Consider the following 72,089-nt stretch of genomic DNA (forward strand, 5'->3'; position numbering starts at 1 on the left):
TTTAAACATGAAAGGTCTGAATGCTGGGGAATTGGAGACCTACACTTTGAATGAACCAAATGGCCCTAATCAGCAAACACTTCAGTGAAGACCAAAGCCCTTCCCCAAATTTCTTACACCAAATTAATCTCTTTGGGATTTCTGTACCACCTAGGAGGGGGAAGGAGCCAACCCTAGCAAGTGAAAGTTTAAATTGGGTTTAGATTTTTTGAAAGTATATTTAATGTGAAGTTTCTTGTTACAGAGAATATTCCATTTCACTATCTTAGAGAAGCACATGTCAATCCAGAAGTAATATGTAAGAGGAGTAGAGAAACAGAACTAAATGCTAGTTATATAGGGTTAGAGGTCCTATCTTTCTTGCCTGCCTTGATATATTTCTTGAATGAATGTAATGATATTTGGCACATTGAGTTCCAAAAGAGAGGATGCCTCATATAACCAAATAAGCAACAGGTATGTTGAAAGGGTTAAAAAGATACTAAAATGTCATCAGAGTAAAATGGCCAGAATTTGATGAATCAGTGAGTGTAGGGGTGTCTGGAGGTAGGCTCAGGATTGAGGTTACTCTGTGCCCCTCTTAGACATTTCTACCTCCTTCCCTTGTCTTACATACAGAATAACTCCTCTCTTGCATGACAAAAGATGGAAGTTGGACTTATTTCTGAAAGTTCCTTCACTCCAATCTTGTCCAGCCTCATTCCAAGCATCTGGTATCTGGTAGATAGATCATCAGTGACACACAATATAAGATCTAGCACTTAGTGGTAGATGATGGGCTGCAATGTGTCTGTTTCAAATTCAGTATGAAAGTTTATGTAAAATCCTAGCTAACCTGACAAAGAGTAGTAAAAGTTTGTGCAACTTTCTAGTGCATTGTCACTCCTCCTGGTCAACAGGGTTACAAACGTCAATTAGTTTGTTTTTTGTGGGTGATATAGATGACATAGTTATTAAGAGCAGAGCCCTGGAATAAACTATATTCAGATCTGAGATGTACCACGAATGATCTGTTTAGCCTTGGGCATATCACCAAAGCTTTCTGAGTCTCACTTTCTACATCTGTGAAATGGAGAATAAATGGCAACTAAAACACTTAGCATACTAAACTCAATAGCGATATTTATACTATTAGTATTCTTCTTTATATGAACTTTTGTCTTTTGTCTCTCACCTGTCAGTAGATGGGTATTGGCTCAGTCCTTCTTTTCACCTTGTCTTTGAAACCCAATTTTTAGGAAAGGAAACATTTGGACAAAAAATAGGGTGAAATAAAAAAGAAGAAAAAAACAAGTTGTAAAGCCCTAAGTTATTTTCTAAGTGAAAAAATAGAATGTTTCCAAAACTTTTCTACATCTAAATGTGGTTCCGTCACTGCAACATTAGACATGCAGTTCCTTATGGCTTTTGCCCACAACTCTTGGCTGTAATGGGCTATTGACTCAAGCTTAATTTGGCTTCCAGGATATGGTTTCTGTATGTGATGTACAATCTGCAAGAAACATAGGGCCAGTTTTGTTTTAGGAAATGAAGATTAATAACCAGCAGCTGGCTCATTAATAACCTTGGGTGTGTGGGACAAAAACAAATTTTTAGATAAATTTGTAATCCCATAAATATTCGTGAAACAGTAAACTTCTGATTCTAAATTAGTTAAGTTTCTAAGGCTATAAAACACTTTTACTGCTGACTTCCTTTTCTAAAATATCCATCTGGACCCTTCAAAGAATAATGTCTACCATCTTCTTTTAGAGCAATCTTACTTTTGCAGTATTTATAAAGTATGGGTTTGTATTAATACTCTACTTCTTCTTCCTTGAAGGATCAACATGAACTGGTAACCACTGAAGTGGCACCATCTAATATTAGCACCTTTGTGCCTTGTGGTTAACCTTTTTCAAGTCTAGGGAATCTCCTGGGGTGGAATATTTTCACTTTGCATTTTCAGTGTGATTTTATCTTCTGTGTAAGATCTGGTTATAGTCTTAGAATGTTACCCTCTTCTGTACTTGAGAATCAGAAATAATTGCTTTTGCCTAATGCTTTATAGTTTCCAAATTATTTTCCTGTCTTTTGCTCCTTGATCCAAAACCATTACAATAGGTATTATTAGCCCTTGATGAGGAAAATAAGATTTAAAAGTGTTAGGCTACTTGCCAAAAATTAACACTAATAGGAAGTGGTAGAGCTATAAGATCTTGAGGTTCTAAATTTCATATTCTGTTCATTCTGATAGAGAAAGGAAGGCTTTGGGTGACAAAGATTACCTTTGCACACTAATAGTTGTGGTATGGGCTGTTGCTCACAGATAGTGGCTGCTCTCATATCCCTTCTCTCAGTACCTTGTATTTTCATGGGAGCACTTTCTAGTCCTCTTGCCCTTCTCTTGCTGCCCTCTACAAACAAATTTTTATCAACTTCATCCATCCTTTCGTTGAGTTCCTCCCCAGAACAGAACCTGACAAAAGATTTGGGTGCAAGTTGTTTATTTGAGAGATGATTCCCAGGTAGCACAGTGAGGGAATAAGGAGGCAGGCAGGATAGAAGGAAAATCAGTAAAAGCTGTTTCAGTGAATGAGTTACTACTGTGGGAAACCAGGACTCCATTCTACTAGATATAGTTTTTAAAGATTTTATTTATTTATTTGAGAGAGAGAAAGAGCATGAGCAGGGGGAGAGGCAGAGGGAATGGGAGAAGCAGAATTCCCACTAATCAGGGAGCCTGAATCAGGGCTCAATTTCAGGGCCTTGGGATAGTGATCTGAGCTGAGGTAGATGCTGAGCCAACTGAGCTACCCAGGCGCTCCTACTAGATACACTTTTTAAAACAAATCAGAATGATCCCAGTGAGGGGTGGCAACTGCTATCATTCACTGGTTAAAGTTCACTTCTGGGGACATTAACTTCCCATTTTGCCGTGTATGGAATGATCATGCTTCTGTGGCCAGAGAAAGCCCTCAGGCAGAAATACAGGCAATTGAGATAGGAAGCCTTTAGCATGTATGATTTTTGTCCACTGAAGTTACATTTTTCACCTCTGCCTGAGTGGATATATGGATATGGGGGACACCAACTGTGTCTTCTATAGCCATTTTTTTAAACTGTGAATTTTAGTCATATGGTAATCCTTCCTTTAAGGCATTTCTATCCTCTCTCAAGTCCTTTGGTTTTAAGTGACAGAAAACTGAAACCAAACTGGCTTTACCAACAAAAGGAATTTGTTGGATCATGTAAAAGGAAAATTGCAGACAAAGGCCTATTTCAGGTGCTAAATGATGTAAGCGTTCATGCATCCAGTTGTCTTCATTTTGGCTATACTGTGCCTCTCTTTTCAAAAAGGCTCTTTCCTCATAGTCGAAAATGGCTGCCAACAGCACCTGGTTCTCTATTCTTCTAGGTTTAAACCCAACGAAAAAGTGAACATTTTATTTAAAAGGCCTGGTAAAAGTTTTAAACTTCATTCTTACTGAATTGCTGTCCGTCACATGCCCCCTCCTGAACCAATCCACTATGGCCCAGTGTATGTGATACACCAGCTGTCTTAGGTCTACATCATGGGTTATACCACAAGTCTAGATTCTATGGGCTCAAGCTGGAAAGAAGTGAATTCTCAAATGAAAGTTAAGGCTGTCTGTCTCCTGAGGAAGAGATCATGGATATGGAGAAGCCAGAGAGTAAATATCCAATGCAATCACCCAGAAGAATTAGATGTTCATATTTATTTCTAAATGCCTTTTCTAGAAAGAGTTTTAGATGTCAGAGAGCACAAGTGGGACAGAGGTGTAGTGGGAAATACTAAGACAGCTCCCTGCTTGTTTTTTTTTTTTTTTTTTTTTTGGTTTGCTCAGCCAGCCTGTGGCTCCTAATATACATGTTCAGGAAATCCAAGTCTGCACCTATGCAATTCAGACACAATTCAGAGGGAACTCCTTGAGTACATACTATGTACAAGGCTTATGTTCTCTGCCAATCATTTTTCCACCAGCAAGTGCTTTATCTCTAAGTTTCTCTTCATTCTCTTCTCTGGGTGAGTCACACTGTACCCTGCAGTTTTTATCAGCCCCAAGACAACATTGGCAAAGAATGCAACATTTTTCATTTCTGTATTCATCCATCCTTTCGTCACTCCAGCCAGCGAGTCAATCATCATTGATTGAATGCCTTCTGTATGCCACAAAGGAGGCTAAGACTAACTAGAACAAATATTTTTACTTCAGGGAGCTGAAAATCTAGAAGGGGATATGTTAAGGAAGATAAGACACAATAAATGTATAAAAATATTTGTAATGTGAGCCAGAAATTGACCATTGCCATTAGTCATGAATAAATCCCCACTTGGTTCGGAGAAAGAAATGACCTCATTTTCTGAATCAAGATGGAGTCTAATGAAAGAGGGAGATGTTACTGTTTGCATTTTTGAATACTATAAATACTTGACATGATCAAAGTTCTTATTCCAGTAAATTCAAAATATACCCTTAAAATGGCAACTCATAATTCAGATTATTCCAGATTATGGCTGATATTTAACCCCATCTCTAGGAATGTAATTTTTTGGGTTTACTAAAGTGAAAATATCTAATTTAGTTCTTATTATTGCCTGATGTGGTCCCTGTAGGATGGATGTCAGTATGTATTCTCTAGCAAAGACTTGATGCATTGAATGTGAATGAGTCAGTGGAACTATGTAGCCCATGGGACTCCTACTAAGATGTCCATTCTGGAATAAATTAAACACAACATTGAGGTAAAGGTAAGATTAGATTAGATTTTAAGATAGGGCTTAAGAGCCAGGAAGTTGAAAATTAAGAACACATCAGATCAATAGACCATATACCCTTTTGCAGCAGGGACTGTAGCTTATTCCTAAATGTACCTTATCCCATTCTGGGTTCAAGGCCTTGCACATTATTAAGTGTTCAGTAAAGGCACTTTGAATTAATTCCTTGTCTATCTTTGGGGATACCACCATTAACGAGGAATCATTTGTGCCACCAACAACCTCAAACTCCGAGAAGGCAGGGCTTGCTCTGTGCATCATTGCTTTACATGAAACTTGGAATACATAGAGGGTACACATTGTTGGAATTGGAATGCCAAGGATAACTTTCAACATTCTCTAACATTTCCTAGGAACTAGAAGTAATCTTGGCCATTTGGGCTATTAACATTTTGAATTCTGTCTCTCATATGAATACTCTTCAAGTGAGCTTCAGTTTTCCTGAACCATAAAATTACAAGGTGGGCAGAAGGAAGATAATATCTATCAACTTTATAAGACAGTTGTACAGGTAGCATGAGTTACCATATGGAAGTAACTAGCAGAGGGCTTGGCACATAGTGGGATTTCAATAAACAACAGCTGAATCTATAAACATGAGCAAATCTTATTTTCATGTCTAGCTTCTGCCTGTGAATCACATGATTCAACAATACAAAGCCGATGACGTTTCAGTCTTTTTAAGTTTCTCTATCTTAAGCTGCTTCTGGTTTTGTAGCAGCAGAAATATTTGACTAGCGGGGAATTTGTTGACTAGCAGAGAATATGATCTACACAGGGGGTCAATGTGAGAAACATCTGGATAAGGCTGGATGCTTTGGGGTCAAAATGGTGATTATAGAAGATGCTTGTAGTGCCCTAGTCCAGATTTCCTTTGCCCGGGGTGGGGGGGCATCCTTCCCTCACTGTAGGAAGGTTTGGCTGCTGACAGTCCACAATCAAACTCTTTGCTGGAAAATTGCCCTTGACAGATAGAATTGCTTCACATGGAAATATCTGGAACATCACATCACATCCATCTCCCCCACAGCCAGTGATAGATGTAAGGATACAAAAGACCCCTTTGCCTCAAGTGAAGATGACCCTGTGTTATCATTCACACTTTCACAGTTGCCCAGGGGATCAGGCTGGGGCTGTATTGTAGCTGAAACCTCATCTCTCCTGCCTTCTCCTCCTACCCTATTTAGTTTTCCACCTCAAGAAGTATCCTGGTTTCAGACTCTCCTTCTAGAGATGCCAACCTAAGTCAGAGATAACCTCAAGACGGAACAAAGAGATGCAATTTTTTATGTGTGGTTTTAAATAAAATGCAGTTTCTGATAATGATGGCAGCTGACGTACATATTTCATAGCATGCACAGTGTTTTTCACATGCCAACTTTCCCTCAAAATAGTTCTGCTAGGGAGCTATTATTAGTTTCCCATTTTACAATGAGAAAAATAAGGCCCAGGTTGGTTAACTTGAATGAGCTCATGAACCTGGGTCCTTGGGGGCCCCTTGCTTTGTATTTCTTCATACTTGTCAATCTCTCAATCCGACTTTCTCTCCTGATATACTTTTTCAATTGAATTTCTCATTTTGTGGCTGCAGAGTCATTGACATTGCTTTGCAATTCACTTTTAACCACTGAAGCTTCTGGATCACCTCGGATTCCTTTAGACCAAAAAAAATAAATAAAATAAAATAAAAATAAACATGAAACAACCCGTTTGAGATGTTTGACTCCATCTAAATGTCAGAATTGTATTGCTTTGGGCACAGGCCATTACAAAACTTCCAGACCAAAGATAAAAAGTTGCAATGTGTTCTGCAATAAAGGTTATGGTATTTCATACAAAACTGAATAAAATGTAGTCTGCATATACAAATAAACAACTTCTCAGAGTTTATTTTTCAGATAAGATAGTGCCAAGAGAAACATGCTAAGTTACCTCCATTCTGTGTCAGAGAAAGAGTAGCTAACATATAAAAATAATTAGTCAGTGCTACTAAATATTATCACCAAGAAATTTTTAGTTTGGCTCTAAATATACACTACATTATAGTTTGCAGGCTTTGAAAATAATAGTTTTCTGAGAGAGAGCGGAGAAATGTAATACATATCTGTAGAGTAGATGCCTATAAAATAATTTTATTTATACTATTAATGATTTCTAGATGATATTGCCTCTGACCAAATCATTATAAATTGTATCATGTCTTTTATGTAACAGCTCTGACATGTGGTCAAATTACTGCAAAATGGAGATAAAGTATTTAGGAATATGTTTTAAATCATGACAACCTTAGAGAGCAAGCAAGCAAGAGCAACAGGGAGAGAGATTGATTGGTTTAGGAAAGATGGTTAAAAGATTCTTTGCCAAAATGCTGTCCTTGCACTTCCGTGGTACTTATTTATTTTTAGTTGTTTTTTTGTCTGTAATGATTCGCTGCACCATAATAAAAGATAATTAGCTCCTGCTGTAGTGCATAGGTTCTGAAACATTATCTGTTACACTATGTGGCAGATTAATAATTTGATATGTTAGCTGGTATGTTTTTATTCTTAGTAAATAATTTTAAAAAGCCATTGCCCTGGCATAAAAATTGAAACATCCATTGATTCAGGACATGGTGGTTTAGGCATATCTCAGGTAACATGAAAGTGAAATCTTGGCTTTTGAGTTTGAAAACAGACTTTTAATCCATTGCAGACAGGGAAGTTCAGAGAAGAAAAGCTTTTCAGTTGTAAGAATCTGACCTTTGAAACTAAGTCCAGAGAATTCAGGGTATATATTTGCAAACATAAACAATTAAGCATAGAAGAAGATATGACTGGGCAGAGCCAGTTTTCCTGCCCTCTCAGACTAGATAATGAGCCCATAAGAGACATTTGGTTTGAACATAGCAGCAGAAAGTTACTCAGAGAGACAAATAAAAATTTCACCTTAAATGGAAGGAGATGGCTGAAACCCCACACCATGAAGTTGGTGGGAAGGTAGATTCATGAAAGAGAGATGTAGCAAGGGTGCAGTTATGAAACTGAAGATCTCAGGAAAAGCCTGGAAAGGATGATTCTGGAAGTGGAGCAAACTTTAACTTTAATTTTTAATAAAAAAATTCCTTGGGAGTAGGTTTGGCAAACAAGGCCTTGGGCTGATAGATGGGGTTGCCCTGAATTCAGTCTCAGTCTGAGAAATTGAGGAGTGGGTCTAAGCAAAGAATCACACAGAGCAGCCATGTGTATGGACAGCGGTATGCCATTGAGGTAGTGGAAGAAAAGAGAGAATTTACAATATGAACAGTCTTGTAGCCATTTTTTTTTTGTTTTTTTTTACCTGAAGAGATGTAAAGGCCAAGCAAACTCATGTGTAAACACTTGGGTGAAAGAAAAATACCTGCTCACTTGAAACATACCCTGATCTCCTCTCTATAGGTGGTTCAAGAAAACTTATCTTACCCAAGAGAGAGTAATTAATAAGGTCTAGCCCACAACTATAAAAACATCCTGTGAGGAAGAAAACGGGAGCAAATGGCAATCAAAGATTGTAGAGAGAGGTAGCCAGAAAAATTTGCTAGCATGGATCCTGATAATGAACCTGCCTCTCTTCTTCCTTCCACATCTTCTGCAAGTCCCGTCCCCATCTAGTTCTGACAAGGGGTTGGGAATGGGAATATGAATTTGGGAGAATTCAAGCCAGAGCATCCTGGGCTAAGGCTGGTAAGATTCCCCTGCACTAGGAATGGGGAGAAAGTTGTATTATAGAAAGGCTGCCAAGGTATGCTCAAGCAGAGAAGGTCACACACACCTCACACACCTCATAGAGATTCTTCTGGTTCCAGAGATACACAAGAGAATTTCCAGGTGTTCTATCCCTCCTACACAACACAGACTCTTTCATGTTACTGTCTATTTTGGGTAAGTATGATGGGAGGCCAGAGGGAATAGTAACGTTTCCAAGAACTCCAAAGCAAATAGATGATGGTCAATGTTAGTCAGGGTTTTTCAGGGAAATAAAACCACTAGGATGGAGAGACAGAGGGGGAGAGGAAGAGAAAGAGATGTATTGATTGGTTTTAAGGAATTGGCTCATGCGACTGTAGAAACCGGCTAGTCCAAATCCTGCAGCATAGGCTGGCAGCCTGTAGATCCAGGGAAGAATTGATGTTGCAGCTTGAGTCTGAAGGCAGTCTGGAGGCATAATTTCCTCTTCCTTTCAGGAAGTCTGTTTTTTTTTTTTTCTCTTATGGCCTCCACATTATGGAGGGTGATCTGTTCTATTCAAAGTCTATTGATTTAAATGTTAATTTCATCTAAAAATTACCTTCACTGTGACATCTAGATTGATATTTGATCAAATACCGGGTACCACCTCCTACCAAGTTGGGATGTAAAAGTAACTATCAGGATCCCAAGCCAAAGAACCAGATACTTTAACTACTGTGTTTGGAACTTCTACAAATCCCTGGACTGGGAGGGAGGAGAGACCTAGATTGCTTTTCTCTCACCCAGTGGATGGGGTTCAAGGGAAAAATTAAACTACTGGAGAAATAGTCACATGTCTAGAGCACCCAGGGATATAAATTGACATCTGCCTCAATGATCCTCTGTGTTTTGCCCATACTGGCTCCAGGGCTTGAAATGCCATTCTCCATTATCTCTGCTTGGGAAGGTTCTTCTTGACCACCACTTCCTCAGAAGCTCTCCTGAAGCTCTGACAGCCTTGGTTTCACCCTCCTCTGTGCTTGTGGCTCATGCCCGCCTCTGCTACTTAGGCCATCATACATTCTCCTTTCCCAGAGGCTCTCTTTCCTAGAGTTCCCAGCAGGACTGAGTCCATTTGTTTTCAGTAGTTTGCTTGTTATGGCTCCTTCTTTCCCCAGTTCCTTCCCCTTCCTGTTTTATCTCTCATTCTTCTACTATTGATTCCTGGCATCACCTCCCAAAGGAATTACATGCCCTCCAAACCTTTGTTTCAGAATCTGCTCTGAAAAAACTCAACAACAGTTTCCCTCTTAAGAGCTTTCTCCTTCTTTTTTAAAATCATAGTAGGTGCTTGATGAACAGTCAATATGAGAGATTGAAGTCAGATATTTAGATTATGCAATCTCAGATTATGAAAAAGACAGGTTTTAGGAGTTGCATATACATTTAGACATGTTTTCTTTTTCTCTTTTTTTACATGACTTATTGATAGTGGTAAGTCACAGCTGACATCTGAGCTTGAAACTTCAATGACCGTCAGTTCTCTTTGCTAGTGTCAGAGACTTGCTCTCACTTTCCTGCCACAGAAGAGATCATCAGTATGTAAGAAAGATTTTTTACAGTAGAGTTAGGCATAATCTATCCATAGCATATGTTTAGATTCTATCTTGGAATTATTTTAAATGAGGTATATGACAACAACCCCAAACCTACATATATGTCCTTTTTTACTCTGTTAGTTTAACAAATATTTATTGAGTGATATAGAAGCTGAGGCTATGACAGTAAATCAAACAAGCAAATCCTTTCGTGCATGGAGGGGCACACTAAAAAGATGATGTTTAAACAAAGAATAAAGGAGGCACAGGATAGGCTTGCACAAATCTGGGAGAAATTTCCATCACAGGAAACAGCAAGTGCAAAGGCCCTAAACAACACACACACACACACACACACACACACACACACACACACACACACACACAGTTGTGGTGTTCAGAAAGGAGGCCAGTGAAGGTGGGTCAGGATAAATGAGGAGAGGGATAGCAGATGCGTTCTAAGAGGTGAGCAGGAGTCAGGGAGCAGGTTATGTAGAGCCTAGTAATGATTTTGATTTTTTTACCCTCCTTACAAGGGGAAACAGTTTCGAGCAAAGCAGTGACCTGCTCTGTCATATGGTTTCAAAGGGTCACTTTGGCAGCTGTGTAAGGTGGGAAAAAGCGCAAAGAAAGAAGCTGAGATGCCTTTGGCATGATTACATGTGGGATAGTTGGTTATTGTCTGCAACATCATTTAGATGGAGAACAAACTTTAGAAAAATATGTCAATAGATTCTTTGGGCAGTGGGGGCAGAGATAAGCTCCTTAAGTATACTAGCATATAATTTCTTTCTCAACTGGAAAGGGGCTTAATTGCACAGAGGCAGCTGAAGATCATTGTTCACCAAACAACAAAACAATTCCAATGGAGAGAGAGAGAAAGAGAAGAATCCCCAGTCAATGAAAGGGTCACATTCTCATGGGAGAACTTCCTTTGAAGCCAGACTTGCTGCTCTGCTTTTTTTCCCCCAGAACAATCCTTTACTGTTGTGTGTGAAATAAGAGTTTGTTTCCTACCAGCATCTGGAAATTGAAGGACTCCACACTGGGAAGTTAGAGAGCTGGTTTCTTAGTGTGGCCCTGTTGCAACCTTGTTGGGTGGCCTTGGGACACATCACAGTTGCTCTGGTCTCTGGTCTGCAAGTCTTTAGAATGTGGGGGTGATGCTGCTCCTCTGCTGTGTTTCTTCAGTGTGTCTGAGAGCCTCCTGAAGTGATACATCTGAAAGTGTCCTGTGGCTGAGAAGCAGCACTCAATACAAGGGCATTACCATTAGCTTTGCCCAAATGCTAAAGGAATAATGTTTGTCTTTGGAAGGGGGATGTGACAAGTTGACAAATGGGAAAAAAAAAAACAAAGTGATTGCTGTCATATACTTGCTTTGTACAGCAGTGGCAAGCACTATCCTCATTAAGATTCAGAAACCTCATATAATAAAATAAATCTTCATAAAAGGCACCATGGGATGCCTGGGTGGCTCAGCGGTTGAGCATCTACCTTCCACTCAGGGCGTGATCCTGGAGACCTGGGATCGAGTCCCAAGTCAGACTCCCTGCATGGAGCCTGATTCTCCCTCTGCCTGTGTCTCTGCCTCTCTCTCTGTGTCTCTCATGAATGAATAAAATCTTTAAAAAAAATAAAGGCACCATGTGCAAAGGCTCAGGTTTGTTTGGTGCCATGTGCACAATTGCATGGGTGGAGGGAGTGACAGGGATTCTAAATTGGACAGGTGTGTCCAGCACACCTGGGGTGGGCAGCATGAGCTGGTGTGGTCAGAGGAAGTTTCTCTGGAAGAGATGTCAACTGAGTGAGACTTGAGTAGACACATTGGAGCCGGGGGATAGGTGCTCAAGGCAGAGGGACAGTGCAAAAGAGCACACATCACCTTAGGAGCATTTATGTTGATATAAATGTGTGGAGCTGTTCACCGTGAGATAGCAGCAAAGCATATTAGTAGAGATTAATACCTATAGGAGAGATTTAGTGTAGCAGGTGCAGCTGACACTTGGTCCACTTCTGGGTTACCTGCTGGGAAGGTGGGCAGTTCTCCCTAACACTATGAAAGCTTCTCATCTCAACTGCCTGCATCTGTCTGCTTCTCTGCCTTCAGGCTTTGGTCTCCATCAGCAGGAAAGCCTGTTCCATCTTTCACAGGGTAATCAGTGGTGCACCTGGAAACAGCCCTCAGCCAAGGGGGACCCATGCCAGGGCAAATGCCCCAGCCTCTCCATTTTCTGGTGCCACAGTTCTGAGATGTATTCCCCATTGGTTTCTCAGAGAGTCCTCAGCAGGACTGACCCCCAGTTGCCCACAGCGGTGACCCCTTCATTCATTCACACATACAGTGTTATTTTTCTGGGGCTGCCATAAAAAAGGACCACAGACCAGGTAGCTTAAATAGCAAAAATGTATCTCACAGTCTGGAGGCTGGAAGTCCAAGGTCAAAGTGTCAGCAGGGTTGGTTTCTTCTGAGGCTTCTCTGTTGGCTTCTGATGGGCAACTTTTCCCTGTGTCCTCACATGGTCTTTTTTCTGTATGTGTGTCTGTGTCCTGATCTCCTTTGCTTGTAAGGATACCAGTTGTTATAGGATCAGGGCCCTGCCCATAGGACTTTGTTTTGCCCTAATTACATCTCTAAAGACCCTCTAGCCAAATGCAGTCACTTTCTGAGGTACTGGGGGTCATCACTCCAACTTAGGGATTTTGGGTGTCATCCCATAGCACACACATTATTGATGTTGCACTCCCTACTGCCTCAATTTCCCCGCTGCCTCACGGCATCCCAGATCCTTTTCCAGATGCAACACCTGTATCCAAGTCATTGTCTTGGATCTGTTTTGGGGGAATCAAGCTAAAACAATAGGAAGTGATAAAAACAAACAATAACAACAAAAATTTGTGGATAACTGGAGAGTACAAATTCACTGAAAGGCATTTAAATGTTTAGATTCATTTTAGAAAAATAACAAGTGAATAAGCAAAAAGAACTGTGCGGGCCATGCAAAAACACTTTCACAGTCCAATCCCACCTGTTTCTGCAGTTTCTGAGCCAAATGCTTTTTAAATTCAGCTATTACTTCCTATGGTTCATGTCTGTGTATTGCGAAAGGAGGCAGTCCCCTGAAATGAAGGGAATACACGTAATTTAAAATAAAAAGGGGAAAATACTCTGTGATATAATTCTACATTCTAAGGATTTAAAGATATTCTTACACCTTAATCTGGGGATGTGACCCAATGTTTCAATAATGCAGAGTTATGACCAGTTTCAATAAATCAGAGTTTATGCTGATAACTGTCACACTGTTAGAAAGTTCAGTGAGCGACACTCTCATTCAGGGCATTGTGCCAACTTTTCCCACTAGAGGGCAATGCAGCTACAGAAACAAGAGAAGAGGTGTTTTTTTTGGCCTAAAACTATTGAATTAGGGAGCTTGCTGCACGGAGAATGTATTTCCAGTTGAGATCACAGACAACCCTCCTGTACTTTGGTGAATTATATCCATCATGGCCTTGTGCAGGATTCTAGAACAGATGATTGAATTCATAACTGATCACCACAATATTGGGAGTATGATTTTCAGAGACAATAGGCGGGTTTTATTAGTAACATGTCTTCTTTCCTCAGTCTTTGCCCCCTTTAAGAGTTGGCCACAATGAGATGGGAAGGCAGCTAGAGAGCAAAGCTGAAACTCAGGGTTTGGATTCTGGCTCTGTCCCTTTTTAGCATCCTGAATTTAAACAAGTTCTTTAAATGTGTTGTCTCCCTGTTGCCTACTCTGTAAAACAGGAATAGTGAACTCAGCCCATAGACAAGTGTTGGTAAATAAAAAGTGCAAGGACTTTGTAAATTTTAAAAGACTAGCGACCATATGGGGGGATGTTATTATCAAGGCTGACTACATTAAGCCATGTGTTGGAAACATCCTTGATGAGTGTCATACATCCTAAAATTCTACTCTTAGATATTCATCTCTTTGGATTCTCTGTGAAAGCAATAGTGGGTTCTTCTTGTTCACATCTATACATTTGTCATTGACACATACTAAGTGTTTAATACATGAATGAATGAATGAATTAATGAATGAATTATGAAACCTTCCTAATTTAGGGTAAGGATTTTCAAGTTATGTTCCTTGACACATTCCCATCAGAACCACTTGATCCTTTTTTATACTAATAAACACTTACTATGCACAAAACACTGTTCTAATTACTTTTTGTAAGTTGACTAGCTTCATCTTCACTCAGTCCTCTGAGATAGGTGCTGTTATTATTATTCTCATTTTTCAGATAAGGAAACAAATGTTCAGAGTGCCTAAGCCACTTGCCCAAGGTCACACAGCTAGTTAGTGGCAAAGATAACATTGCAATGCTAGCCCTCGAGTCAGTGCTCAAAACCACTTCATTATGTTGCTTCTCTCTACCTAGAAAGAATGAGACACATTAGCATGTGCTGATAAAAAAGAGCCAACAACTTATATTTTTTAGTGAAAAAAGAAAAGCAAGATACTGGTCAATGTCTTTAACAAGCTCTCATCCATGTCCAGAGAAAAAAGATTTAGATATTTGTGTATGGCCAGACTCTCAAGCTAGAAAGAGAAGACATTAGAGCTAATGGGTTAACTTGGAGAGGGGAGTTTGAGAAATAGGAGCCAAAAGTGGGAAGGAGACATATATTTTGCTGCATGACCCTTTGTAGTGGTTCCAAACTTTTAAATTTACTTTCTAAAATTTTTTTTATTTTTTTTAAGATTTATTTGAGAGAGAGAGAAAGAGAGAAAAAGTGTGTGAAGGGACAAAGGGAGAGGGAGAGAGAGAATCCAAGCAGACTCCTGGCTGACATGGAGCCTGACATGGGTCTCAATCCCATGACCCTGAGATTCTGACTTGAGCCGAAATCAGGAGTCAGATGCCCAACTGACTGAGCCACCAGGTGCCCCTAAAATTTTTTTCTTTCAATCATGTAGCTTTAACTTATATATTTATTTTTAATTATATACAAATATTCCTGCCAAGTCATGTATTAAACTTTAATAAAGTGGAAATTCCCCAGTGAGAGGGCTGACATTTTCTTCCTGTAGTCCTATTGACAGTGCTCCCACCCCACCTTAGAGACTCCTTCAGCAGTCATATTGGTGATTTTCCAACATCTGTCCTGCTCTACCCTTAAGACAATCCCTGAGACCTATCTCAGATCCTCTAGATAATAATCGCCCAGAGTTGTTTCTGGGTAACTTGCATGGTTTTCAAAGATGAGGTAATTCTTTTGTGCCTCTGTGTTTGAAAATCATTATTCTAGTTCTGGGTCAGAGAATTTAACTCCATTAGAAGATTTAGGCACTTTCCAGCCCACTTGCCCCTTTACTTTTCAACTACATGAATTCTCTTTGGCAGAAAAGAGAAAGATGAGCACATACTGGAACACGACTCTCTCTAGGGTGGTTAACCATATTGTGGACTCCATGCAGCAGGCCTCATACCATCTCTTCCTCTTTTCCTTCTTCTGCATTATCAAAAGACAAAAAATATTCTTTTTCTGTCATTGTTTAATGCACCAAGAAAATTGGTATACAATATTTGACCCTATTTATTTATTTTGTTGTTATTCTTTGATATCATAGCTTCTCTTTTCATCATTGCACGTGTCCTTCTTAATCTGTAAACTCAACAAAATACTACTGTTGGGCCCATGGTTTTCTTTTTCTCATCCAGAATTTTTAGGACCACAATATTAGACTGTCATTTCTGAGGCCATCCTATTGAACTTACATTTTAGGAAGAATCTCTAGAACTGCTTGGTGCAACATGATGGCCACTGGCCACACTTCTACACCTTTCTAGTCAGACCTACTATATTTAAGTGCTCAATAGCCACACTGAGCTAGTGGTTACAATATCGGCTAGCATACATTACAGAATATTTCCTTCATCATAGAAAGTTACATTAGAAAGTGCTTCTCTAAAACCTTCTTATCCACCACTCTCTGCTTTAAGAAAGTTTTAATCTTGTTTTCTATAGCCAAATGAAAGAAATTTTAACCCATTTGCCCTCTTTTCAAATTATTTAGGACAATAAATGGCATGAGTCTTCCAAAGTGTCTTCTACTTTCTCTCTCTGGTCAACTCCTCCTTGTAGATTATAACATAATGCAGGACAGCGCATGCCCTCTTTACTTTTACTTCCCTTTGAGAGTGAAATTTTTCAGAAAATTTTAAGACCTGAAATTTCAAACATTTATCTGTTGCATTTCTTAGGAAGCTACTTGAAGATGTACTTCGACAAAGTGAAAGAGTATAAAAATCATTAAGGCTGTTCACAAATATCCCCCTTTTCCTCTTTTCTTGCATGTGGAAGGACCGTACTAACTTTCCCCCTTGTAAAGATAGAATTAAATATGTGACCTGCTTTGACCAGTGAAATGTACGTGGAAATGACATGTGTCAGTTCCAAGTGGAAGTTTTTGAGAACCAGTGTATGATTAGCCAAGCTCTTTTTCCCTTCTCTAGCCTGGGTCTTGGAATGAAGGTGATGTGGGACAGAGCCACTACCAGTATGTGGTGGATATGTACTCTTAGCAAGCAATGAAATTGCAGTTTTGAGCCATGGAGGTTGGAGTTGTTGTGACTTCAGCATAAAGAAGTCTATTCTGAGGGATACAGAGAAAGTACCAAGAAAAGGGAAGACGTCAGATTCATGACATAGCGAGTCTAGCATTGTTTAATCTTTTTTTTTTTTAATTTTTTTTATTTACTTATGATAGTCACAGAGAGAGAGAGAGAGGCAGAGACACAGGCAGAAGGAGAAGCAGGCTCCATGCACTGGGAGCCCGACGTGGGATTCGATCCCGGGTCTCCAGGATCGCGCCCTGGGCCAAAGGCAGGCGCCAAACCGCTGCGCCACCCAGGGATCCCAGTCTAGCATTGTTTAAAACATATAAAGCCAATTCTTAAGATTATAGCTGTGCAGTAAGCATTTCAACTAAGGACAGCAATTGGAGGGCCCAGGAAGTCAATAGAACTTATTGATATAAAGAGGATTTAGGGAGAAAACAGATATATGACAAATGAAGAAAAAAAATGAGTAAAGATAATGAGAAACGCTAGGGAAAAATTATTTTATAAATAGTAGTACACAAATGATTTTCATGGTGAATAATTTTCCAAAGTATAAAAAAATCAACATTCATTATTGATATGCAATTTTAAGATAAACCTCTAGATTTGGCAAGAAAGACAAAATATAAAAGTGATCTAACTTAATTGCATGAAAATGAAAGCACAGAGGGCAAAAGTTGGTGGAAAACAGAAGAGGAGACCTGAAGGAAAGAGGAAGGATGTGTATATCTTCGTGTAGACATCATGAAGCATCCCTGAGAGACCAGTGATGGATAATAATGCTAGGATATGCTTTCAAACTAAAAAGTGACTGATGGAAAATCTAAAAAATGATGAAATATCTAAATAGGGAGAGGTAAGAGTGGTATAAGTTAGCTAAATCCTGCCCTATTTTATAGCAGGCAATATATAATGCTAAATTTGATCTTGATTATGAGGTTCAAGTCATATGAAGATAAACTACCAAAAAAAAAAAAAAACAAAAAACAAAAAACCAACAACTAAGAGCTGAAATGGGTGTCTTTGTTAAACAGGACTGAGGTTGTGAAGGGTGGGCCAGGAACTTTACTTCCAAGGAACGTATTACTTTGGTTTTAAAACTTTTTGATCTGCCAGTATGATTTTAGTGAAATGAGATTACCAAAGGTGTTTTACTTTCCCAATCTCTACTCACAGACAGTATCCAGAAGGCTTCATTCTTTTCCTCTCCCCCATGGGACAAAAAGTAAAGTAATTGGATTGTTAGAGGCCTTTCACCATTCACTCAATAGATATTTAAGAGCTCAGGCTCTTGAATCAAATTATCATACTACCTGGACTTCAATCTTACTCTTTCATTTCAGAGCTATGTAACTCTGGAAGAATCATTCTAACTCAATGAACCCTTATAATGTGGGGGAAAGTAGTAGTAGTAATACCCTCACACAGATTAGGATGGTTAAAAGAATGTATTTAAAGTGATTGGAATAGTTCCTGGAAAATAAGAAGTACTCAGTAAATGCTGGCTGTCTTCATCATCGTCACCCTCATCCTCATCATCATGTGCCAAGCGTTTTGCTGGGCCTTGTGGTTTTCAAAGTATGTAAGAAACATTTGGTCTCTGTCCTTGCAGAACTTAGAATCTAGTATAAGAAAGAGAAGTGATCAAGCAGATATAAAACAGGAAGATAGGTGTTCATAAAGGGCAATGCCCAAGGCTGTTGATGGGTGTCACTCTTTTTGTCATGCACTGAATATTCCTATCATCCTTCTACTTCAGGTTCATAGTCACATGACTTTCCCTGACATCCAGTGAAACAAAAAAGCTATTTTTTAGCAACTGTCCAACAAGTGCTTGTGACACCTGTAAGACTTTCCTATCCCTTTGTGTATATAATCTCCTTTCCTGAATCTCCCAGGCATTATGAATTATATATATGCTGTTCCTCTAGACATAAGCGCTGTTAAAAGTATTTTGAATTTCAGAATAAAGGGCAAGCCAAGGTGTGGCCCCTGTTAGAAGAAATGATATAGGTCTTTTGAGGTCCTCATTATATCCCATTTCAGGATGAGTGTACTCCAATTATTTTCCAAGCCAGAAGACTCTTGCCTTGCATTTGTTTCAATTTTATGCACTTTAAAAAATACCATGACATTTTGCTTTCAAGACAAAAGTCAAAAGCCAAAAAAAACCTCCACCTCTACAAATGTGAGTATTAAAAACTTAATTTATAAATGCAAACAAGATCAGCTGCCAAGATGCCAACACAGTTACTAAGTTTGCAGACTTGGAGATTGTAGCAATATTCCTCATACCTGTTCAACACCTGTGTGTTTGCTACTTTATCAGGGACTGTGAGAGCTGTTCCAGAAAAAAAGCCTCCATTGGCATCCTTTCCTGTCTGAATGCTTACATGCAGCTGGTGGGCTTGAAGAGACAGTTCTGGAATTTATGAAGAAGGAAAATAGAAAGTGAGATGGTGTATGGTACATTGATTGTTCTGTATGCTTGAAACACCTGTATCTTTTGGAAAACTGTCCCTCCCTCATTCCATGATGTCAGTCACAGTGTGAACTGCTCACCATGGCCCCATAGTGGTAAGTATCTGGTCCAGATCATTCCAAGCATAGTATTCCTTCTCCCTGGGAACAGCACAGGCACATAAATAGTTGCTTCATAAGAAGTAGGGCTTCATAAAAAAAAAAAAGAAAAAAAAAAAGAAGTAGGGCTTCATATTGTTAGTTGTAGAAAAGTGCTTTGAAGATCGTAAGAGTTCAGTAAGTACTTACAGAATGAAGAGTCTCAAATATTAACCAAAAGACCATTGTGAGTTTGTTTAGTAAGGATATTGGGAGAGAGAAGGGTCCTCATTCCCAAAAGAGCTGCTAAGTGGGAGATAAAGTTGGGAGTGTTGAAAGCCATTTCCCCTTCTTGGGAAAGGCAGTCAGTGGAAAACATGGAAGGAGATAGAGGCAAGGCAGGAGGGAGAGACCAAGCCCTACTCTGTTATAGCACCTGCTATATTCTTGCCCAAAGTGGCACCACACCTGTACTTCCCAGTTACCTGACTCAGTACACTTCCTTTTCATTTAAACTATTTTGAATTATCTTGTGTTTTTTTAAAAAAATGTCTTGGCTGTCCTTTTAATTCCCACCACATCTACCATCCAGAGCCACCCAGCAATGTATCAGGAAGGAACCGAGTTAAAACGTGCATGCACAAGTGGAGAAGGCAACTAGATAAACACGTTTTTTTTCCCCCAGTGAGCTAGTGTGAGCTCAGATGTCCAGATGTGGTCCCTCACTCACAGTCCTCTGGAGTGGACCCTCTGGCCCAATTTAAACATGTCTGTCTCTCTATCCTCCTTTCCCTTCTGATAGTAGTGTGTAGCTTTTACCTTGGAAGTTGGGTTGTGGGCAGCCCCGGTGGCTCAGCGGTTTAGCGCTGCCTTCGGCCCAGGGTGTGATCCTGGAGACCCGGGATCGAGTCTCATGTTGGACTCCCTGCATGGAGCCTGCTTCTCCCTCTGCCTGTGTCTCTGCCTCTCTCTCTGTGTGTGTCTCTCATGGATAAATAAATAAAATCTTTAAAAAATACTAGTAATTAAAAAAAATAAATTTGGGTTTTTAGGACACAGATCTTGCTGATTTACTGAGATGATATTAACTATCCATAACAGAAGGCTAAATATGGGCTTGGTATTTGATGACAGTCAGGTGACTGGGCAGTAATTCCATAGTTTCACTGTCCTCACCACTCCCTGTGGCTTCAGGAGAGAGCTTCCCTCTGCCCTCAGTAGGCATTCCACCGTGGCTGTCAAGTTTCCATCTTCCTGGTCAGCCCTCTGGGAATGTGGGATTGTGGCTCTCCTCTTAGCTCACCACCCCAGAAGAGCTTTAAATCTCAAACAGTACTACCACCTTTTCAGATTCTGCTGCCAGCAGCCCAGAAATGACCAAATCCTGCCCAAATCCCTAGTGCAGCCTGAATGGGATGTCCATGAAGCCTGTGTGCACAGTCCAGCAGTCAGCTCAAGCCTTGGACCGCATGTTTTTCCCAAGTTCTCCACAGCTTTGGTAGACCATGCAAACTCATGCTTCCTGCTGGTGGTGAGTTTCTACTCCTACCCAGCACTTGACCTTCTCTGAATCTCTCCTCCCGTTGTCTGTTTCCTTGCCACCGACTCATAGAACTCCATCTCTTTACCTTAATTTTATCCCAAAGTCATACACAAGGCTTGTGTATGTTGCAGATTTGGCTGAGGGTTAGAGATTCTGGAGGGTTCTTACATTAGAGCAACCACAAATATGTTAAACATGTTAAGTAAATTAAATACCTAAAATGTCTGCTTTTAAAACTCTTGACTTCCAAAAAATAAATAAATAAATAAATAAATAAATAAATAAATAAATAAAACTCTTGACTGTCATGTTGCTCACTAATGACTCTTCAGTCTTCATTCTCTTCTGTCCCACCCCCACATCCTATTTATTTCCTCTTCAGAGCAGTTTGTTTTTCCCCATCCCATTTCATAAAAGCCTCGCCTTTTCAAAAGGCTCCTCAGCCAATACCTAGACAATCTCTCTTCCAAACAAAATTTTTGTGCTTGCTATTTTGATGGTCATTTCTACCACTTCACTGACATGTACCTTAATCAATGTACAGATGCACATTCATCCATTCTCGCTCTCCGTATATGTGTGTCTGAGTGTGTGCGTATGTATAGGCGAATATATGCATATATGTGTGTTGTGTATACATATACACACACATGATATATAAATATATTCTGTGTATGTACCTTGACTTCCTTTAGTCAAATGGAAGTTAGGGATATATACTAGGTATTTTTAACACTCCATTTAGCTCTAGTTATTTTTAGTATATATTATGTGTGTATATACAGTATATACAGTAAGACGTATTAGGTGGTTAAAATGGTATTCATTTGCATGTTTGGCTTATGATTTTTTTTCTATTTTTAGTGTTAAAATAGGGTGTCTTCACTTTTTCAATGGTTTGGAAATGTTAGAATAATTACAGAATTACCTTGAACTCTAAAACATAAAGTTTCTATTTTCATCTCAGAGTTCACTAGAATTAGATACCTGAACTAAACTAAACTGATGGAACATTACTCGATATCTAAAGTAGAAAAGCTGACCCTCTCTGTTCAAATGTCTCATGGAGTTTAAGTGACTCTTTATGTCCATCATTGACCTGCCCCCGGTGGTCAGCTAAAAATGTACCTAATTTCATGGTCAGGTGGAGCTAGGTCAGCCAGGGCTTTGTGGACAGATCCAGAGGCTCACAATGCCCTGGAATGGCATCATAAAATACTATGAGATAGTAAGTTTTTTGGATGGGACATTACCTTTGAGAGTATCTAAGTATTATCTGAAGTTGTCTTTCTAGATAAATCTGATTTGTTTTATAGAAGATACATCTTAATTACATGTTAGTGTTTAAAAAACAACAGGCATATGGAATTATTTCACAATCATGACAGAGTTGAGCAAACTGTTTTTTTTTACCTGATTTGATTTTTGTAAATTCCAGTTTTTGCATTTATAAAAATTGTCTCGTCAGTAGGATAGAAGGGAAAAAGACCATTTTAGGCTTTAATCATAGTACTGGCTTCTTAAGCTATGTAACCTTGGAAATGAAGCTCAGTCGTTCAAAGCAACAGCTTCTCATTGCTTACCTTGAAAGTGGGTCTTCAATCCTTGAGGATAATAATACCTAGAAGGTATGATCTAAGGATTAATTAAAAATCCTAGGCATTTAATTGGTAAACAGATGTTAGTGACTTTTATCCCTGTCCTTCTTCCCTAATCCTCTTCCTCCTACTTTATCCCATTGAAATCTAGAATGAGCAAACAGGCATGTTTAGAATTTCCTGAGAATACAGAACAGTCCCTTTTCCCCTGGCTCTGGCTCTCTCCTGGGAAATGATGGCAAACATGCTGCATTCTCCTTTCTTAAGGGCTGCTTTATCAGACAGGGGTCAGTATAGGAAACAGAACTTGCCAGCAATTCAGTAGCAAAAATGAAATAGAAGCAACTTCTTAGAAGGCTGCTGGGAGGGCTCAAAAGCCAAATGGGATGAGGCACCTCAGGGTTTTACAGTTGCAGGAATCCACTGTCACTTCAAAGCTTGAAGAACAAACAGAGGAGGTAGTGTCACCATAGCCTAGGAGCCACGGCTGCCCTGCAAACTGCAATCATGGTGGAGACAAAGCCTCTATGAGAGATGCTGCTGTGACAGAGGGAAGAGGACAAATGCCTTTGGCTTCTCCCACTGGAGCCTCCCACTGGCTGAACCTAATGGAAAGCCACCTGGCAGGGAAGTTTGAGAAATGTAGTTTATAGAGTCAACCCTGGAGTAGTGGACAGAAGAGCAGGGTTAGGGAAGGAATGGATAAGAAGGCAAAGACTGGAGGAAAGCTACGTAGGGGAGTTTTCCCCTTTCTTTGTAGTCCCAGTTTTTGCCTCTGAGTCTAGTTTAAAAAATTCAATCAGAAAATTCTTCCCCAAATCAACACCCTTTGTGAGACCCCTCAAAAAAGCCACTTTTCATTGCAAGCATGCCAATGCGTGGGTCATATTACATAAACTCTGTATACCCGTACCTTACAAGCAAGGGAACCGTAGCTAATTATACCCTTGTAGCAAATATTCTAGTACCTGTTTTCACTGAGGAACAAAAGCTGGGACTTGAAAGGATTTGGGCTACAGGATGGATTACTTTGATGGAGAGGGTTAGGTAGGCATTTGGGGATGCTACGGTCCTAGATGCTGCAGGAAGAACACTGCATATCTGAGGCTGAGGGCGAGGGTGCTGAGGGGTAGCTGTGGAGAGATGGTCCAGAAGCAAGTATCAAGCAATTTCTTAATCAGCTGGGAACAAGTCTGGGCTGTATAGGATAATTAAAGGAGGGGGAAAGGAGTGCCCATCAGTGATTTAATTCATGCATTGTCCTATTTGATTTAGGTTTCCTCATCAACTATTTGTTGAAGACCTACTACATGTTCTTGAGCACTTCACACATAGAAATAAGCAACTCCAGCTCAGCTTTTGTTCGATGCTAATATAATAATTATTATATTGTTAACACTGTGCAGTAAAATCATAAAGGGCATCCAGCTTCACCTTGGGGGTGTCAATAAAGGCTTCAAATGGCTCTCAGAATTTGACCAAGCAACATGGAAAAAGTCTCTAAGGCAGAGAGAACAGTAGGAAAAAATGCTTGCAGTTGTGGAAAAGGCGTAAAAGTTGTCAAAACTATTCCTGCTTCTCTAAAACTTTGGGACTCATCTCTGACCCCAATTTTATGACACTATAATAATCATGGCAGGTAAATAAAAATACAAAGCACCCAGTTAAATTTGATATGCATATAAACAACAAATAATGTTTTAGGATAAGTATGATCCATGAAATATTAAGGATATGCTTATATGAAAACATTATTTGTTGTTTATCAGAAATTCAGAATTAACTGGGCATGTTTTATTTTATCTGGCAACCCTAAACCATAGAGCTGATCATAGACTACCTTATGCAGACAAAATATCATAAAAGAAGAACAAAATTATGGTTCTTAGCCCCAGGTATTTTTAAAAAATAGCTCAACCAGATGGCATTTTTAGAAGAGTGGTTGACAAACTTTTTATGTAAAATCCAGGTAGTAAATATTTTAGGCTTTGTGGTCCATACTGTCTCTATGGCTGTCATTCAAATCTGCTTTCACAGTATGAAACTAGCTGTAGACGATGCCTTGACCAATGAATGTGGCTGTGATCAGATAAGATTTTATTTATAGTGAACAGAGAGCTCATTGTCATAGTTTGCCAACGTCTGTTTTAAGAAACTTTTTCCTTGTTGTGAAAAGCTGCTTGGAACTCAGCAACAAAAAATAAACAACCCAGTTTTTAAAAAAAATGGACAAAGGACTTGAATAGATATATCTCTAAAGAAGATCTGCAACTAATAAAGACATGAAAAGATGCTCAACATCGCTAACAATTAGAGAATTACAAATCAGAACCACAAGGAAATCCCACTTCATACCCATCATTTTGACTCATAAAAAAAACTCTAAACAGGTTTGTTTAAACAGCAGCAATAATAATTATTGTCAAGAATGTGAATAAGTTGGAACACTTGTGCATTCCTGGTGGGAATGTAAAATGGGACAGCCACTATGGAAAAAAAGATGTGGTTCCTCAAAAAAAATTAAACATAGAATTACCAAATGATCCAGAAATTCCACTTTTAGGTATTTATCCTAAAGAATTTAAAGCAAGGATTAGAACAGATATTTATATGTACAGTGATTTCCATAGCAGCATTATTCACAAAAACCAAAAGGTGGCCACAGCCTTTAAATGGCCATTAATGGATGAATGGATAAACAAAACATGGTACACACACACACACACACACACACACGAGAATATTATTCAGCCTTAAAAATGAATGAAATTCTGTTACAACATAGATAAATCTTGAAATGGGTATTTTAAGTGAACCAGGCACAAGAAGACAAATATTGTGTGATTCCACTTATATGAAATGCCTAAAGTAGTCAAATTCATAGACACAGAGAGTAGAATGGTGGTTACTAGTGGTTTGGGTAAGGATGAACAGCGAGTTATTGCTTAATACATGAAGAGTTTCAATTTGGGATGATGAAAAAGTTCTGGAAATAAATAGTGGTAATGATTACACAGCAATGTGAACGTACCTAAAGTTACTGGAGTGTGCACTTAAAAATGGTTAAAGTGGTAAATTTTATGTATATTTTACCACAATTAAATAAAAGCCTACTTGCAGAGGTCTACCTGAATAATCATAAACATAAACTCTTAGACAACCAGTCTATTTACATTCCAATCTAAACTAGAAACAATGGCACAGATTCTAGTTGCTTACAAAATTCCAGTAAACCTAGATATAAATATGATGTAATATATTTTGAAACAAAATTCAAAATGTTGTCTTTCCACTGCACAAATTATGTCTCAAAGTCTCACTGTAGAATTTTCTCTCTCAAATGCTATGGGAGGAGATTGTGACATTGCACGCTGATTATTGATGAGCCTAGAAAGTTAACTCTTGTCCCTGCGTTGAGGTGAGAAACAATGCCTATTGAGTCATTGTGTTTGGATCAAGACCTGTGATAGGTACTAAGGAGAGAGAAGGTCATAATTAAGCTTGGTCCTTGGTCTCAAGGGCTTTTGATAATGTGGAGAAAAACATACAAAGGAATGCTTTTTTTGAGAGGTAGTGACAAGTGGTTGCTAACTCATTATAGTGTTCTGTTACCACTTTGCCTCTAGACCAAGCACACTTCTCCTTATCTAGCCATTGTCAATACTTAGAACATTTTCATTGATTTATTTTAGCCTTTGCCTCTTTCCACAAGAGCATGATAAAATGCAAATAGAAAATCAAGGTCAAAAAAGAGAGAAGCAGGGAAGTTCAGTGAAGTAATATGCCTCATCCCAAAGCAACTCATTATATGTATCTCCCTATTTCTTACTGCTTCCTTTTCAATGGCAACAGTGAGAAACCTTCCGTGAGTTCCAGTAAGATTGTTTTTCTGGGGCATTGACATCATTCAGAATCACTGGTTTTTACTTTTGTCTATGGATGAAGCATTGTAGATGGAATTTAGGGATATCATTCTGTTAAAATGGGGTTCATTTGTAATAAATTGTCAAAATAATGTCTACTTTTGGAATATGCTAGATGTTTAGCCCATTTTACAGAGTATTATATGGAAGAGAAAGGCAATTTTGGACTTATTGATGTATTTGGCCCAAGTGTTTCCTATTTTTTTTTTAAATCTTTTATTTTTATTTTTTATTTTTATGATAGTCACAGAGAGAGAGAGAGAGAGAGAGAGAGAGAGAGGCGCAGAGACACAGGCAGAGGGAGAAGCAGGCTCCATGCACCGGGAGCCTGACGTGGGATTCGATCCCGGGTCTCCAGGATCGCGCCCTGGGCCAAAGGCAGGCGCCAAACCGCTGCGCCACCCAGGGATCCCCCAAGTGTTTCCTATTATATGATCATTGATGTAGATACATATTTTAAGGATGAACACAAACAGCATACACACACACACACCAATCTTTAATGTGTGCTTCTTTTTCATGTATATGCACAGTTATGTAATGGATATTTCTCAGTATATTAGTTTACTTGATTTTACCATGATCTTGATAATGAAAGTTTTCCTTTCTAAGAGTAATATTCAAAATTTTATTTTTTTCCACTAGAAACTTACTTACTTCTCTATCCACTTTTCTTGTCTATCCACCTTCTTTGTTATCATTGCTGTGTCCTAGTGACAGCCCCCAGCTCTCTCCCCTGTGTTCTGGCAGCCATTCTCCCTGCCTGAAGTTCCATGTTCCCTCCAATAAGGTTGACAATGGAGTGACCATTATAAAATGCTAATCTACTCTTGCCACCCTCTGGCTCAATAATCTGCAAAAACTCACTGCTGTTTTCAGAGTAAAGCACCAACCCATTGGCTGGTTAGGATCTGACTATTATAGTTGCTCACCATATTTGCATATGTATCTTGTATTCATGCAGAGAAATCACATTCATTTCCGGAATGTTCCATGCTTTCTTTTGTTCCATGCCTTCACTCACATTGTTCTATCTTCCGGTAACACTTTTTCGATCTCTGTTCACCTGGTTAAATCCTGGGAGCATAGTGCAGTGGAAAGAAATCAGACTTTGGATTTGGATACAATAGCTGGACTATTTACCTTGTTGGTTAATATTATGCGTTTCTGGTTCTTTCATCTGCAAAACAACTTAAAAATGCCTGTTTTGTAGGGCTCTCATGGCAAATAATAGGATAATATAAGAAAAATCATTTGCAGCTTAGCAGTCAGCACTTCATCAATAATTGTTCTTATTATTCATAATACTATTATTCATAATATTGACAATACCATAATTTTTATTAAATACACTGCTCAAGCCTCACGTTTTTTGAAAGTATTTTCTGACATCCCCCAAAAGGATTAGTTTTCCTTCTGTGATTTGTCCAATGACTTGAAAAACCTTTCTCTGCCTTAGCTGTTATCCAATTGTATTGGAATTGTCAGTTCACTTATGTCCTGGTCTTGTTTACTTGTGCATATCTGGATAAGTGAGTGAGTGAATAAGAGAATTCCTCAGGTTCTAGTAGCTTTTTCATGGCATTACCCCAAGTAGCTCGTAGTTACTACTTCAGACATAATCTCCAAGCCAATGGGATTTTTTAAGCCTACAGTTTATATATATTTGCAATCAAACCAGGGAGACCATATATGCACATTGAAAGAATGAATTCAAGATGGCAGAAGATGGTGGCATCTTCATTTGTTGGCTTCTCATTTTCTCTTTTCTAGTTCATTTTCCTCCCAGATGACTTTTATCAGTGATAAATATGACACAGTCAATCCTCTGCTTTAAGCATGTCAAGGATTTCTTCATGCACTTTGAAGGTCATATGCCCTTTTGTTATTCTCAGCTCTCAATGCTCATCATTCTGCACCCTCTTTTCAATATTCCAGCCACATGGAGCTTCTAGTTTGTCAGAACACCTGACCTTTGTACATGGCATTTCCTTGGCTGGATGTTTCCTCAACCACTTTATTTGCTACCTACCTCTTCTTTACCCTCTGGTCTCAGCTTAAACATCAGTTCTAGAAGGAGGTATATTCTGATATGCTAGGCTATTTTCTGATGTAGCCCTCCCCTGCTGGCTACCCCATAAGATCCTGTGGTACTTTCCTAGTCACCACACTCATTGTAAGTTATGGTACTTACTTGTTGTACGTCTGTTCTCTTGGCTAGCCAAGAGTCTGTAATATCATGAGGACTGGAATCAAGTATGTCTGGTTCACCATTGGATCCCCTTCACTAAAGCAATATCTAGCTATATATAGCTAAATGATTGTAGCATGTCTCTGAACAAAACAACAACAACAACAACAAAAACAACAACAACAAAAAACAACAACAACAACAACAACAACTGGTGTTTTAGAAAGCAGTTGCTGGGAAATGCGCATGTCTAAGCTTGATATGCCTTGGTTTGAGGTTAAAAACAAAAAAGAGAGTCCATTTCCAAACCCCGGTGGTCAGCATATCACTCATATTAGGATATTGGAGGGAATCTTCATTCACTCTTTAAAAAAAAATAAGATTTTATTTATTCATGAAAGACACACACACAAAGAGAGAGAGAGGGTGGGGGAGCATACACAGGCAGAGGGAGAAGCAGGCTCCATGCAGGGAGCCCGATGTGGGACTTGATCCCGGGCCTCCAGGATCACACCCTGGGCTGAAGGCGGTGCTAAACTGCTGAGCCACCTGGGCTGCCCTCTTCATTCACTCTTATATCAGCCAAGTTCCCTAGAAAATAGGGCTAAGTTTTGTGGTCAATCATAAGGAAAGCTTTGGGCCTGGTGTACATTTCATGTGACCATGAGGATCATACAACTTTCTAATTTACCTGGATACATTCTAGAGCACATCCACAGAACTTAGTTTACCTCTTTTCTATTTGAATTTTCTGTAATCCTTTCTATATTCACATATGCTTCTGTCACCTGATGGTCAGGGCAAATAAATTTAGCTACACTACTTTTTAAATTTACTTTTTCTAGCCTTAGATGATAATGATGATAAAAGTATGAGAAAGAGAGAGAGAGAGAGAGAGAGAGAGAGAGAGAGAGATCTTGACATAACAAAGACTTATTTCCTTTATCATATAGTTAGTTAATTTATTTTTACTATTCCTTATCCCAGAAAAGATTTAAGATAGTTTTATATTAACACTATCCACTCTGCCTGACTACCACAGACAACTGAAACATACTTCATGTAATCTTTTAGAATTATTGGGATACTCTATATATTATAGACTTTTTTTTCTCAATTTTCATTTTTATGTTTTTCATTATTTTCTCTTAACCAATTTTCCTCCACCTAAAGTGTCACAATTCTTTAGAAAATCAAGGCTATTTCTACTCAGAGGATTCTTTCCTTCAGATCACCCTATCTGTTGATGCCAGAATAATCTTCCTAATGCCTAGGCTGGCAGGTGGCTCTTAATAAACCTAAGGCCTTCAAGGCCTCTCAAATTCCTGTAGAATGAAGGCTAAATACCTATGGTCTTGGCATCCTGCATTAATTTTAGTTTTTTTTTGCCACATTGATTGAGCACCAGCTGTATGCAAGGCTGTGTGCTAGGATGCTTCAGGTGATACCATGACAAATATGACCATGTCAAATATGACAATGACTATATGACATAGTCAATACAGCTCACAGATTTAAAAGGAGAGATTAGGTAAATGTGATCCAAAGGAAGAAGAATGAAAAATTATTTCTGATTCTGTGTGTATGTGTGTGGGGGAGTGGTGATCAGAAAAAACAGAGCTGGACATATAGTAGGTGCTTACTCAGAGTAATAGGTACATGCATGAAAGATGCTATGATCCAAGTTTTTCTGTTGGGAGGTTAATATGATAGGAGGGATTGCAGTGAGTCCAGGCTGGAGGTAATGAAATCAAATAAAATTGATCAAAGGAGACACAGGGAGGTATGAACCTTGGGTGCCATTGGGGACTATCAGTGAGAATAGGGTATGGGTAACTACAAAAGGAACTGATGGAGAATCAGCAAGAATATGCCTGAGGAGTAGGTGGTTGAAGATGCTAATACAGTTTCCAGTCTGGTGTGAGGGTCGTCTCAATATTAAAGAAAAGAAAATCAGATTGGGAGTTTAAAAGAGCTTTAGACTACTTGACTTTGAGGACTCAATGAGATATTCCAAGGGAGATATCCCATGGCTGTCTCAGAGGAGGGTGTAAAAGTTTGTTGGAGTGGAATTTGAGTAACAAATGGGAGTCTGTATCATAGGTGTTTTTGTGTCATAGGTAACATTTTTTGAGGAGAGAGTTATTATGCTCACTTTTGGACCTCCTCCAGGTTGACCTTTTGTGTTCCAGAGTTCACCAAGAGCAACCACCCTTGGCTTGCTTTTGCTATGTACCTAGCTCTGATGTACTCTTCTTTACTTGACTAATTGTAACTTATATCTGTTGAGTTCTACAAATGTTTCTTTTTAAAAATATTTTTCAAATTTATTCATGAGAGACACACAGAGAGAAGCAGAGACATAGGCAGAGGGAGAAGCAGGCTCCCGGCGGGGAGCCCGATGCAGGACTTAATCCCAGGACCCTGGGATCACAACTTGAGCCGAAGTCAGACGCTCAACCACTCAGCCACCCAAGTGTCCCTCCAAATGTTTCTTTAGCATCAACTATGTACCAGGTACTTAGCTAGATGCTACAGGTTATATAAATAGGTCCACTATCCTCCAGGGAGTTGTCTTTAAGTTCTTTGCCCAAGCCCCAGTCCACATTAACCTTTCTCTCCTCCAAATCTCTGCAGTATATCCTGCTACCTATCTGACATTTAGCACAATGAGTACTGGTATTTGTATTTATCCATGTAGACAATGGATTCCTGAAGAATCGACACTGTCATACTCTGATTTGAGTTCTCTAAAGGCCTAACACAGTGTTTTGGATATAGTTGATACTGTTTCCAAAGCTATGCTTTTATTTACTAGTATTCTCCTCTGCCCTCTGCCACTCACCCCTTTATAACTAGTGGCACCATTTCTTACATCGTGACTTTCTAGCTTGATGACTCAAGTCTAGATAAAAACATGACTTGTTGTGACTCACAAATTATAGAGACAATTTTAATAGAGAGGCACTTCTGCTCACCTTGTCATTCAAAAGAGCTAAAGTGCTTTCTACATGCTAAATATATGAAGATGCTATAAACACTGCAGTGAAGAATGAAGTGATAATTAGTACTTAAGTAATTAATCACCCAGCTCAGTCCATGGTGAGTAGTTTGGTGCAGTTGCTGTTAAAATCATTTTTCTTTTGTTAAAATGACAACATTTTAAGAAGAATTTATGTTAAAGGTTTCCATGGTTTTGGGATCATGGAGTTGTAAATTTCAGAGACTGGAGAGCAGGGTGTACTTGCCTAGCAAAGGATACCTGGTCCCTTTTCAAGGGCCAACTGTGAGTAACTGGTACGATAACCAAGGTACTGTTTCAAAAAAGGGTCTAAGGTAGAGTCTGGGATCAAAGGGAAAGTGTCATGCTGGAATATGTCCACAATAAGTAAAAATAGTAAAGGTACATGCTTACCTTCGTGGGCCATATCCTTATTCTACAGATGAAGAAACTGAGTCTTGGAAGAGGGACATTTTCAATAGAGGAATATTTTTTGAGGCCCCTAAGCACTAGGCAACTTTCCATGTAATGGGAGTGTCCCCTGCACCTAGATGCTGTATTGAGAAAAAAGAGCAATACTTTAAAGGCTGTTAGCACAGTGCATGTGGTGGAAATTACATTTATATTTCTCTGTGTTTCCTGGTATACTAGAAAGAAGGAAAATATAGTCATGCATTTATTTTCAGTTTACCCTCTCAGCAAACAAATTGAATGTTGATTTCTTAACCTAACTTTCTAAATATAGTTACTCTTCACACCTTTTAATTTTCACAAGTCTTGCATCTCCCCCTTGGGAATAGCTTCACTTACATTTTCAAATAAGAAGTCTCTGCTCAGGATGGAAGTTCCTAATGTAGATGACTAATACTGAGTCTGGAAATTTCAGAATAAGCATAGGCTAATTCATGAATTTGTTCATTTTTTTTCCCTCAGCTACAAAGCATTTGGCAGACATTGTCTTCAATTATCTCACATATTCACATCCCCAGAGTGATTTTAGTCTGGGTATTAAATAGTCTGATGCAGATGGTAGAAAAATTCTGGCTTTAAATTTAAATCTTAGATACTTTAGTAGGCACATTTAGGTATATAGTAATGTGATTAATGGAGCATCTGGAATTACCCGTTATGTCCATTAAATTTAGGTGGCTCTGTTTTGTTGGATCAATGATCAGCTATACCCAAGGGAAGGAACCCTACAGAAGGCCTATATTTGAGGCCAGACTCTGCCTTTTAGCTGTGCTGTGACTTTTGGGAAGTCATATTTAACTTCCGTATCTTTACCTATAAAATAGGAGTTACAGATATACTTTGTTTTATTGCTTTATTGTGATTTGAAGGTATTGTGCTTTTTATAAACTGGAGGTTTCTGGCAACCCTGCACTGAGGAAGTCTAATGGCTGACTTTTCCAGCAGCATTTCTCACTTTGTATCTCTGGGTCACATTTTGGTAGCACTTGCAGTTTTTTAAACTTTTTCATTACTAATGTATTTGTTGTAGCGATCTGTGATCAGTGATTATGATTCACTGAAAGCTTAGATGATGGCTATCGTTTTTAAGCAATAAAGTGTTTTTTAATTAAGATATGTACATTTTCTAGACATGCTATTGCACACTTACTAGTCAACAGTATGGTGTAAACATAATTTTATAGGTACTGGGGAGCCAAAAATTTGTTTGATTTGCTTTATCGCAGTGATCTAGAACTGAACATGCAATATCTCCAAGGTATACCTGTTATTGAAGCCTACTTCTTAGGGAGAATGAGAAAATTAATTAAATATTATAATGGAGTTTATATCTAATGGCTTCTCATCTATTTTGGTTCTCTATTATCGTGTAACAAATTACCCTCAGAATTTCATAAATTAAGACATACCATTTTAGTATCTTCCATGAATCTGTGGGTTGACTGGGCAGTTCCCCTACTCCTTTTTGTGTTGACTGGGGTTGTCTGGGAGCTCTCTTGGTATGGAATGTTCAAGATGGCTCCTTCATATGAGTGGAAGTTGATATTGTTGTCAGCTGGAGGTCGTTTGGGGCTATTGAGCATACCAACTGAATTCCTCGTGTGACCTCTCCATGTGACATTGCAGCTAAACTCTAAGAGAAAATGCTCCCAGTACTCAGAGTAAGGAAGCTGATTGCTGAGGCTAGGACTTCTAGTACTATGTTGAATAGCAGTGGTGAGAGTGGACATCCCTGTCTTGTTCCTGATCTTAGGGGAAAGGCTCCCAGTGTTTCCCCATTGAGAATGATATTTGCTGTGGGCTTTTCGTAGATGGCTTTTAAGATGCTGAGGAATGTTCCCTCTATCCCTACACTCTGAAGAGTTTTGATCAGGAATGGATGGTATATGTATACAATGGAATATTCCTCAGCCATTAGAAACGACAAATACCCACCATTTGCTTCAATGTGGATGGAACTGGAGGGTATTATGCTGAGTGAAGTAAGTCAATCAGAGAAGGACAAACATTATATGGTCTCATTCATTTGGGGAATATAAAAAATAGTGAAAGGGAATAAAGGGGAAGGGAGAGAAAATGAGTGGGAAATATCAGAAAGGGAGACAGAACATAAGAGACTCATAACTCTGGGAAATGAACAAGGGGTGGTAGAAAGGGAGGTGGGCAGGGGGTGGGGGGTCACTGGGTGATGGGCACTGAGGGGGGCACTTGATGGAATGAGCACTGGGTGTTATTCTATATGTTGACAAATTGAACACCAGTAAAAAATTTTTTTAAAAAGCGAGCATGTATCTGCATCTAGCAGATGCAGAGGTGATGTATATTCAGTGGAGAAGATGTAGAGAAACAGGAATCAGATCATGATGAAAATCACCTAAATCAAAAAAAAAAAAAAAAGGAGTAAGGAAGCAAAGCTGCTGGTATTTCTGAGGCTTGGACTTGAAGTCCCAGAGCATTGCTTTACCTACTCCTAGTCAGAATTCTCACATGGCCAGCCCAGATGCAAGGGCATGAGAACTAGTTTCATCTCTTAATTCAAGGAATGACATGTGTGAACAAAGAGGGAATGAGTTGTTAGGGCCACACTTGGGTGCTATTACTACATCCCATAATCAAACCTAAAATTCTCACTATGACTTACTAGGGCTGAATGTTATCTTCCACGACTCTTTCCCTCTCTTCTACTTTCCCTCCCCTTTTGACACACAGATCACCCTACTCTTCTTCAAATATGCAAATATTGTTCGCACTTTGGGGTCCCAGCTCTGCTGTTCCCTTTTCTTAAAATGTTCTTACCCTAGATTTTAGCCTAGTCTGTGGATTTCATTTAAACAACAGTTTCTCAGAGATCCTCTTTCCTGACCATCTTGTCAAAAAATAACACACACCTCTCTTTCTTATCATATTAATTTAGTTTCCTTTAGTTTTGTTCATATTCTTTTAGTTGCCTTCAAAAAGACTCTGGGACAGGAGTGTATGAGGTACCTGAAGTATTTCATTTTCTTTCCTTATCATTCACTACCTGACATTCTAGTTGTTTTGTTTACTGTCTGTTTTTCTCACTAGAAATGAGCTCTGTGAAGGCAGGGACATTGTCTTCTTTACTAAATAATTCCAATGTCTAAAACTATGTTTATTTTTTAAAAATATTTTATTTATTTATTCATGAGAGACACAGAGAGAGAGAGGCAGAGACACAGGCCGAGGGAGAAGCAGGTTCCCTGCCAGGAACCTGACATGGAACTTGATCCCGGATCCAGGGATCACGCCCTGGGCCAAAGGCAGATGCTCAACCACTGAGCCACTCAGGGGTCCCTAGAACTATGTTTAAACATAGTAGATCTGTGTGCATGTGTATAGATATACGTGTATAGATAAACATGTAGGAATTGAATGAATGTGAAAGTCTTTGTAAATTGTGTAGAGTATTATTATTAGGCAGGAATGTAATTCACTCTCTCTAGTTGGGTCATTCTTGTTAATGAAACCCTTACTGAATTCATGCTATATGTAAGATCCCATGTTTAGGACTAGTTGCTTATAGAATTAGCATTGACTCATACTTTGTTTGTTATGTCAAATGACAAGATCTAGGTTCCCCCCTCACAGAGTTTCTGCTGATCTGTACTCCATAGATTGGCCTCTGAAACCCTATCTTTCAGCCTCGTATGCAATTCCATGCCCCAAATCACAACTTTGCAAGTAAATGCCTGAATGTAGTTAGCTGTATGGATGATCCTGGTCTGGAGGAGATAAAATTGCCATTTATTGCATGTTTGCTATTCTCCCTGTGTCTTCTATGTCCTGTCTCATTTCATTAGCACTACCATCCTATGAAACAGAACATTGAACTTCCAGTTTACAGATGAGGAAACTGAGGTTCATAATGCTTCAATTGTCCTGTTGTTCTAGTGCCTAGCACTAAGGTGTTTAACAAATATTTATAAAATATTGAACCAAAGACAAGTTAACTAAATTGTTTCTTAAAAATATCACCTGGAATGGGGCACTTGGGTGGCTCAGTCCATTAAGAGTCCTACTTTTGATTCTGGCTTGGGTCATGATCTCAGGGTTGTGGGATTTAGCCCCTGCCATTGGGTTCTGTGCTCAGCAGGTGGTCTGCTGGAGAATTCTCTCTCTCTCTGCCTCACTCACATGTTCTCTCTCTCTCTCTGTCAAATAAATGAATCTTTACAAAAATATCACCTGGAAGTTGAATAGACCTGAATTTGAACCCAGGCTGGTAGGCTCCAAAGGCCAAATGATTTCCACTATGCCAAAGCCAGGCACCATTGTGTTAGTGGCATCAGTGTCAAGTCTAAAAATTTGAGAAATCTTAGAAGAGTTACAGATCATTTTGAAAGTGGGATTGAGGCAGGAAATAAAATAATTATTCCAATGGACATTTTATAGTAGATGCTATAGTTGGTCCGTTGTGGAACATCTGTCTAACATCACATGCAAAATAAAACTTTACCTCTGACGTTTTTGGCTCATGCTGCCTAGAAAATATGGGTGATCTACATCCTTTGAATATTAATGAAGCAAATTAGCTCCAAAAATGCCCTACTGTGTCTCAACTCCAGGAACCAACATGACTCATTGGACTCCTGTTGATTAGAAATGTTAAAGTGGGTTTTCTTTCTTTTCATTGTAATTAAATAAAGTTGACAGGCTTTCTTGATTCTCAATTGTCTGCTACTCCCAACCTGGAGTGAGAGGAAATGGCACCCCTTATAAACAACCCTTGCTGGGCTATGTTGGGTTTTATTCTTTCTTGAAGGGCCCCAGGAAGCAATCAGTATGTTTTAAGACAAATGAAATCCAAAGGTTTTGCTCTTGGGAGAATAGATAGAAAAAAGATATTTCTAATATAATTGCAGGTGAGTGGCTATGGAGATTACAAATTAAGTCAGGCTGGTCTGCTGAGTGTCACAATACTGTATAAGTAGTAAGCACAATTGTAATTCTCCACCATCCAGCTGAGCCATAACAAAAGACTGCAGTGATTCAAGGGCACTTAATTTTTTCATCTGGATGGGTTGATGCACAGCCATGGAGACTCTGGGCAAGATCATAGCTGAGAACCTTATCGTCCAAGGAAGACATATACTTCGATTTCTATCTTTTATTTCCTGTGTCGCATAAAAGCATCTTAACCTTAAGTTGTAGCATTCTTTGGTCAGTTTATAACCACATAAACACCTTCTGAGAGTGCAGTGAACAGGGGCAGGGAATAAAGACCTGGAACAAGACAGTTTTGTGATATGCAGGAAAAGGAAAGAAACTTGCCTTTCCCTTTAGCTTCCTTCCAATACTACATCATCTTTTCTTCTGTTAATGATGAGAAGCAGAAAGCTCTGTGCTAAATTTTACTAAAAGATCGGTTAATGCAGTCTGCTGCCTTTAAGACATTATTATTCCCATTGCACAGATGTCCTAACTATACCAAAGGGGGTAAGAGGGACTTCTCTGCTGTCACAAACAATTTTTTTTGTGCAAACAATTAATTAATTGACTAAAATATATTGAGCACCTGAACCTGGTACTGTATTAAACACTATGAAAACAGAAATAAGTAAGACTTAACTATTATCCCTAAGAACTGTTGTCCCCACTCAGCGGATGACCTAGGACATTCAGTCCACCAGTTAACAATACTACTCAGTTCCTACTCTGTGCCAGGAAGTAAGTAAAATTGATTTTCTAGATCCTTCCCTTCTGTAGGACTCTGTGTCTTCATTCCTTTTACCCTCAAAGTTTATCTAATCCTAGAAAAGAGCAGTAAGCATGGAGATAGGAAATTGGGGAGTGGAACGTCTTTTCTCAATTACCATATATTTAACCAGCTGTAACATATCCCATGCTGTAGTGATTTGTTAAAATATAGACGGCTAAGCTATGCTCTCTCTTCAAGGACCTTGCAGTTTTCTATGGACCTAGTTGTGTCCCCTCCTTGCCTTGAATTCATATGTTGAACCCCTGACTCTTGGTGGGACTGATTTGGAAATAGAATCTTTAAAAGGTAATTAAGGTTCAATGAAGTCTTAAGGGTAGGGACCTAATCCATAGAACCTGCGGCTTTATAAGAAGAGAAAGAAAGAGATTTCTCCCTCTTCATGTGTGAGGGGTAGCAACTCATAAGCCAGGAAGCAAGCCCTCATCAGAAACCAAACTCTGCTGGAAACTTGATCTTGGACTTCCAACCTCTAGCACTGATGGAAATAAATTTCTATTGATTAAGCTGCTCAGTCCATGGAATTTTTTATAACAGCCTCAGCAGACTGAGTCTAAGAAGACAATCATAATGGCACACCATACAAGATAGAATACATTTGTGGTAAAGCCCCAAGTCATGATTCCTAGCTGTTTCGATAATGACAATTTCTATCTCATATAATTGCTTCATGCATGATCTTATTTATACTTTAATATTAAGAAAATATTGATGTGTGTATGTGAATGTGGTAAGTCTTTCTGTACTTCTAACACCCCTGATGAGTTCTCAGCATCATAGAAGTTGAAAGCAAGAGAAGAAAACCTGGCAGCAAAAACATGTAAGGATAGCTCTTTACGTCTAATAGACTGAAATCAGACAAAGGAAGGCATCATGACGGCATCCTCAATCTCTGCCCTTTCACCTCAAAAACTTGTGGTAGGTTGGACTCGTAATCTCAAGCAGTAGTGTTCTGGAAAACTGAGTTTCTGGTGAAACAAACTCTGATTTGTGGTGTTTGCCCATTTCTGTGGTATAAATGCTCCTATGATGGCTGATTTCATGCTACACTTGATATCATCGAGAGTAGAGTTGGGAAGATATGAGCAGAATTGGCTCTCAAGAATCACTTGGAGGCAACTTCAGCCTATTATTGTAAGGAACCTTAGAAGTTGCATTATTCCAAACTTTGAGTTGTAGAATTTAACTGTCCCTGGGGAGGACTCAAGGGCTTTCCTGGGGGCAGGGAGATGGCCTTAACCTCCAAGCACTGCCTCTCTCTCCCTATAGCCCTTCTATTTGCCTTAAATCAAAGCAGCCCCACTTTAATATACAAATTTTATGTCTGGATAAAATACCACTTGAACAATACTACTTAGTTAAACTTTATATCAGTGGTTAACAGTTTGATGTTTTCTGGAATAAAGATTCTAAATATGTTAATATTTAGTGTATGATCACGAAAAGTTTTTTAAAAACCGGGAAAACTACTCCTTGGTATATTGGTTACAATATACATTTGCATGTAAAGTGTTTTGAAAACTGCAATAAATAATCCTCTCAATTTTGTTGTAATTTAATCCTTTCCAAACTTTTTTTGATAAACAATATTGCCTTTTTAAACATTCTGCAGAGTAGGATTCCATGTGATACTCTTTTGGGATATCTTTTCCCTATATTTCCTAAAGATATCTTAGCTTTTGGTTGAAACCCCTACTCTGTGAATTAAAGAAAGTATCAGACACTTGGAAATATTTCTGAGAATACTGAGGGACATCTCCAGCTCTATGTTCTTGCTTTGGTTATATTCTTGTGTGTATGGATATTTTTTCTTCTGCTTTTCTGTTTTTGATTCTATCCAAGTTATCAGTGTCCTCTGGAAAACTTCCTTTTCATCAGCTGCTTAAAATGTGATAGCTCTACCTACCTAATATGTGCTATTCCAAGCAGATCCTGAAAGATAAAGGACTATTATATTTTAACTTAAAATGCGCATTTTTTTCACATTTTAACATCTCTGAAAATGAGATCAAACTTACAGTTAAAGTTGTAGTCTAATTGGAAGCATTTTTTTTCTTGTAGTATTACATAAAATAATGGTGTACCTTACAATCAATATCATCTTAGATCAATACGTATCGGTTTTAAAAACCTGCAGAACTGAGTTTCATGAAACATTATAGGTGCCTCATTCATATTTGTTAAATGGATGAATAAATGGAATCAATAAATAAACTTGGTTGTTCCTGTTTTTCCACATCAACGAAAATAAGGTTTAGTCCTGTTTCCTAATTTAAACACACATTCACATACACACACACATACATAGGCAATTGTGTGTACATGTGTGCACATACAGAGTACTTTCTAAAATCAGTTCTATTAACAAATTACGATTGAATGTTAGACTTAACTATTCTTCAAACAGTTCATGGACCATTTCATCCATTCAGGTTCCAGATGTTCTTCTTTCCCCTTTCCTCTTTTCTCCTTTTTTTTTCTTTAAAATATGATTGACATATAACATTGTATAAGTTTAGGTTGTACAATGTTTTGATTTGGTACATTTATATATTGTAATGTAATTGCCATTGTAGTGACAGCACCTCTACCACAACACATAAATAACTACCATTTCTTTTTTTGTGGTGGGAGTAATTGAGACCTAGTTTCTTTACTAGTTTGATTATTACAATACAATACTGTTGTGTATAGTTACTACACTGTGCATTAGATCTCTAGGACTTATTTACTACTGGCTGCAAGTTTCTACCCTTAACTAACATGTCTCCTATTCGTCCATTTCCAAGCCCCTTGCCAGCAATATTTTACTTTCTGTTTTTACAAGTTTGCCTTCTCATATTTTACACCTAAGTGATATCATGCGTTATTTGTTTTTCTCTCTGACTTCTCACTAAACTAATGTCCTCAAGGTCCATCCATCCTTTGGCAAAAGGCAGGATTTCCTTTATTCTCATAGTTGAATTCTAATTGCATGTGCATGTATGATATCTTCTTTATTCATTCCTCCCTTGGCTTTTGTGAATAATGTCATAATTAACATAGGACTGTAAATATCTCCTTGATATCCTATTTTCATTTCTTATGGGTATATACCCAAAAGTGGGATTGCTGGATCATACAGTATATCTATTTTTAATTTTTTTGAGGAATTTCTATATTCTTTTCCAAAGTGGCTGAATCAATTTATATTTCTGCTAACAGTGTACGATCATACCTTGTCTTATTGTGTTTTGCTTTATTGTGCTTTTTGGATTGTGTTTCTTATACATGGAAGGTTTGTGGCAACCTGGCATCAAGCAAGTCTATAGATATCATTTATCCAACAGCATTTGGTCACTTTGTGTTTCTGTCAAGTTTTGGTAATTCTCACAATATTTCAAACTCTTCCATTATTATTTTGTTTTGGTGACCTGTGATCAGTGATTATGACTCATAGAAAGTTCAGAGGATGCTTGGCTTTTTTTTTTTAAATCAATAAAGTATTTTTAAATTAAGCTATGTATTGTTTTTTCAGACATAATGCTATTGTATACTTAAAAGTATAGTGTAACAATAACTTCTACATGTACTGGGAAACCAAAAATTCATTTGACTTGAGTTAGTGTGGTATTGACTTTATTGTGGTTGTTGGAACCAAACCTACAGTATCTTTGAGGTATGCCTGAAATAAGACTCCTTTTTCTCCAATACTTATCACTGTCTTTAATTTTATTTCCCTCTTTGTCCTCTCTTCTATATCCTTCCCCAAATGGAGTCAAAACAATTATTCTCCTTTTCTTATGCGGAGAGATTTACTCATATCAAGGTCTTCCCAATAATGCTCAGGGTGATGTCCTCCAGGGGCTTGACTGTAAGTTCTTGGACTAAGATTCTTTCTCCTAGACTCCATTTAGAAGGGGAAGGAAGTAAAAGGTAGATTTTTATTAGTTATATACACATCCTCTCCACAATATTCCAGGTGGTGGTCCTATTACTTCAGTTTTATTTCCTCTAATGATAGAGTATGTACTATCTTCCAAAGCAAAGAGGTCCATTTGCAGATAGTTCTAATAGAACTTTGTCATATATGTGTATATATATACATTTATATATGACTATACATATATGATTTTATATGTAAAAATATTATATATATGACAGTTGAAGGATTTAAAGACAAGGGTCACATCACCTATGAATTTTCTATTCCACATGACATCATTTCTTTCTTTGATTTCTTGAATGTCAAGGCTCCCAGATTGTTTATCATGGGGATCTGTCTCCTTAGGTATATTCTATTTTGTTAGCCTTCAGCTGAGGGTGTGGCAACCAATCTGAGTGATACATTTCATGTGTAGCTTAGGAGCCCATAAGACATTATATTCTTCATACAATTTATAATCCTACATTATTTTATTTCCTTGTTCACTGCCTTAAGTCTTCATTAAAATGCAGAGACATGGTTCTTTGTTCACCTTTGAATCATAGGTGTTGGCAAATAGGAAATGTGCAACAAATGTGTTAGCTGGATGAATGAATGAATAAGCTGTCCTTTCTCCAGCATTCCTTATAGATCCTCATAGCCACTCATGTATTTCATCTCTGAGTTCTCTGGGAGTCCTCAAATGCTGTTTATCAGAAACATAAACACAAAAGTGTTTTATTTCTTTACTTATTAAGTTTTTGTTTATTTATTTGTTTATATATTTTAGAGAGAAAAAGAGAGCAGGGGGAGGGGCAAAGTCAGAGGGCGAGGGTCAAGCAGACTGTGTGCCAATCACGTAACCTTAGGTGGGGCTCAGTCTCATGGCCCTGAGATCATGACCTCAGCCAAAACCCAAGAGTTGGATGCTTAACTAACTGAGCCACCCAGGTACCCCAACAAAAAGTGTTTTAAAGACTCCAAACTCAATTTGAGTTTCACATCTTGTATCAATAGCTATTGGTATACGATAGATAGAGTTAGAAATTGATGTATCAATATCTTTCCATATCTACTTTCTTGTCATTATCTTCCAGTCATTCTTGCCTGACAGAAAAGGCAGAGGTACAATAGAAATTGAGCAATTATCTTTCTTTCCATCATCTATCATTTTTACTTATTTTTTTTAAAAAAGATTTATTTATTTTAGAGAGAGAGAACTGACAGAGGGGCAGAGGGAGAGAATCTCAAGTGGACTCTACGCCAAACATGGTGCCCCACTTAGGGCTTGATCTTATGACCCCAAGATCATGACCTGAGCTGAAACCAAGAGTTGGAGGCTTAGCCGGCTTAACCTGAGCCACCCAGGTGCTCCTTCATCATCTATCATTTTTAAAGTGTCCTTTCTGGGATCCCTGGGTGGTGCAGCGGTTTGGCACCTGCCTTTGGCCCAGGGCATTTTCCTTGAGACCTGGGATCGAATCCCACGTCGGGCTCCCGGTGCATGGAGCCTGCTTCTCCCTCTGCCTGTGTCTCTGCCTCTCTCTCTCTCTGTGTCTGACTATCATAAATAAAAAAATAAAAAAAAAAAATAAAGTGTCCTTTCTCTGATCAGTGGAAGACTTGAAAGGGTACTCAAACTCAATTATGGATGCTATCCATGGGGTAGGGAGATTCTGTATTGAATCACTAATTCAATTTGTGTTTTTGGATACACCCTGAATTCTCTTCTATCTTGAGATTTCCCCCTTATTGTGTGATTTAGGTATAATTAGAAGTTCTTGAGAGCAGAAGCCTTCTTTGTCCTCTTCACAATTCTATTCAACTTTGGTGTTTGCTTCAGCAATAGATGTTGAAAATCAAGGAGAACTTGTATGACTCTGTGCAGTGTTCTAGACCTGAAACCTTCAGAAGTGCCCTCATCACAGGAAGTTGATTTGGCTCTGTCTGCATGCCATGAGCCAGGAAGGGCAAGACAAGATCCATGGAGGGAAAAGCACTTGAAGAATAGAGGTGGGGATAGGATTAGCTATTGGATTTCCATATAGTCATATCACAGCCCATTATGCATATGCTAAAACTTAGAAACTCATATTCTAACCATTTGGAGGAGTGTTGACAATGCATTATTGCCTAAGAAAGAAAGTTACAGCAAAGTGCAAATGGTAAGATGCATAAAAAGAACCACATGACAAAAATCCATGTGTGCATGTTCATGTTTTTGTTACATACAGGAATAGGAAAGATATTCATCAGGCTATTAATATCCTTTAGTCTTAGATGCAAAATGAAAGAAAAAAAGAGTAAATGGGTTGGATCGCTATAGTTGTTTTTAAATTTAAATTCAATTAAGTAACATATAGTGTATTATTGGTTTCAGAGGTAGATTTTAGTGATTCATCAGTTGCCTGTAACACATAGTGCTCATTACATCAAGTGTTCTCCTTAATGCCCATTACCCAGTTACCCCTTCCCCCACCCACCTCCCCTCCAGCAACCCTCAATTTGTTTGCTGTGGTTAAGAGTCTTTTATGATTTGTCTCCCTCTCTGATTTCATCTTATTTTATTTTTCCCTCCCTTCCCTTATGGTCCTCTGTTTGGTGTCTTAAATTCCACATATGAGTGAAATCATATGATAATTGCCTTTCTCTGATTGACTTATTTCACTTAGTATAATATCCTCTACTTCTATCCACATTGTTGCAAATGGTAAGATTTCCTTTTTTGATGACTGAATAATATTCCAGTGTGTGTGTGTGTGTCTATCATATCTTCTTTATCTATGCATCTGTTGTTGGACATCTGGGCTCTTTCCATAGTTTGGCTATTGTGGACATTGCTGCTATAAACATTGGGGTGCAGGTGCCCCTTTGAATCACTATGTTTGTATCTTTGGATAAATACCTAGTAGTTCAATTGCTGGGTCATAGGGTAGCTCTATTCCCAACTTTTTGAGGAACCTCCATACTGTTTTCCATAATGGCTACACCAGCTTGTATTCCCACCAACAGTGTAAGAGGGTTCCCCTTTCTCTTCATCCTCGCCAACATATGTTGTTTACTGAGCTGTTAATTTTAGCCATTCTGACTGGTATGAGAAATGGGTGAAAGGCTATAGCTTTTCTTACATAGCTTTGTATTATTTCCTTGGTTGTTATAAACATGCTAGGATGTCCCTTTGGAAAGAGGAATTTCATAAAAGATTAAAGGGAAAACAAATCTAAATCCTAATACCTCTTCAAAAGAAAAACCAGGACAAAATTGTAGAAAAGTAGAAATTCTAGGTATGTTCTCTTTTTTTTTCTCATAATTCTCCCTGTGAGGATATTGTTTTTCAGGAGCAGGGAGAGATTTGACTCTTCTGACTTGAGCTTGAGCCTTGAACATCACTGTATTTCCCTCATGATTGTAGATGGGTACTGTAGTCAGGAAGGTCTCCTGGATGCTGAAAGCACATGAGCTGTCTTCTCTTTTCTGTGTTGTTCACATTTCTCAAAGAGGGACATCCTGAAAACAAACAAAAGCTGTGTGTGTGCTGGAGGGCAGGGAGAATGCCTGCTGGGTTCTCTGATTGGGCAATACTAATGACATTAAACACACGCTTGATAATTTCTTGCCCAAGCTGAATCATTTATATTATAATAGTTTTGCTATTGGGGATTTTTAGTCTTTCAGATAAATCCAGAATCTGGATCTTAAACTCTCCCCTAAGCAATGGCTGAAGTTTATATGTGGTCTTCAAAAAAAAGCAACCTAGAATGTTCACAGTCTAGAGAGAAAGCTGGAAGCTGAGTCTCTTACTGAATTAGCTGTGTGACCTTGGGAAGGTCACAGTTTTTCCAATAATAAGGGTTATTGGAAGACTGATGATACAACACATGGAAAGAGCACCAATGCAATTCTTCTCAGCCCACCTTGTATTTTAGCTGCTGCTGAGGCAAACAGGTCCACGTAGACTGGGACCAGCTTTACAGAAATACAAGCTGATGCTCACACATATCCCTCTGGATTCCCAGCCGTCATTGCCACTGTGGTGTGAGATGTCTGCAGGAAAGTGACTGATACTTACACGAGTGCAACCTGGACTTGTGAGGTCATCCTTGACTTGTTGGGGGATGACATCTCTGAGCATTTCCTTAGGGCTCTTTAGGGAAAAATGTGTGAGTGTGTGTGTGTGTGTGTGTGTGTAGTTTCTTTTCTTTCTTTCTTTCTTTCTTTCTTTCTTTCTTTCTTTCTTTCTTTCTCTTTCTTTCTTTCTTTCAAAACTAGCCCCTTCATTATCTAGACCCTGGAAGATTTCTATTTTAGACACACACACACACACACACACACACACACACACACACACCACACACAAGTGATTCATTTGTAACGATGTCTGAAAATCATGCTGTTCAGATGCTTCTCTCAATCATCTAGCTGAACTCCCTACATTGAGTCCCTAGGTATTTCTCTCCCTCTTTTTTTTTTAAGATTTTATTTATTTATTCATGAGAGACACAAAGAAAGAGAGAGAGAAAGCGAAGCAGAGACACAGGCAGAAGGAGAAGCAGGCTCCATGCAGGGAGCCCGACATGGGACTCGATCCCAGGTCTCCATGATCAGGCCCTGGGCTAAAGGCAGTGTTAAACTGCTGAGCCACCCGGGCTGCCTGCTAATTCTCTTTTAAAAAATTTGGGCCATATAGGATTATACCTTTCCTTTTCTGAACTCCTTGAATAAACTTCCTCAACAACATGGACAAATATTGTTATGTTAGAGAATATAAACTATAATTATGCAAAATCTGAGCTGTCTTGACTCTTACTGATGATATGCCCATTGAGGGCATCAAAAAGCACCCTTCCACAATTACTAAGTAGGATCCATTTCTTCTTAAATGCTGGCTATTAATGAATAAAAATAATCACATGGTATGATCGAGAATCAGTGTGATCTATAACTGTATAACAAGAGACACAATTAATACCAGGCTTGGGAACTGTTTTTGTAATGAGTGTTTGATATGAAAGGATCAGTATTATTTTTTTAAAGTATAGGAAGAAAAGACTTAATACACCAGTTGGTATCTGTAGACAAGCTAGATGGCTTAATTATCACCATTAGGAATCAGATATTGAAACTGTGGTACAAATTGCTGAGGACTGAACTTTGTGTGGAGAGAGATGTCATCAGAGAAGGGAAGGAGGAAAAAAGGGTGTTAACAGACATCCTGACAGGTCCTCTCATTGACCCCACATAAGAACTCCCTTTGAGGCTGATGAAAGCAAGGAGTCACGAGTATCTAGAGGCAGTGATGGAACTGTCGTGAGGTTCTAGGAGGTGAGCATTTGCAGGGCTCCTGTAGCTGTCCTTGGGGGTGGGCAGGGGGAGAAGGGGCACTCTGAGAACTGTTCACACATTTCCTCCATGCCCTGCAGCCCCCTTTAACATGGTCTTCTCCCCCTCCCCCTCCATGGCCTGCCACCTTCTTGTAACTCCTCAGGCTACTTTCTATCTTGAGCTTCTTACACCATCCCTTTTGCTACTTTAAATACTACCTACTCCTTTTGAGTCCATTCAAGCCACATCTTAGCCAGGACAGTTTCTGCAGAATTATAGCTCAGTGTGGAGTTCTGTATTGTTTTAGTTATGGGTGGCCTCCTCATGTCAGCTCCACCTCTTCCATTTAGATGCATAAGCCTATTAGTATCAAGGACTGCTTTAGGGGAAAAGGTAGTGTATCAGGATGAGGCTCAGTCCTGAGTGACAGAAAACTCAACATGTATATATCCTTATTCCATAAGACAGATGTTTGCTTCTCTTTTGTGTAAACACAAGCTAGGGCTCATATAATGGTTCCATGATTGTTGGAGACCCAAGCTCCTTTTATTCTGTTGCTCTGACATCTTCAGTATACAGCTTACATTGTTGTTGTAGTTATTGTTTTAAGATTTAATTACTTATTTGAGAGAGGGTGAGAGTGAGCGAGCAGCGGGGAGAGGCAAGAGGAGAGGGAAAGAGACTGTTGAGCAGACTCCACACAAAGCACAGAACCCAATGTGGGGCTTGATCTCACAAACCTGAGATCAGGATCTGAGCTGAGACCAAGAGCTAGACACTTAGCAGACTGTGCCACCCAGGTGCTCCTATGGCTTACACTGTCAATTGTAAGATTCCAATTTACTTTACTACTTTACTCAAATAATAACTAACATTTATAGAATAACTTCCATGTCCTCACCTCCTTCCCAACCCACTCCTTACCTCTTCCAAGCAGAAACCAAAACAAAAGCTTACATAAGGTAGCTTACTTGGGAATGTGATATTAAAGAGCCAGAAGTAAAGCATAAGGGGCAGTGTAACAGAGTAGGGAAGGGGAAAAACAATACAAATTTGTGTTACACACAGAGGCTACCAATACTTAATCCCTTGGAATATTCTAAGAAACTGTTAAAAGATAATTCTTCAAGTAGGGTAAATCATGATTCTCTTACAGATATAAAAATGAACACATGTTAAATATTTAGCTCATAATCCATGAGGCAACTAGACAACAATTTTACTCACTTTAAAAGAAAATCCAAAAAACAGATATATTCACAGATGAGAAGTACTAAAATGAATGTGCAAACGGAGGCAAACTTGCTTTTGCCACAGTGGAAAAGAAAGTCTTATCAGCAGGACAGAATTTATTTGTCTACGGACAAGCAGTATTTTGCATTGCTATCAGTCACTTATAATTCAGAGTGTTGTAAAATACTTTATGTAAAATCAGATAACTGAGGGGTATACTCCAGGGTCTAGACAGTGTAGGGTCCTAGAAAAGCGCACATTCTTCATTACAGAGCCCTAAGGAAATGCTCAGAGATGTCATCCCCCAATCAATTAAGGATGACCCCACAAATCCAGGTTGCATGCTTGTGAGTACCAGTCACTTTCCTGCAGGCATCTTACACCACTGTGGCAGTGAGGCCTGGGAACCCAGAGGGATATGTATGAGCATCAGGTTGCATTTCTCCAAAGTCCCATCCCATGTGGACCTGTTTGCCTCAGCCATGGCTGAAATACAGGATATACATTGGCGTACTTTCCATAAGAAAACTGAGGCTCAGAGGGGTGAACTTAGTTGCCTGAAGTCACACAGATAATTCAGTAGGAGATTCTGGTTTCAAATTCACAGTCTGTCTCCACAGCTACCATTCCAACTCTTGCATTCTAGGTTGCTTTTTATTGAAAACCATGTGTAAACTTGATCCATTGCTTAGGAGAGAGTTTAGGTGCCAGACTCTGGATTTGTCTGAAATAATAAAAATCCCTAGTAGCAAACCTGTTATAATATCTGTGGCTTGGTCTGGGCAAGAAATTAAGAATTTGTTTAATGTCATTAGTATTGCCTGATCTCAGAATCCTGCAGTCTTCCCCATCCATCCTCCTCCCCTCTTCACACACTTGGCCTTTACTGAAACAGCTTTGTAATATTTTTTCCTCACTACTTTAAAGCCAGAATGAATTATAGAAGTGAGTATGAAGTCCTTTGGAAAAGTGAAAAAAATTGCCTTCTACAGAATTGCTCTGGGACTTGTAAGTCTTGGTGTAAAGAAAATGTGAAGGCAACTTGGCCCCCACTGTCATCAGGTGTACAAATTATCAGTTTGTGTGTGGTTTGTGTGCACTGGAGCTAGGATGGAGAGCATGAGTGCTTAGAGGACCATTGGATACTTAATCACAGTTCTCCAAGGACTTACAGGCTAGGCAGGGGACGCATTTAAGGCTGATTATTTATTTCTGTGGTGTACCTTTGAGGCAGATTATATATACATATGCTACTTTCCTTGTGACTTCCCTTTTTTTCTGACCATATTTCTGTATCTAAAAATCCTTTTTCATCCCCTGGTTGAAAATCCTCATGTGGTTTCCCTCAGCCAGGCTACTTTGACAATGAGAAATCAAGCAACATTTGTAAGCACCTCTCTCTCTTGCTTTGGTATAAGTAAATACTAGTTACTGTCGAATCTGTCTGGAAAAAGAAAAGTGCCACCCTGGCGTGTTGCGGCATGAAGAGTTTGCAGAATTTAACACTGTTTTCTGTTTTTCTTATCTCTTATGTGATCTCTGTGACCTTGGCTAGGTGACTGAGACTGTGTCTCTACTGATTACTAAAGGTTAAATAGAGTTAATAATCCCCTTTTGCAAATCAAAAGGGCTGGGGGAAGGCAGAGTGAGACAATTGCACTGGAAAGTGCCTTGTAAAATATTAAGTGCTGTACTACCCAAGACTCAGCAGATGCTAACATCTTTTTCCTCTGACCTTCAATAAGAGAAAAGCCAAGGGTATGAATACATTATAACTCAGACAAGGCCACAATGCAGGGACATAGGCTGGTGTCATCTGTGTTGACATTATCCATGGCTAACCCTAGAGAAACATCATCTTGTTGATTGTCTTTGGGAAATACCACACGATAATATAGTCGTATGGTCACTTGTCATGTCCCATGCAAGTGCTTTCCATACATTCCTCATGTATTATGTTTGACTATCAGCACAGACAAAGGGGGGCGTGGATAGAAGGTGGAAAACTCAGGAAGCAGACCTAGTGAAGGATACCATAGTACTTCTCCTGTTTGTTTATTCAGCTAACATTTGCAGAGTTCCTACTGTGTGCCAGACAGTATGCTGGATAAACATATATCTTGGTGTTTGTTATTGAGACTGAGGCATGACCACATATGGCAAGGCAAAGAGAGGCAGCTGTGAGGCTAAATAGTAGGTAAATCCTGGAATTAGCATATGCTTCCTACCCTAGGCTGGGGGGCTCTGGCCTTAGCTTTGCAAATCAAAACCCAGGCCAAGAGCTTGGAGCTGCTTAAAGATTGCCCCTCAGAGGTCGCTAAAATTTGCTAAGTGAATGTTCCCACTTTCCATCTGTCCCTCTAATCACAACCTCTGTGCTTCTTTTAGTCACAGCAAGCTCCCACATGGAGGGCGTGGGAGGAGACAAGACCCACCTCTGCCAGTTCTTTGTTAAATATGATTCTCCGAAGGCTCCTCTCCAAACTCAGGAGGAACCTGGAACTGCTGGCTTGGGCTCAAGCTCCCAACAGCAGCAACTCAAAGATGTCATGTGGTCTACACTAATTAGACCCGCCATAGCCATTACCAAGGAGAGCCAGAGCGTTTAGGCAATTAGTGATGATTTGGCTAGTGTCCACAATTGCCAGATGGCCTCTGCAAGTCCCCACATTCTCAGAGAAAATACACATGGAGGCAAAGCTGATGTCCTGTAAAGGCATGGACACAGTGAACATTCTAGACATGTAGTAGGAAGAAAAGGTAATACTAATAATCCTAATCATAAACAGAGGTGATATTTATTGAACATCAATGATGTGCTAGTGAACCTAAACATTCCATATGATTATCAATTCAGTTCTCACATCATCCTTATGGAGTAAGTGCTAAGATAATCTTCATTTTGGTTGAGAGAAAACTAAGGCTTTGAGAGGTTGTCCAAGCTCACCCAGAAAGAACATTCAAAAACTGGGATTCAAAATCAGTTCTTTCTGGCTACAAAGCGCATTCTGGATTCACATACACCATTTTGTGACAGCTTGACAGGAAGATCTCCTTGAAATATGTCAGTTCCCCAGCCTGGATTATGCCTCTCTTATATATGCCATAACTGTCATATGCTAAATGCTTATGTCACCTATTATACTATGCGCAATGAAGGTAGAACTTGATTATTTTCTTCACCACTTAATCTGCAACTATTTGCATTGTGCTTGGCATACAAAAAGTAATTATGAGTTAATGAAAGCAGATAACCAGACAAGAAAAAGAGGTTGAAAGAAAGAAGGCATGACTCTTGAGAATATGGACAAAACATTGGGTTTCGTATATACAAATATCTAACAGTGGTGTGCTGGTAATCCAGTTCTCCAGGGTGGGGAGAAAGCACCCTGATTTGTAGTGTTTTATAGGTGTACATATTCCCACTGTGACCAATGATATCAACATGATATTACTGAATGCAGAGCTGGGAAGAGATGCAGAGTATTGACTCTTGCCAGATTCAGCAGGACTTTCTCAAATATTTTGGAATCTAGGGAAATTCCTTCTCTCTAATTTCTGTTCTTCCCATCTGCAGAATGAGGAATCTGAACTAGTATTTTCACATTCTATCAGCTCTGACACTCTTTGAGCCTACATATGATGCCTTTCATTATTTTGTCCTCCTACTGGAGTGATGGAGATCAGGGAGAGAAAAGATGGAGGACTAAACTCCAAGAAGATAAAGTGAGCGCTCAAACCATTAGGCAGTTATAGCACATTGGCTTCATGTTTGCCTTGATTTTTAAAAGAAATATCTCCTAGCGCTTTTAAAATAGGACACTTTTTACATCCAGTTGAAGGAATCAATCCATTTGCTTCCCAAGTAAAATTCAGCTACATCTCACTAATTTCAAAAGTCAAGCATCAGTGGATTTTGGAAAGCGAGTACTTAGCATCAGGACCAAACTGAAGCTAAACCACTCTGTTACAATGTATTGAAGAGGTGTAGAGAGACATACAGGTTCTATATTTGAGAGAGAGAAATGGATGCAATGAGAGCATGGTGATATCTCTATTTTCTGCTTTTCTGCTTATTTGACCATCTCCTCCCTTCTTTTACCATTTACTTTACGGTATACAAGCTCTCCATCCAAGGTGAATGTAAGATGTCACAGAATATCCTAGGGAGAATAAGAAACTGTTATCATGACTGCAATCTGTGATAGCTATATTTCTACCTCTGCAATATTTTCAATGAATGGTCACTTGGCCTTAATATCTCAGTTTCACAGGGCTGCTAAGTCACTATTCTGAGTGTTCATCTTTTTTTTTTTTTAAAGAATTTTTTTTAAATTTTTATTTATTTATGATAGTCACACAGAGAGAGAGAGAGAGGCAGAGACACAGGCAGAGGGAGAAGCAGGCTCCATGCACCGGGAGCCTGACGTGGGATTCGATCCCGGGTCTCCAGGATCGCGCCCTGGGCCAAAGGCAGGCGCCAAACCGCTGCGCCACCCAGGGATCCCTCTGAGTGTTCATCTTATAGAAAATTGAAAACCATAGATTTTTATAAACAAAATTATTTCAAGTAAAGTCACTGTAATTTCAATAGTTCTGCATAGAAAGCCTATATCAAGAGGTTTAGAGATTTAGGGACAGAGAATGAGCCATACATGTTTGTCATCTTCTGGGACTCAAGAACAAATGGTTCATTCATAATGCTGGCTTTCACCCACACAGTCAGGCTAATTAGATCTTTTGCCTTGAATTTCCTCTTTACCCCTTAGTCAGTATGTATAAGGTGCTCATTTCAAATTTAGATGTAGAAAGCACTTGTTGAACCTCCAGTCTTTGTCAGGCATGTTGGAAGGATAGGGATAGGGAACAAATGAAGAAAACCAGGGGCTTTTAATATGGTACCAGAAGATGAAGGTAAGAATGAGTAGTTAAGGAGGAATATAATATGAATAGAAACAGAATTATGTGGAAGAAACACAAAGACTTTGGATCATGTGCTGGGGGAAGAAAGCTCTGGAGCCAGATCAAATATATTTACTAGCCATGTGACCTTAAAGTAGTTACCTATCCCTGTAAACTTCAAGTTTTCCTATATATATAAAGGAATAATAATAACCATGCCTATTTATCAAGTTGTCTTACAGATTAGATGAGATAATGCATGTGAGGAATTCACCAACTCTGACATGTAGTGAGCACTCAGTAAATACCAGCTATGATTAGTTATTTTTTTGGAATATTTTATTTGAGATTAATGGGAGTGTTCATGGGTTGGGGTGCCGATAGGGAAAGGTATTGCAGGCAGAATGACAAAGACATGAAAGTGTGAAAGACCACACTGTATTGAATAATATTTGCTAAACCAAATTAATCCAACAAATATTGAAGGGTGAGAAGGGATGGAGTTTGGAAAAGATTAAAACAGACGTGGAAAGGACTGGTTGTCCTCATGAAGAAGGTGACCTCAACCTGAAGGCCAAGACCCACTGGAATTTTTAAGGCAGTAGTCAAATCTGTGTATAGAGTTTATTCAGGTGATACAATGAATTGGAGAGGGAAAGAATTTTGAGACAATATGACCTATTTTTTTTTTTTTTGTCTTGAGACACGTATTAGTTGACACCATGGGAATTAAGGAAGGACTCTCATAGATAAATGTAGAATCAGGAGGTCAATAGTGAAGGCTTAGAGAATCCCATATTTCAGGGATGGCAGAAAAACACGTACTGATGTTAAGGAAAGAGACAGCAGGGATCCTCAGAACTGGGACAGAAAGAGAGGTTGGCTTCATGAAAATTTGGAAAAGGGACATCTTTAGGAGGATAGGGCAGGTTAGCAATGTCAAGCACCACTGAGATGCCAAGAAGGCTGAAACTTGAAATGAGCCAAGAGTTGAAGCAATTAGTGGTTCATTAATGGTCTAATTACAGTGGTTTGAATAAACTGAATTGCAGCTGAGAAGAGAAGGGGTGAAGAAATCAAGTACTGAGTGTGTACAGCTCTTCAAGGAATTGGGAAGTAAGGGACAAAGAGACAAAGGTAATAACCTCAGGTTTGGGGCAGGGCAACATGGAAGTTAAGTAACTTAAAAATATTGGGATACCTCAACACTATTGAAGGGGGTGGGTTTGGTTGAGAAAGAGGAATAGAAATGATACAGAGAGAAGAGATCACTACAGAGCCTGGAGAACAGTAGATCAAAAACTGCAAGTGGAACAGTTAGTCTGTGATGGAAGAGGAAACCTTCTTCCTCTGGGTCAGGAGGGAGTAAAGTGAGGATGCATAAGAAGATCACTAAAATTGGAGTAGTGGCACACTGGCCTGTATTTTCTCTGTGGAACAGTTAAAATTGTCTTGTGAATGGAAGGAGGTGGAGGTAGAGCCTGAATGCTCGACTGGATTGGTAAACTTTGGAACAGGCCCCATGGACAATGAGACAGAATGTGAAGAAAGGCTAAGACATGATACACATCACTCAGATCAGAAAACATGATGTAGCAAAGAGAGTGTAGTTGTGATTTTCTGTCACCCTTGTGGGGAATCCTGGAAGCAATTGCAGAGAAAATATATATGTAGGATGGATTCAGGGTTAGAGATTGGCAGGAAGTATATGGCAGGGGGGCCATAGGGTAGAGGAATAGGGGGTTTCCAAAGGATTAATATCGATACAGATATTAGTGGAGACCAGATTGGCAGGGAAGGAAGAAGGGCTGGGAAAGGCTGAGAGGCTGATATACTCAGGAAGCAGGTAATAGAAATGTGTCCCATGCCATCTTCCCATCATTCTATCAGGAAATCATCATGTGATCTGTGTCTATCTTTCCATCAGCAGTGGACATGAGTAAGTGGACAAGGCAACCAACACTAGATAATAGTACTCCAAAACATTCTATGCCAGTAGAGGTGACATTATTTATTTATTGGATAGCTCCTATGATGGCAACTGGAATGGCTAGACCTTTTAGGATGACAGAGTTTTTATGAGAATGGAACAATCTCTGCTTCCAATAATCTTACAATTTGATTTCTAGTAGCTCTGGAGGGATCATATCTTTATTTCTCTTTTCAGTTCTTCCCTACATTAGAAGAATATCCAGAAATTTATTCAAGCAAAATGTTCCAGTTAGGTATCTTAAGCATGGTCAAAAGAGGAATTTATTCAAGTAACGTGGAAAGTTCCAGTCACACTAATTTACTCGTGTCTGTCTTGTAACTGATCTCAGAAATTCCTCCCGTAGTAAGTTCCAACAGGAGGTTAGGCATTATCTTCTTGCTCTTCAAAATTGAATATGCCTGGCAAAGTTATATCTTCATGCCTTAGTGTGAATGAGTTCATCAGATAATTTGTGGAAGCTGAGGATTATAGAGTTTAAATTCTTTGACTCTTATTAAAGAAGTATAACTATATTTGGTAGGAAGACTTGAGAATAATGTTACTAACAAAATGCTCAAGTACTGTTGAACTTGCCATTTTTGGCAAGAGAGGGAGAAGTACTTTAAATGGACTATCTAAGAGAGCTAAAAGTCTTAATGAAGTTTAAATCTATACATTCTGTGTTTTTATCTTTAAAATTGACTATTAGAATGTTTTGTGTAATCTCAAGGAGTATAATGTTTTACCACAAGGCTACTATTCACAAAACTTTTAAAGAATTGTTATGGGAAGATCCATTTGTCCATATAAACTGTAACATATGATTGTTTTAGAGACTTAAATTTGCTCTTGTAGGCTATAAATTAACTCAAAGCCTGTGGTGATTAACCCGCCACTTTGAGAATAAATTCAACAAACTCTCGATCGATCCACCACTCTGTATGTTGGTTATGTTTTGCTCTAAGGTAGCATTTGGCATCTCTCCCTCATCTTGGGAGTAGGAAGATCTGGGTAATAAAAATGCATTGTTGGAAAGCCCAGGTGGCTCAGGGGTTTAGCACCGCCTTCGGCCCAGGGTGTGATCCTGGAGACCTGGGATCGAGTCCTGTGTCGGGCTCCCTGCATGGAGCCTGCTTCTCCCTCTGCCTGTCTCTGCCTCTCTCTCCTCTCTGTGTCTCTCATGAATAAATAAAATAAAATCTTAAAAATAAAAATAAAAATGCATTGTTGCCCATAGTGGGTAGGCGATGAGCACTGAAATGAGAGTAACAGACTTCCTTCTATATATTGACTTAGATCTGGTAAAAGAAACAAATATTTGGGGGAGAATATTGAATTGTCATGCACATTTGAACATCCTCTTCTGCCCTAAAAATTCATCAGTGGCTCCCCATCATTCTTTGTATAAAGTCTAAATTCCTTACCATGGTCAGAAAGGCTATTCATGATGTGGTCTATACATATCTCTGCAATCTTCATGTTCACAATGTTCTAACCATACTTGTTCTCTTTTGGTCCCTCATATAGCCCACACATTTACCTACTTCAGGATCATTGAACATGCTCTTTCCCCTACTTCTGTCATAGTTTTCATTTCTTTTACTAAGTTTTTGTTTTTAAGATTTTATTTATTTATTCATGAGAGATACAGAGAGAGAGGCAGAGACAGGCAGAGGGAGAAGCAGGCTCCAGGCAGGGAGCCCAACATGGGACTAGATCCCAGGTCTCCAGGATCACACCTTGGGCTGAAGGTGGCGCTAAACCGCTGAGCCACCATGGCTGCCCCTAAATTTTCAGCTCAGATGTTACTGCTTCAGAGCTGTGTTCCCTGCCCTAACTACCTAAAACAAGTCTACCTCTATTTTTATATCACCCTAAAACCTTGCTTGACAGGGACGCCTGGGTGGCTCAGCAGTTGAGCATCTGCTTTTGGCTCAGGGTGTGATCCTGGGGGCCAGAATTGAGTCTCACACCAGGCTCCCTATGAGGAGCCTGCTTCCCCCTCTGCCTATGTCTCTGCCTCCCTCTCTGTGTCTCTCATGAATGAATAAATAAAATCTAAATAACAAAAACAAAAAGCCTTGTTTGACATCTCCTTGACAATTACTGCAAATTGCAATTACTTCATTTCTTCATTTCCCCAGCTCAGGCTACATGAAAAATGTATGTATCCACTTTACTGTCATTCAAGTTGCAGACCCAGATAGAAGTAATGTTAACACGATGGTAGGAATCTTACCTATTTGTTTTTCCTTTCGTTATTGTTACTCCAGCACAGAGCGTGGCATGCTGTAGACATTCAATAAATATTGGGAAAATGAATAAATAACAATAACATTAACCTTTTATTGAATTATTTCTAGGTTCTAGACAACTTGTTAAACTCAGTACATGTAGTCATGTCAACCAGTTCCATCAACAACTCCTCAAATAGAGTCATTATTATTTCCACTCTAAAGATTAGTAGAAAGATCAAGTAATTTACCCAAAGACTTTTAAGGGACTAAACTGGTTTAAATTTCGACTGTTATGACATAAATTTGTGCTCTCAGGTATGACTTTTATTTATCTTGCCACTTTTTAAGAGTAGCAGATTGGAGGTCCGAATTCAAAGCATCCAGAATTTCTTTTAAACACATAACAGTTGGCCAAGTTTTTTAATCTGCAATTAATTTTCTAACTTACCTAAATTTCACCTCATTGTGATGCCACCAAGCTGGTCTCAGTACTGAACTTAATTATATAGGGAGTTTCCCCGGGCATCTCTTTCCCTCTGATTCGAATCTCATCCCTCTGTGGCCTCCATTAAAGAGGTGCTAAGAAACAAACATTCACTGTGAAGTGTGTATTTTGATAGGTATTTCAAATGTATGGAAGATGTGCATAATTCTGAGAAAACAGAATCTCAAACCTCTGCAAAAACTAGTCAAAGTGGTATTTAATCAGCCTAGATTTTTATTCCTCCCCAAGAACTCTGAGTCCCTGGAGCTCTTTTAATCTTGGCTCATTAAAAGTTAATATAATTTGGATTGGTGCTATTCATTTTGTGTCTGGACACCTCATTTACCCAGCTCAGGCTGGGTTTCTGGGCACCAAGCCTACGTAAAAAGTGTTTGCATCCACCTTACCTTCATTCAAGTTGCAAACCCAGATGGGAGTAATCAATAGCTGATCGTTGATAAATGGTAATCGTTACAAAGAATACAGATTCAAATGTCAGGCACAGAATGAATGCCAGCTATTTGTTGTTGGGTAATTTGGTAATGTCAGGAGGTAACAAAGAGAGATTGCTATGCTACAGTCATTACCCAGCCCAGGGGAGGAGTGTTAAACATTAATACTTGAGCTGTGAAAGTATCAGAAACTTGATGTCCAGGCAAGCTTTGTAAGGGGTGGGAGAAGCTTAATAAGTCCAAATTTTTCAGTCGTGTGCAAGGGACTACTGATATGCAGAGTCTCCATCTTGTGAATTAGATTCATTCTGTCTGACTCCTGTAGTGCTAAATTTGGATAGAATTATGGTCTGGAGAATGATGAAGTAGCTTGGGGTCAGGGGAAGTAGGAAGTAGGCAAAGCAGTATCTCTAGGTTGAAGAGTGATCTCTTCATACTGTTCACAGCTCCCTGAATAGGTTACACTATTTCCTTGGGGACACACAGTTATTTGATTTGCCCATTCATTTTTCTTATTCACTTGTTTTTGTACACATCCCAAACAACCCTACTATATGCAGACACTTGCTACATTAAGAATACAAAAAGGTAAAAAAAAAAAAAAAAAAGGCTGAAATAAGGATCTTGCATCTGGAGTGGTTAAAAAATAGTATCAACATAATCATTAAAATACAATGTGATAACCTCTATGGTAAAGGTTCATGAAATTATCAGAACATAAATCATAATATGTTAGATGAATGATAAGGGGGTGGAAGAAAGTGTCATTATGAAGAGATTTTTGATATTGATCTTGAATGATGAACCCTTCATCATTCAGCAGATGGGGAAGGTAGAGCAGTTTGAGAAGAGAGAAAAACTGTCTGCATAAGAGCAACCATTTGCTTGAAAGATAATGGTGTGTGAGTTGATATAGTGGGAACTGGAACTGTGATAAGCCAGGAAATAGTTCCATGCAGAGAAGTGTTGTTTTTGGTCTTGTGCCCTGTGGCTCTTGCAGGTTTTAAAGAAATAGAATCATCTATATGCTTCAGTGTTTTATATACTGCATTCTCTAGAAGTACATGGTGAAAACATAGTAGAGTGGAAATAGTTAAGTCTTTGAACCTATGACTTTCCTAACAGTCCATGTAAGAGCTTTTGTGGGATGGAGAGGCAGGACCAGTATTGATGCCATTCACTGACATGGAGAACATGGAGGAAGAACAGGGGTAAGAATGTGAATAAGGAGCTTGGAGAAAGAATATATTGAGTATGAAAGCACTTCCCTGTTGAGGCTGGAAGAATTGGAGGTATGGGGTTAAGAGCTTAGTAGAAATATCAGGGAGGAAGTTGGGGGCTTGAAATAGCTATATGATGGCTGTTCTGATATTTGGTAAAATTATGGGGATGAGGAATCCTGAGTAGGTGAGAAGAAATCTGAGGATTAAAGCATGGTGAATGTTGACATCTACAAGGATGAGCAGAGGAGAAAGCAGGAAAGGAGACTGGATGAGAATGGTCGGAAAGATCAGAGGGCAACTCTGAGGGAAACCCAAGGAACTGTTCGTGCCCTACAACTACATTAACAAACGTCTTAACGAAGAAGAACCTAAGTTGGTCCTTGTAATGAATACAATTTATTAACTCTTTGGTTTTGTTAATTTGTATTAATAGTCTCAAATTTTAGTTGAACATCTACTTTATGTTAATGGGGAGAATGAAACCTAATTATGGTGAAGCTAGTAATTTCAGAAGAATATAGAGACGTAGTGGTAAATGAGGATGGAAAAACCTACATCATTACCTGGGAATTTTCTTTCCTCCTCACATAACAAGAGAACTTCATTATCATACTTATTACGGTGATATGTTTTAATAACAAAAACTTCTTAATTAATGGTTCCTACACTGTATTTTATAATTAAGGCTGGGCTGAAACTAGAGACAACACTTGTCTCAGTTTTATTGGTGGCCTCTTGGAACTGAGTCAGACGTGTTTGTTGAGTTATGTTTATACATATTTCATGGTTGGATAGGGATGCTGGTTAAGCAAGGTCTCATCTCTCAGTGTATTAATTCATTCAGCACGTATTTATTGAGACTCTAGGAATTGCTTTAGACTCAGGGAACAAAGCAGTAAAAAGTGGTCAATGTTTCTACTCTCATAAGGTTATGTTTGGATGATGGCAGGGGTGAGGAATGATCAGTCAATCAAATGCCACATAGTGATAACTGCTTTGAAAAACTAAAACAGAATAAGGGATAGAGATGACAGAGAGCCTTGCATTTAAGAACCAATGCACCTGGATCTCACAGCCTGTCTGCTGTGTCAGTGGAGACTAAGCTAGTGGGAATTCCCTGTGAATACTGTGTGCAGATGAGCACTTGCTCTCAGCAGAAGCTTCGTTCATTCATGCTGTCTCCTCTGTTACTCTCCTGTGTCAACTCTCACGGTCAGCAGCTGGTAGGTCCCAGGAACTCAAAGATCCTGCTGTGTCTCCTCAGGCTCTCTCATCCTCAGAGCAATTCTTCTGATGCTCTGCTGCTAGACAGTTCTTTATCTTTAAACATCCCAGTGAGAGAGTATCTCCCCATGGGCTTACAGCGGCCCCCTCTGGCTGTACATCCTTGGCTAGCCAGCTTTATGGTTTTGGGTATTCATTTATGTTTTAACTTATCTCAGTGTGAACAATTGTAACTGTAGTGCATAATGCCAGAGAAGCATTAAAACAATAGTATTGAAAAATAAGTATATTTTCCCTTTTACACTGTTTGCCCCAACTTCTCTTGTTTTCAACCTACCCCCTAGAGGTAATTACCTTTAACAGTTTCTTTTGTATTTTTCCATCTATGTCAGAGTAAGAGGTAGAGGCGCTGCCCCCAGCCCTACAAAATTAAAATGTCTAATTAATCTTTTCATATAAGGGCACAGGCTTTACTCAGCTTTGGTCTCAACTGCTTCAGTGTTTTGGATACCTCAGTAGGGCATCAGGCTGAAAAAACAAACTCTGTACTAAGAAGAATATCACATAAACAGCAATGCAATGTCAGATGACAGACTCTGGTAAGAAACCCAGGTCTTTTAAGAGAAGGAACTGACGAGAATGTATGGTGGCAAAATTGTAGTGGCAAAGTTAATTCTCATGTGGTCCAATTCCAGGAAAAACTGTGACATCAGTGTTCTGCTTTGTGCTTTTCACTGACTTCCAACCCCCACTGGTGATACTCATCTCCTGACCTGGAATATCCACTCAGGCCTTATTTCCCTTATGAAGAGTGAACTCACTCTCTCCAGATTTTGTCATGTTGAGTCCCAGGCCACTAAGGTGTCTAATTTTCTTTAAATAACCCTACTTGGCATATTTAAATTAATTGCTTCTTTATAAAAATAAGTTTTTATAAAGAAAACTTTATATAATCATGCACAGAAAACCAATACACATTTTATAAGTGGAATACAACTAAAAATTATATGTAATTAAAAACAAATTAATAGTATTAAATTATAACTAGATTCTGTTGCCTGCCAAATCTCTGAGACTGAAGTCCACTACTTCTTTGTGTTTGTCTTGACGGGGAGAGAGGCAAGTCTCCTGCAGGTATTTAGAAGAATAAAAGAGGAGTTACAACAAATAACATTTTAAAATACCTTGCTCAATAAGGAATAAACCACTCAGGCCTTTCAAGGGTTTATAGGATGTACAGTTTAAACCTTCAGCTATCAGCTCCTATAGAGTCTGTCTCAGCTGCAGAGAGCCATTCTACTCTAGTTCATGCCCTTCTCAGAGCAGCACATACAGTTAACTGAGTCAGGTGTATTAGGTCTGCTATTTTGACGTAAGGAGAGGTCATTCTAGCCGGCATTATTAGCAGTAGAGTTTCCTGTCAGGGCTTTCTTGGTCACCATAGTTTGCTTGATCATTTTCTTTTTTTAAGATTTTATTTATTTGAGAGGGAGAGAGAAAGAGAGAGTGAGAGCACAGGAGCAGGGCAAGGGAGAAACAAACTCCCTAATGAGCCAGGAGTCCAAGGTGGGACACGAGGCTGGATCCCAGGCTGGAATCATGAACTGAGCCAAAGGCAGATGATTAACCAGCTGAGCCACCTAGGCAGCCCTGGTTTGTTGAATCTTAATCCCCCCCTTTCTTCCACAAGTGTTGATCTCTAATAAACACCCTTCACCCAAATTCCATTGCAGCATCTGCTTCTGGAGAATCCAACCAAACTGATGGATTTAACATTAATATTGAGCCAGTTTGCCACTAAATATAGTCTAGTGCAACCAAGTGAACCTGAATTTGGAGACAAACTTAAAATCCAATGTTCGCATTGCTTCTTATGAATTTTTTAGCCTCCAAAAATTCCCAATTTTATTAAGTCTAAAGTAAGAATTTCTCACTGGACTTCTTTTATAGTGAAAGAATACATATAAGGAATTTAGAACAAGGATTGTCACAGAGAATATTCTAGATCTAGATTATACATGAGCTCAGTGCTGTTCAGTAAAAAAAATGAAACCACGAAATTTTAAATTTCTAGAGGCTACATATAAAAAAGTAAAACACAGCTGAAATTAATTTTTATAATATATTTTATTTCATCCAAGCTAACATTTAATCATTTCAACATGTTATAAATATAAAAATTATTAATGAGATATTTTTATGTTGGGGGGTATAGAGTCTTCTAAAACTGGTGTATATCTTATACTTGGAGCTCATCTCAAGTTGGACAAGCCATACTTCAAATGCTCAATAAACACATATGGCTAGGGGCTACTTTATTGAACAGCATGGTGTAGAATAAATCTTGAGTTTTATCTCTAATCTACTATGAACCTTCAATGAAAGAGAATTACAGGGGCTAACCAGCTATATAAAATCTAGAAAGGGCCAGAATGGGATGAAGTCAACAGGAAGGAATACCTTGACAGTGGTCACCTTCTCTCATAAATAGTCTTGGTCTGATCTCTGCAGAAGCTCCCAGCCAGTACACCAGGCATATAGTTGGTGGAACATTAACACTATTAATTTGACATTAGCAAAAAATATGATTCAGTGCTACTTGTATAAAATTGCATTCTTCATCAAAGATCTTATTTATAGCAAAATGTGAAGAAGACATATTTTCAAGAGATGAGAAGGGAAATAAGGGAGCTTGGATGTAAGAAGATATACTGAAATTTTAAGATAACCTTATCGAGAATGCCAGGATTAAAACAATGTTTTTTGTACTGTTCAGAGGGAGACAGGGAGAAGTGAAAAGCTATTTAGAATAGAAAAATTATTTTCATGATACAGAAGCAATATGCACTTGTTATAAATCACCTGCATGTTTACTGAATCAACAAATACTTATCAAGTAACTAATAAAAGGGGGCACCTGAGTGGCTCAGTGGTTGAGCATCTGGCTTTGACTCAGGTTGTGATCCCAGGGTCCTGGGATCAAGTTCCCCATCTGGTTCCCCTCAGGGAGCCCGCTTTTCCCTATGCCTGTGTCTCTGCCTCTCTCTTTGTGTGTCTCTCATGAATAAATAAATAAAATCTTTTTAAAAAGTAACTGATAAAAGTATGAAAGACTTAACACTTATTGACGATTGACTGTATATCACTCAGTGTTCTAAGTATAGTGCCTGAATATGATAAACCATATCACAGATAATTATAATACCAATATCATGTTTGAGGAAACTAAGGGGCACAAGTTAGGCAAATGCCCAGGGTCACACAGCCAGTCGGGATAGAATCAAAACTCCATCTCGGGCTGTCTGTTCTAGAACTATACCTTTAACAACCATAAGGTGGTATGTGCACTACAAATACAAATCAGAGTTCTTGCTTCTTTATGTCCTGAAGGCCCAGAAGGAAGGATAAGCATATAAATAAACCCAATAAAAGACAGATACTGGGGAAAAAAAACCAAACGATATGATAGAAGGAAAAAAGGCCAATGAGAATTCAGTGAAGCACACAGAGGTATTTAGGACATTCCTCTTTATCTTATAGATGAGGAAAATCAAGTCCAGCAATAAATCATTAACATATCTATTAAGTGACAGAGCCTTTTAGACCCAATGCCCCTGGGAGTGTATTGAACGGATCTTCAGTACAGTCTTCCAAAGCAATAGCTATTGTTTTAATAATACCAGAATGTATTTTGTTTCCCTTGCTCTGAGTGCTTCATGCACAAACTTTGTAGTTTGTTGACGTTTCTACTTTGTCTAACACTGTTTGATTAATATTTTCCTGAACCAAATCATTTGCAGATAATTTCTGTGCTCCCCCTAAGTAATAATACTGGGTGTAAATATTATGAATATGAGGAGAGAAAAATCACTCTTACTGTACTCTGTTCACTTGAGAATATGTGTAGATAAGAACTAAGGGATATTTCAACTGAAAATGAGAGAATTTATGGCTCTCAGATTGTCATCTTACATCTATGAGGGTGGATTTTATGTTTTTCAAGATATCTTGCTCAGGAAGATAACTCATTTACAATCCACGCATAATTCCTCTGATTATCTTGGTAAATATATCTGTAGACATTGTACTGAAACAACTGGAGACCCCAAGGCCATGTTTTTCAATACACAAACACTCTATCACCCCCAAATGCCATTATGTCACCTACAACTGTTCTTAATGACATATTTGAATACTGAAAGGCAGTTTTTTTCTGAAGCGTCCCTAACATTTCTTATGGAGAAAAAGAGTTCCAAAGTCAAAGACCATTGGGAACTGTGGTTAATAGGTTTATTTACTTCAGAATTTCTCAGAGACTTAAATATGCTAATGTGGATGCTTCATCTACAAGATTTACCTAAAATATTTGATCAAAGCTTCACCCCACACCTCTCTTCATCTATTGAAGAGTGTTTCATAAACCTAGAGTTAGCCTAAATATATTGATTTGAACCACATGAAATTGCTAATATTTGACCACTTCTATCTTATAAAAATAGCAATCTCATATAGCTGTACTTGAATAGTTTGGAAATTGGGGACACTGCCATAAAGCTTCATTCTGAGAGCTGTTTCGGAATTTGTAATATATTCTGGTTCCTGATTCACAGTCCTTCCTAACCCTCATCACTGACTTAACTAGGCTCGTCCTTCATTCAAGTACTAATTTTACTTGCCAGAGTGTCTCTGTGGACTCTAAGGTAGACCTCTTATGAGCAAGTGGAACTGTTTGATAATTAATATTAGATTAAGTTAATTCCAGCCTCACACCTCTAATGATCTGCTTTGCCAGAGAAATTCCATCCTCAACGTTTGAGACAGTTGGGTAAAATCTCAATACTCCAATGATAGGTACACTTAAATTACAGGAAATCCACAATCTCAGTGGAAGGACCCATATGGATGATAATTTACAAAATATGCAAAATGTATAAAAAATACACAAAAAAATTATCTACAAAAGTAGTTTAAAAATCTAAACTCAGGTTACATTGTCACACAAAGGACTATGGTTTTCCTACATATTTCCAGGTAAGAAAGAGTCTAGATTCGATCTTCAAGTGTTGGAATTTGTGAAATTATTTGATGGTCTCTGGATGACAGTACAAAAGGCTTAAAATTGGAACTACTAAAGGAAATCTGGCATGGGTGCTCTCCAAAGCTACCTCATACACTGTGTAAGTCCTTACAAATGGCATTGGGAAGGGTGTCTCAGCAAGTTTACAAGGTGGCCATACATTCTCAGCCATCTGTTTTTGTACCACCAATTTCAGACTATATCTCCAGAGCCTTGCTCCATAGCTGGCACAGAGTAAGCACTCATTAAAAATTTGTTGAATTGAATCAAATTCCTTTCCCTGTTCACCTTCCTGTGGTTATGTCATTAAGCAAGAAATTAGTCAGAACAACCCGAATTGGTAGGGAGAAAACAGAAATACATTACCCAGATAAATGGAGAGAGGTGTGTGGGTTGCCTGCATTCCCCAAATTACTTCGCTAATCACCATTTTACTTAGCGTGTGTTAGAGAAGACTTTAATTCCACAAAGTTCCAATAGCTTGGCTGTAGGAAACACTCATCACTTTGTCCTGAGTTTTTAAATGGAGACTATGCAGCAGTGAAGTCCTGCTCTCAGTCCTATGCAAGGGGCCCTTTCTTGGTGTCAAATGCATATGTTAACAATTTCTCTCGACCTTGATTAAAAACCCCATGATGCACTGAACAGATTTTCCTTAGAAACTACCTTGACAGGATTTACAAATCAATTACACTTGCAGAGTTTGGGCTTTTGTTTGGAAAAGGGTTTTCATTTTTTGCTCATTTTGTTCCTTCCTGGCACCAATCTGAACAGCATCCAGAAAACAATGCTACACCTAATTTGCTCCTGCAAATGAGAGCAATTAAAATACCTCAACAAAAATGTTGGAGGCTCTCAGATGATTTACAGACCAAGAGTGGAATATAATGACTCTGTTTATTCCTCTATCATCTGACTTGCCATTGGCTCTGGAAGTTTTGTTATTAAGCACTTCCAGCCCAGTTTTGACTTGCGCAGTTGTTCTTGGCTCCTTACAGAGGTGCACAGCCGTTGGTATGACCTCTGATTCTGGAAGAAATGGGCCAGCAATGGTCAGATCATCTTTATCAAAAAACACATACATCCAGACTGCAAGGATCTGGTCTTGAACTGGTAGCCCGGGATCAGAAGGATATTTGTGTATGTGCCCTAACTATCTCTTAGTACAGAGAAAGATAGTATGTGTAGTAGAGAGACTGTGCTAAACTGTGTAGTTTGATTCTTATCTGATCGAATCTTGATCATTACCTTTAGGTTCCTTGGGCCTGTTACTTAATCTCTGTGAACCTGTTTCCTTAGGCATGACCTGGGTGTACATGGGGATTTGGCCTGTGAAGTTTTCTTGTCACCTCATCTTGTCTTCATGCTTGGCTTGCTGTCCCGGCTATGGCCTTATTTTGGTGACTCCAGTAGGCACATGCCTGTGCTCTTCCTCTTGCTTACAACTCACCTGCCACCTCCCCTCCAACCTGCCCTGTACCTACTTCATCCATATACTCTTCAGGTCTAAGCTTGAATGCCACTTACTTACACAGGTTTGTTTTGACACCTCTCCTTCCAGTCTGAATTATGTTTACTCTCATTATATATTCCTGCATAGCTCCTTTGCATTATGTTGTCATGCCATCGATTACAGTTCACACACAAATGAGTGTTTTGTGTTGCCCAACACTCTTTATCTCATCTATCTCCTGTCCTAATTCCTTTAGAGTGCTTATTAATTTCTTACATTTTTTTGTTCAATTAATTGTTGCCTATCCTTCCCCAGAATGTAAGTTAAAAGTGTCATGAATGTGGGGATCTTGACTGTTTTGTTCACAAATGCATCCCCAGTGCTTGGCACAATGGCACTGGCATGACATTGGAACCCAAAATCCATATGTAGGATGGGTAGATAATTGGGTAATGATGGGTGAATATGCTCTTTGCAGGGTAGTTGAAAAAATCAGGAAAGATGTATATAAAGCACCTAATGGAGTGAAAGACACCCTTAGCACCTACTATTCAATAAGATGGTTATTGTTGCTGACATAAATGAAGAGGCATATAACAAGACAGGCCAATTTATTCTAAAAACTGAGTGTATTTCCAGATTACGAACACATTTCGTGTGATATTCTATACCATTTTCCTCAGTGGTTCTGCAAAATCCCTGCTATGGCCCATCATCTATAGCATCTCATTCCCCAAGCTGCACACCCTCTGCAGCACACTGGACAATGTGGAGTTTGTTACGCAGTCCTACTGTTTCATTCCACTGGGTTTTTGCACACCTGGATTCCTCTGCCTAAAATAGCACAGCAAGAGCACTAAGGCATACCCCACCCAACATCCCACAGTTAGGGATGTCCTAGTGACAGGTGAGTTTCAGAGATTCCCCACATCTAGTCATGACCAAAACATGGTTGTGCCAAGTTCTTGATAAGTTGTCAGCAGCTTTTACCAGTAATACCAGGTTATTGTTCTTTCTCTCCTTAATTTTCAGAGACATCCTCAATTGAGTTTTTGAAAGGTCTCTGTACTAAGATGGAAGAATCGAGTCTACAATCTTAAATCTCTCTGAGATACTGAACCATAAATTACTGTCTCTTTTCCTTCTTTATGTTCTGAATTGAGAAAATGTAGAAAGGACAAGTCAGGGATGCAATGAAATACTATGTGTGAAATGAGGGTTCTGTTTTTGAGTTGGAACAAATGAGGAAAAAGCCATTAAATGAGAGTTTAGTTTTAATAGTAAAAATATTATGCTCTCAGCTATATTTTTTCCGGTAGAAATAGACTGGTAGACTTACTACATTAGCAGAGGCTTAGCAATATAATATCACAAAATCCCTCTTGCAGAAGGAAACTGAGGTCCAGAATAATTGATTGTTTAGCTCATTGGTGAGTTTTCACCCCCGGCCCATGCTATGGATTCCCTATATGCAAAACTATCTTTATGATAAAACATTAGAATGGTAGCCAGACTCAGTGGTAATGAGATGCCATTCTGTGGCTTGCTAAAATTGGCGTACAACTCAGATGTACGCAGAAGTTCGGCTGGTGATGAATATGGGTGATGCTAAGCAGGTTAAAGGAAAAAAGTCATTTTCTATTCAACTCTCTTAAAAATAAATAGTGCCCAGTCAATAATAAATGGCAATAGACAGTTGATCTCAGCTGTCTATTTGAGGATTTGGGGATAATAGGGAATGATAGTTTGTGGCTAGTTAGAAATGCATGCTTAATCTGAAAGTGGTATCTACTATGAAGCTCCAGCAAAATGTTATAAGAAGAGAAGCCTGATATTAGAACTTCATGTGCTTCAATAGCTAGAAATCTAGATTGTGAAGTGAGGTTTACTAATTTTAATTATTTTGATTAATTAGTTATTTACAGTGTTTTGATTTACAAACATGAATCCTCTGAATGCTCTGATGCCAATGAACTCTTCTTCATTCCCTGTGTCATGTATGTATAAGCAAGTGTTGAGTCCAGACCCTCCATTTGTGCAGTCTGAACTCGAGTTCTTATAAAAGGCTAACTGCACTAACATGAGAGCCAAGTGAAGTGCATTGTTCTCATGAGCAAAGGCAGTGTGGACCGCTGTTCAGGAGTGACTCCAGACCAGTTCACTATATGTACCCCTCACCATCATTCCCTAGCACCCTCGAAGGCTAGACTACGTCGTTGAGATGACTGTGTTAGTAGGCAATCTCATTCTGCCAGTTTGAGACTGGCTTTCCTAAACTGTGGTGTCCACCTACTATTGAATCATAGCTTGGATGCCTACTTGACCCCTTCAGTTCTTTAAGAATTTTCTTCAGCACCAGTGTTTTAAATGGTCATGCTAAGGGGCCTGGTGTGGCACTCTTTTCATTCTTGGTCCTGTATATCCCACAGGCCCTGTTGGTCCAGAAACTCATAGTTTTTGGTTCTAAATAATATCCTTACATTCTTTGATAATTCCATTTTCTTTATTTTTTTAGTGTTTTATTTATTTATTCATGAGAGACACACAGAGAGAGGCAGAGACATAGGCAGAGGGAGAAGCAGGTTCCATACAGGGAGCCCAATGTGAGACTCGATTCCCCGCCCCCAAGATCATGCCCTGAGCTGAAGGCAGGCGCCCAACCACTGAGCCACTCAGGTGACCCTCTTTTCTTCTAACAAGGTATTCATTATCTTTTAAGGTTTTTTTCCTCCTTATATTACCTTTCCACCTTATGAGTCTTTTTTCTGTGCTATTTTCAGTTACTGTCTTTCACGTTTGAGGCTTTCCTTAAAAATATGGCAAGCTTTTGCTCTCTGTCCATATTAACAGGCAAAAACTGGAGGGTGAGTCTTACATGTGGGGGAAGCAGGGTACGGAAACTTGTTGAATGGTGGGCTTCTCAAAAAAAAAAAAAAAGAATGGTGGACTGCTCTGTAGCACGATTAGACAAAGGATGAGCTACTTTATTAGGGGACTGCCAAAAATCAGTTGTTTTCTCTGTCACAGACAAGGACCCAACAGAATATCCTAAACTTTCTCGCTTTGCTTTCTTCCAGTGGTGATTGGAGGTAGAGGATGTGGATGTGATGGGCAGTGCTCTTAGAGCTGAATTGCCAAGTGTTGCTGAGACTGTCATCATTCAACATGATTTTATTTAAGCCACTTGTTTTCAGTCCTGGTCTTCTTTATCAGTCTCCATGGGGCTTGCATCTCAGACATCCAATACTTCTTTTTTTTTTTTTAAGATTTTATTTATTTATGAGAGACACAGAGAAAGAGGGGCAAAGACACAGACAGAGGGAGAAGCAGGCTCCATGCAGGGAACCCAACATGGGACTTGATCCCGAGTCTCCAGGATCAGGCCCTGGGCCCAAGGTGGCGCTAAACCACTGAGCCACCCGGGCTGCCCTAGAATACTTCTGATTCAATTTCTTCCTAGATAGAACTTCCAGACTTAGTCAAAGAAAAACAATATAGAGATTGCCTAGGAAAATTTGAATTTCAGATAAACAAGGAATCCTTCTTAGTATGTCTCCTACAAATCTGAAGATCAGATTTAACTGGGCCCCTTATATTTTATTTGGCAACCCCATCCACATCATTAGAAGACAGGAGTGGTAATCTGGCTGCATCAGTGTGTAAGGTGGCCGGAATCTGGGGGAGCCCATATGTTTTTGTGTTTTTGTTTTTTAAATCAACTTTGTATCTTCCCTCCATCATTAGCCTTGTTCTTCAGTCCCACCTTCCTGGCATCTGGTGCTTCCAAGCCCTTTGTCCCTCCTGAAATTCTTCAAGGCAGCTTGGTTTTCTCTCAGTGACATGGCCTTTTACAAACTTTTGGCATTCAGATTCCTCTTTATGGTTATCATATTTAATTTCATCTAAGATGAGATCTATTATATTATGTACTGTCTATTATCTAATGAATAATGAAGAAGGAAAAGATGCTTCCAATTACAATTGCAAGATACCACCGATTGTAAGTCATCTTCCATTCAGAAATGTTAAAATGTGAAAAGATTTTTTCACAAAAAGTCTTTTTGTGGGTAGGCATATAAGGGATTTTGGTGTGTTACCAGTCTTGATTAACGCTGGTTTTGCAAAGGAGAGCATGTTTTAGAATTGATAATACATGGTAATTCTCCCACTGTTTCTCAGTCTTCCCCAAACTGGTTAACATCTTGTATTTACTGTTATCTCTTCTTCCATCTTGTTTGTCCTTGTTGATTTATATCTTTTTTGAAAATCCATTTTTTTCTCATTTTAGAGGAATTTCAGGGGATTGCAGAAGTATGCACATGTGTTTATTCTTCTTGTTCCTCTAGTCTTGTAGACATTTTAGATAAATCTGTTGCTTGGCATGAAGAGACACAAGCTCTGGGTATGTGTTTCCTTTCATTCCTACCAGATGTTTTGGCAGCCTGGTGGAATGGACAGTGAACCAAGAGCCCCTGGGCCCAGGCAGACTCTGGCCTCACCCTGCCATTGCCAAGCCCCTGCCAGAGAACACAGCTTGCCACAGCAGTCACAGCCCAGAGAATAATATATTCCCAGTGCTCTCTGCTGTGATGCTAGAACTATTTCAGGCTGAATAGAACTTTTGAGACATGAGTGGCTCATTTCAAAGGGCAAGAAGTCATGCAATAAGCCCCCATGCTAAGTGAAACAGTGGGGATGACCAGAGCCATTTATCTTGCTTTATTTTGTAGTTTTCAAAACCTTTCCTGACTTGTTTTCTTTCTTTCATTCATTCAAGTATGTGCCAGGGACTGTTTGGGACACAGTAGTGACCCAAATAGATAACAGTCTCTGCCCTCATGATGCTTATATTTGAGAGGAGGGGTGGCAGAAAATAAGAGTAAAATAAATTATTATGTTAG

The sequence above is a fragment of the Vulpes vulpes genome, chromosome 9, assembly GCF_048418805.1.
Source record: "Vulpes vulpes isolate BD-2025 chromosome 9, VulVul3, whole genome shotgun sequence".
Taxonomy (NCBI): Eukaryota; Metazoa; Chordata; class Mammalia; order Carnivora; family Canidae; genus Vulpes; species Vulpes vulpes.